General features: G+C 39.2%; 5 protein-coding genes across 5 annotated transcripts; 3 read left to right on the top strand and 2 right to left on the bottom strand.

The window, feature by feature from the left end:
* The first annotated feature begins 13,101 nt into the window (after positions 1–13,101).
* Positions 13,102–26,881, top strand: LOC133983964 (soluble guanylate cyclase 88E-like). The gene is made up of 16 exons (XM_062423180.1): positions 13,102–13,229; positions 13,756–13,888; positions 14,168–14,342; positions 16,894–16,985; positions 18,260–18,517; positions 18,642–18,786; positions 19,468–19,593; positions 19,873–19,993; positions 21,198–21,327; positions 21,737–21,893; positions 22,294–22,430; positions 22,963–23,119; positions 24,717–24,790; positions 25,305–25,394; positions 25,719–25,837; positions 26,509–26,881. The coding sequence occupies exons 1-16, from the start codon at positions 13,102–13,104 to the stop codon at positions 26,879–26,881; spliced, it is 2,415 nt and encodes an 804-aa protein (XP_062279164.1).
* Positions 26,882–31,884: 5,003 nt separating this feature from the next.
* Positions 31,885–39,121, top strand: tnfaip8l2b (tumor necrosis factor, alpha-induced protein 8-like 2b). The gene is made up of 3 exons (XM_062423367.1): positions 31,885–32,332; positions 36,912–37,235; positions 38,284–39,121. Exons 2-3 carry the CDS (start codon positions 36,918–36,920, stop codon positions 38,524–38,526), a joined length of 561 nt encoding a protein of 186 aa, XP_062279351.1. The 5' UTR covers positions 31,885–32,332; positions 36,912–36,917; the 3' UTR covers positions 38,527–39,121.
* Positions 39,122–39,468: 347 nt separating this feature from the next.
* lysmd1 (LysM, putative peptidoglycan-binding, domain containing 1) lies at positions 39,469–43,232 on the bottom strand. Its single transcript, XM_062423366.1, has 3 exons — positions 42,657–43,232; positions 41,370–41,689; positions 39,469–40,344 (listed from the first exon to the last, which is right to left on the bottom strand). Exons 1-3 carry the CDS (start codon positions 42,834–42,836, stop codon positions 40,161–40,163), a joined length of 684 nt encoding a protein of 227 aa, XP_062279350.1. The 5' UTR covers positions 42,837–43,232; the 3' UTR covers positions 39,469–40,160.
* A 503-nt stretch (positions 43,233–43,735) lies between these two features.
* On the top strand, positions 43,736–47,406 carry scnm1 (sodium channel modifier 1). Its single transcript, XM_062422866.1, has 8 exons — positions 43,736–43,858; positions 44,035–44,105; positions 44,234–44,322; positions 45,314–45,408; positions 45,735–45,835; positions 46,489–46,637; positions 46,759–46,852; positions 46,965–47,406. The coding sequence occupies exons 1-8, from the start codon at positions 43,808–43,810 to the stop codon at positions 47,074–47,076; spliced, it is 762 nt and encodes a 253-aa protein (XP_062278850.1). The 5' UTR covers positions 43,736–43,807; the 3' UTR covers positions 47,077–47,406.
* A 2,609-nt stretch (positions 47,407–50,015) lies between these two features.
* Positions 50,016–68,510, bottom strand: tmod4 (tropomodulin 4 (muscle)). The gene is made up of 10 exons (XM_062422383.1): positions 68,432–68,510; positions 58,200–58,376; positions 57,235–57,391; positions 55,985–56,104; positions 52,362–52,454; positions 51,557–51,687; positions 51,139–51,246; positions 50,809–50,952; positions 50,511–50,655; positions 50,016–50,425 (listed from the first exon to the last, which is right to left on the bottom strand). Exons 2-10 carry the CDS (start codon positions 58,299–58,301, stop codon positions 50,403–50,405), a joined length of 1,023 nt encoding a protein of 340 aa, XP_062278367.1. The 5' UTR covers positions 58,302–58,376; positions 68,432–68,510; the 3' UTR covers positions 50,016–50,402.
* Positions 68,511–71,663: the final 3,153 nt, after the last annotated feature.

Below are 71,663 nucleotides of genomic sequence, written 5' to 3'. Positions count from 1 at the left end.
TACACTGGCATGCAAACAAATCCACACATTACAAGGGGAAACCATGCTGGCTGACTTACTGGTTTTATAGTCAACAGTGTATCACACAAGTTTGATGAGTTTTCACCCAAACAATGTGCATCATCTCTGTTAAAATTACCACACACACAAAAAAGAGAGAGAGCCAGAAAACAGAAAAATATCAGACCTTTGCACAGAAGGGATAACATGGATTGCTGGAGCACAGTGAGTACTAATATCATACCCAATCTTTTAAGAAAAAAGTTCAAAGCAATTGAATTTTTGATGGATTGCGGGTAAACATCGCTCACAGACGGTGAAATTTGTACAAACCGCTTCAAAGGTTACAGCCTACCTGGTTTTAATGCAGTATTTTGATGTCAAATGTACCATGTCAATAATTCAAGCTAGCAATTATCCCATCAAAAAACACTTTAGTTGTAGTTTTTATCTCATTTTCTGTACCATACCCGGAGAGATCAAAGAGATATTGCTTTTCTGCAAGCATGTGGAAATGATCAATGAAAATCAGATCAATCCTAATAATCATACGAGACTTAAATACTCCACCATGAATGCACATAAATTTGTCCTGGTGGCAATAGAGTAGAAACAAATCAAATAAAAAGGTGTTTTTTCCTTCTCCAACACTTTCTATCTTTAGCTGATTTACCGTTAAACATCAAACCTATTTAATAAAAGTGGCATTGCTGCAAAGATGTGTTGCCAACTGACTGTTGCAGCAGATGCTGATGCACACTGTCACGAATGATAAAAAAAGACCTCACACTGCAAAGGGATTGTGTCAAGTTCAAGTTTTTGTATCATTTGCTCTCCAGAAGCATCTTCAGAGAGATGCAGGATTATGGACCCAGTCCCAACTCACACTGCCGGGGCTTCACCACCAGTCGCTGAGTTTAGGGAAGGAGCTTCCAGAGGGCCCACCGAGGTTCAGACCATTTCAAGAGCTTTCAGACAGAACTGTGCTGGTTTATGCAGTAGGGGGTGTTTATCCAGCTCATCCCGCTCAGGGCTGCCATCGGGACCCTCCGGCTGCCAGATGACCAGTCCTGTGCTGCAGGCTTCCAGGATTAAAAGACATTTGCCACTTTAGACTCACTTAGTCCTTTGATACTTAATGTATTCCAGTTATTTTGTGTTCAAGTGCAGTGATTTACTTCCATGAGGACCCCGTTTCTCTCAACTTCTACTCATCCATTTGTTTCTTACATTTCCCAGAATTATTTTATACTGTCCACAGAGGACGAGTGCATGAGTGCATTTGCATTAGCTGTAATGACATCAACAACTGTAGTACAAGCAAAAAAAAGTACACATTTCCAGAAAAAAAGTAAGATTTGCTGATCTCTTAAAACAGAATCTGCCTAATGGCTCCATTGCATTCTGCCCTGAAGACACTACTGTGAGCGCAGAAATTGGTCTTTGTGAGTTTTCTCTAATAGATTTCTCTCTGTATTATTGTTTCTGTAGAAGGAAAATGGCCAAAGATACTCTTGCTCTTTTACTGTGGTGGACAAACACCACAATCTAATATTTATTGTATTTTAGATCACTGATATTCTGCTCCCTTGTATCTGCATAGGATATACAGTATGTTGCATTATCCATGTTTCAACAACATGTGCCTAGAAAAACAAGATACACCTATATCACTAATAGATTTCCTTTTGCTTGCCTGAAGCATGAAGGCTTGACTTAAAAGAGAAAACTCCAGAAATATGTCTGTTCGGTCCACTTTGCTGTATTTGAACTGCAAACCCTTCACAACAGGTTTTTTCTCCAGTTAGGGGAGCTGCTGTCAACCAATTAGAGACCAGTATTGTGACTGTTAAAAGGCTTAAAATACAAGATATCTTTAAAGACACAAAGTGTACTGACATGTGTTTGTTAAATGCATTACTCTGGACCAAAACTATAACTATAAATCTGAATGGTTGTGTACTTTGGAGTGTGTAAAAGTGTGATAATATCTAATTGAAATGAAAAAAATATCCTTTTTTAAAATGTTGATGGATTCATAATGGAAGCCCTAGTCAGCCCTCTGAAAAGCTGTTATAGATTCACGTCTAGGCTAAGACGGCATTGGTGCAATAGCTTGTATATCTTATTGAATCTCTCTTTTTATACTAGTTTTACTGTATGGTGTGTTATATGGACCTGTGTCTGCAATAAAGTTTATTATATTATTATATTATATTATATTATATTCAGAAAAATTCCAATAATCATATCAGCAAAAGTAATCTAATAGCAGAGTGGTTGAGGACCTACCAGACCTCATTATTAGCCACAAAGCATTTCATTACAGCTATCATCGACCTGCTAGTATGAATTCTTCGGTTTGAGGCTGTGCTCCATGACAGTTGGTGACAAATGTGGTTAAAACCGAGAGTGAAGTTCATCCATTATTTCAGTGTAAACAATACTTCAATACTTCAGCCCACGATCGCCAAGACTCTGCTGCAATGTTGTGTGAATGATTTACAGCACACAATGCTGACTGAAATGCTTCGCCATTGGAGGCTTGTGTTTTTGTAACAATATACAACAGAACCCCCTCCTCCACACACACACACACACACACACACACACACACACAAAAACCAGCCTACCATAGCCTTGCCACGACCCTGTTTTAAATTACCACTTTCTGATGCAATTACCTCCCTTGCTGCGGAGGGTGATGTTGGCTTTTTGTTTCATCGCCATTTGTTTTCTCTGTGTGTTCTCTGCGGAGTATCCTGACAAAGACTCCATGACCTTGCCTCCCATTTAGAAATCCACTGCCCCGCCACGCAAAATCCAGATACACTACTCTAAGGGAGTGGGGGTGGGGGTTGGGGCAAAAAATAAAAACAATTGAAGAATGAAAGTTGGGAAATAGGCACAGGAAATGGGATGTTCACTGATGTGTTCAAGGATGTGTGTGTGTGTGTGTGTGTGTGTGTGTGTGTGTGTGTGTGTGTGTCTGTGTGTGTGTGTGTGTGTGTGTGTGTGTGTGTGTGTGTGTGTGTGTGTGTGTGTGTGTGTGTGTGTGTGTGTGTGTGCAGGCTGAGTGTGTGTACGTGGGAAATATCTGTGCCACTGTGAAAGTGCGTGTGTGTGTGTGTGTGCGTGTGTGTGTGTGGCAGCAACAAACAAGATGAGAGAACGAGGCGGAAATATAGACTGCTCAACATCTTTTTTGGCGTGGTCACTGTTAAAATCACACGTTTGCAGGAGAAGCCGCTGGAGAACTGCTTCCTTCAGCACTTGTTCAAGTTACTAAAATAAAACAGAAAACTTCTTCTGCTTCACTTCACAGAGACTCTCTCTCTCTCTCAGTACACACTCTTTGTCTGCTGCTACCTCACAGAAGAGACACTCCCATGACTGGAACTAGGTCTTCCACTTTTAGAGCCCAGAACACGAGAATTTACAAATCAAGGACTGCGAATTGATTATTATTACATGAATCATATTATATGTAAGGGTTTATCATTCATGAGATTAGAAGTGATGTTACATCCTGATTTCAGCATAAAATTAAACCACAATTGTTGCCAGCATGACTAACAATGGGCACGATTACTCGCTGTTTTTAGCATCATTCAGTCCAGTGTGAGCTCTTTGACTCATAAAAGTCCATGTGGGCAGATGATGGATCACTAAATGACATATAAAAGACAATTTAATGCTGAAACCCACAGATAGAAAGCAGATAAAAGGAGTAAATTAATAAAGTTCTGACCGCTATTATCACAATTCATATTACAATTATGGCACTACCCCCAGTGTCCTCATTTCACCCTCTGCAGCGATGCGACGCCTCCTGCTTGCTAATAAAACCATCACGATCTGTGAAATAAACACAGAGCTGCAGCATCTGTTAGCTGCCTCCAGTTACTCCAGTAATAAATACATTTAACTAATGCCTTGGTTGGGAAATAAAATCATTTCTTGGCAACCTTTGTTGATACAGTGCCTTATCAGAAAACAATGAATACATTATGTCAAGATTTAAAAGGGAAAATCCACTGAAAATCTGTCAGATTTAGGAGATGTAAATAAGAGGTTATTTACCATTTTCAGCTAATTAAATTAAAATATGATGTTTGTACTAATGATTATGTCGCCTTCATGATATCGTTGGTCAGTTACGTGACATATGAGTATTTTGTGGTCTGCTAAGTTGTATTTTAGTGAGGTTCAGGCACATTAACTACTAGATTAAGCAAACAGGAAGGACTGTTGGTAAGAAACTGAAAATAAAACATCGGTCTCCTGTACATGTTTTACTTTATGGGCCTTCGTTTTTTGTTTGTTAGCATTTGGAATCTGACAAAGCGACACATTGTCACGTGAGGACAGTTAAAAGACTTTAAATTGTACAAAGGCGGGGAGTTCCGGTCCTCTGAAATGAGGCCAACGCGGAAGTAACTTAAAACTGCATTATATCAAAAGGCCACCAGGGGGCGACCGTTTTGGTGTCAAAAGGACTTCCGTCTCTATACAAGTCAATGGAGAATTCACCAACTTCTCACTTGATTTATAACCTCAGTAAACGTTTTCAAAATGTGTTTATGGTCTCAATCGCTAGTTTAAAGCCTTCTTCAATGCAGTATGATGTTCATTTGGGACACTTTGGCCTCCCTGATTTTTTATGTGACGATAAAGCAGGGTATGCATTAGGGCGTGGCTACGTCGTGATTGACAGGTTGATAGGTTCACAAATGTTCAAGATGGTGCTGCCCAGATCCGAAACTATTTGCTTCCAAGCAGCAGTCCACAAATCAATGGGTGACGTCACGGATGTTATGTCCATTTTATATACAGTCTATGATTGTACATGAAAAATAAGCATTTCTGTATTACCCAACAGATCATAATTAAAAATACAGGTCTGATTTGCTTTTTGTAACATTTCTGCTGTTAAAACAAACCTGTGGGAACATCATTGTTTACGTTTACTTTGTACCTGTAAAGAACAATTTGAGGTTATACTTCCCATTTTGGTACAGTTTTGTTGTTTGATGGTGCATTTTTCTCATTTCTAGCAGCTACAATGGAGTTTCTAAAACATCAATGACAAACGTCAGGCTTTGGTGTCAGTCACTCAGAATCAAAAAGCCAAGGGCTTATTTCTAATCTCACAATTTTTCACCGACGTTCAATAATCAAACAGGGAGAAATCCATCATAGACGGCACACAGAGACTAATTTCTCCACCAACAGCAGCCTCAAGAGACTGAATGCAATATAGCTGCGTGTTGCACTGGGAGTTAAAAGATACAGTCGCTCCTGGGGCCAGATGCATAAACAATGCATATGCACAAACACTTTGCATACAACATTTCCTGCACATAAACTGGTATTTATAAACACTGAATGTGCAGTGAGATTCTGCACATCTCACAGATTCGTCAGATAATCTGAGGATGATGTGATGAGATGGAGATGAAATATAAGGTGGGAGACAAAATCTTTTCATAAAACATCGTTTGTTTAGGTTGATAACCAGCTGCACTGATTGTGTCTTTTGTGTGTGTGTTTACACAGAAATGTGTAAAATGTCAATCAAAGGCATATTTATAATCAAATTCTGTTCAATTCAAAATACTTTATTTGCCTTTGAGGGACAATTAAAAGAGGCACGCAGAGTAGCACAGTCAACAAGCAACACAATACAAGAAAATATAAAAATACTTAAAAAGCAAAAATAAGCTGTACACATTATGATAATCATGATATTAATGTGAGAAGATGTGCAATAAAAATATAGAGCAGAATTATACTGTACACATGACGTGAGAATGATAATAATAGTGCAATTAAAATGAATGCATATTAATAATATAGCAATATTAGTGCAATAAAAAGTTTAAAGCTGTGAACAAAGTATGATGCTGTGCAGTGCCTTGTACGTTATGATAATTATAAGGATATGAGAAGGATAATATTAGTGCACTAAAAGTATAATGGGTATTCATGTTGATTGGTAGCTCTATAATATATAGGTGGATGGTAATTAGATGAACATAAATAACAGCAAGTCCAAGCCATGTGTCGGTCACTGTGTGAGTGTGTGTGTGTCGGAGAGAGGTGACTCAGTGCATGAACCTTTAGGCCTGGGGCGTTTAGCAGTGTGAGCAGAAGGACAGGGATGGCTGGGAGTTGAGGAGCTGAACAGCCTTGAGGACAAAGGTTGCTCTGTGTCCTGCAGTCCGGGCAATGAACCCCACGTTCCTGAGGGAAGCCACTCAAATGCAGAGTACAGGACGTGAGAGGGGTAATGTAGGATCCTGCCAGCTGAACTCAGCATCTGCTGCTCACATAGGATGGAGAGGGCTCTGACTGGGAGTCTGATTATTTTGGTGCAGATTTTGACTAGGCTCCGCAGGCGGTTTCTGTCCTGGAGGCTGATGGCAGTGGTACTCGCAGGTGAAGGAGAATGTCATGATGCTTTCAATGAAGGTGTTGTAAAATGTTGTGAAGATGTCCTCGCTGACCCCAAAGGAGTAGCGTTTTTCCTCAGGAGGTACTGCTGCTGATAGTGTTTCCTGAGGATCTTCTCTGCATTCAAGGCGAAATTGAGCAGGTTATCGAAGACTGTGCCCTGGTACTTCGATTCCTCAACGATCTCTACAGGCTTCCCGTGGATTGTGGTAATGACTGTCGCAGCAAGTTCCCTCTCCTTGTTGGAGAAGGTCACTAAAATCTCCTCGGTCTTGTTCACATCAAGTTCCAGACGAGAACTGTCACACCTACACACTCATAAAGAGCTGAGCTGTGGTGCCTGAATAAATGTATAAATGTAACATTTATTCATTATTTGATTGACTGTGATTAATTTTATTATTCTTATTTTGATCTTAATATTATAAGTTTTTAATCTTCAGTTGCAAAACACCTTGTAAAGTTGGTTTAGATATGAGCGCTACAGTACTTACTAAGCATTGATTATATCACTGCCAACGTTGTTACACAAGTCCATGTGATTAATTAATTACACAGATAGTATGAAGAGCCACACAGCCATATATAATGGTTGTGCGTAATGACAGCTGTTTTTCGGTTGGAGAACCTCGCTGGTCCAACACAATCAGTTTAATAGCACTTGTTTTTTCCCATTTATTTCATTGACAGGTGTACAGGCTAGTGGAGCAGGCGTGTCTTCATCCATTTATATCTAATTGTGAAAGTGAAAATACATGTGTGCTCGGTTCTTTATTACTGAGATTTATAAAACAGAACCATGCATATGCAGAGCTTTATAAATCTGACGAGAGGAAGTATATTCATAGCTTTTAGTTGTGAATCTACACAGAGTTTTTATGCATCTGGCCTTGGAGTGGTATTCCATCAACACAGCTAGAGAAAGCTGTGCTTATCTGAATGAACTTCAACTTTCTTTCTTTTTCTCTTTTTCTTTCTTTTGTTGTGTTACTAGAACGGCTCAAGTACATCATACACTGACTATTAACTTAGCTATTAACAAAGCTATCAGCTGCAAGCAAAGTTTGATGACATGCCAAAATCTCTCTCTCACACACACACACACACACACACACACACACACACTTTCCCAGGTCAACCCTGGCAGTATGTAGCCCTTCTGATGGATTCCTTTTTTCTTCTCACTGGGGTTTTGCAACAGTAATTTTCTGAATTGATAAATGTCATTAAGTTAGTGGATTTTATTGCACTATACTTGGACAGCTACTTTTACACTTTTAATGTTTTTTTAGAAACTGATCACCACAACTTACCCTCCATTCATTTATACTGTCATGTTATTTTTGGCCCACCTGCGTTACTTTCGTCCTGACTAACGACTTCTCTTCTAAGTCAAATTATAGCAAAGTTGTTCCACATTTGTACAAAATAGCACCTGGTATTGATAAATAAATCAAAATAAAAATGAATTTCTGTCTGTAACATTATCTTTTAAAATCACATCTATTTGCAAAGTCCTTGGATTTGTTTTTTTTCTTAACTGTCCCTTTAAGTCCTGTATCTCTCCGGAGCCTGGATCAGAATCAGAATCCTCTCAGTGCTGAGTAGATCTGCTGGATTTGCCTGGTTTCAGGTGAGGTTTGACTGTAAAATCCCAGATCATAGCGCTAATATATTACTTGTCAGCTGGTGTTGTCAAATGACAGCTACAAGAAGCCACTAGGCTGCATATTGTGTGCAGTCATGGCTTGATGTTAGAGGTTTTGCATATGTATGTTTGGACATATGAGCACACGTGCACATCTGTGTGCACTGTGCACACACTGTGTGTGTCTTGATACTGTATGTGACCTTTTCAGAGTGTGCATGCATTATAAGTGTTTGTGTGTGAGTGTACACGGGGGGTGGAATGGGTACACAAAACCACGTTAGAGCTGTCACAAGCAGAGCTGAAATTGGATTAGTGTCACCCGTGATAAGGCAAAGGGGCGAAATAGGGAAGAGGAGAAAATTAGAAGAAAGGAAAGGGCTATTTCACCATCACTACCTCCCTCTCCACCTCCAAAATAATTTCATTTCAAATTCCGGGCACTGAATGCATAACCGCACTGCCATGCCGTTATGGAGCCAGCTGAAGTTAATGGAATATTTATATGCAGACTGTGGAACCCTAAGTTTCCTTTCTTTTCCAAACAGCATGCAAACCTCCTCTACTGTTCTCATATCTTTCGTTCTAGACTTGCCATTGTTGGGATTTGACACAATTTTTACACCTCCAAGAGCACTGTATTTCATTGGCTGCAGTTGAAAGGGGCTATAGAGAGGCAGAGTGAATGTGGAGCTGCCTTTGGTCAGGTGCTATTAGCGTCACTGGACTATGCCACATAGAAATCAATGCAAAAGGAGGAACTAGAACGACCCCCACATCACGTACTGTACTTTTTTAAACAGCAGTGGAAGATTTAATTAAGTAAATGCAGAGAGAGATAGAGAGGGCGGACACGGCTGTTCAGGGATGTGACAAACCATAACAATAATGTGGACTGATAACGCCAAAATGCTGCATTTAATAATGATAGAGAGCTGGAGACAGCTGACGTTACAGGAGATTGAAAGCAGGTCTGCTGAGAGAAAGTGAAAAGAGAAAAGTAGCAGGTGTAGTAAAGGATACTGGAGTAAAGATATAGATGCTGACAGGTGAAACTGAAAAGAAACAGCGTGAGAGGAAGCAGCTAGGGAGGGAGGGAGGGAGGGAGGGTGGGAGGGAGGGAGATGGGGATAACTCACAGAGGAGCCATAAATGCAGCCAGAGAAAGGCCCTTGGTTACTGCATAAAACCACAATAAGATGCCCCGACGTCGTTAGCATTCAGCTAGCGTTGTGTTATAGCCTGGCTCCTGCTGTGTCTACAGTAAAACCAATAAGAGTGAGGTATCATGGGATTGTGCTGGAGAAATATGGCACATTCTTTTGCAGTGGTGGAGGGGTGGAGGTGGGGTTATGGCTGGGCGCTGAAAGAGAGGATTGAGAGATAGGACAGCTGGGATACATATAAACTCCCATTAAAGGCATACTATGTTGGATTTTCCTAAATAAATAAAAAATAAATGTATATTCATCTAAAAATATCCCTTCTCAATTATCACTTATAACACACTAGAAGTGATTTCAGGATGCCTCTGGTTGTCAAACATTGGGCAGTGAAGCCCCAAATTTATAACAGTGTGCAGGGTGTGAAGTCGAGACTCTACAACAATGAAGCAACCAGGTTACATCTCTGTGTGTCAGTGGTTCTCTCAAAGGGAAATGGGATTCACACACATATGCAGAGCAGAGCGGCTACAGCGGACAGGTGCACTTCGGATGCATTCACACCAAATCCAGCAACGCAGCACATTCCCGAGAGTTCTGCAGAGATATAAGTGCGCTTATTTCTGTAAATGGTAAATGGACTGTACTTATATAGCACTTTTCTAGTCATTTTGACCACTCAAAGTGCTTTTACACTACATGTCTCATTCACCCGTTCACACACACTTTCAGACAGTGATGGCAGGGGGCTGTCACGTAGGATGCCAACCTGCTCATCAGGAGGAAACTAACATTCACTCACATTCATGCACTGTTGGTGGGAGCTATTTGGGGTAAGGTATCTTGCCTAAGGACACATCAACATGCACTGGCATTGATCGGCAGAATCGGACCACCAATCCTCTGATTAGTGGACGACCGCTTTACCTCCTGAGTCACAGTCGCCCCATTGTGGGTGCTTTAGAAGGTAACCGCCATTAAAACAACCAGAGAATAATGTTTTGTTTCTTCGACGTTGCTCTCAGCTCTTATGTCGTTTAGCTGAGGAGGAGGGAACAATTTTGAATTTTGTGTTTACAAAAAGTAAAAGACAAATCCTATATAGTATAGTATGCCTTTAAGTATTTACCACAAGGTCACAACACTTGCAGCTCCTCCACAGAGACAGAGATTTCCATTTTGCCACATCCGTGGATTGATCCCTGTCCTGCTACATCGAATGGATTTACACTTGTATCTGGAGGGCATGCTGGTTCTTAACAATAAGAATCGCTTTATGGTGTGAGTTTGGCACCCAATGACTTTCAAGGTCTGACTTTGGCAAAATGTTTCAACAACCTGTGCGGGCTTCGTGCTGACGCTTTAATCAGTGTCCCATGTTTGAATAGTGAGCTCTTTTTCAGCTTTGACAATATAAATATGATATCAACTCACTTTTTTGCTGGAGCTCAATAGGCTAGACTATGTATGGTTTCCTCCAGTGAGCCTGATATTCCCCTGAGATTGAATCATCCTGCTGTTAGGCTGGCTGAGCCTGATAGCTCCTTTAAAAGATAACAAGCAGGGACAGACAGGAAACATATATGACTAAGAAGGGAAAAAAATACCACCTGTGCATATGGTGGAGGGACAGTAAACAAGGCTGTCTGCCCGTTTGTGCAAGTGTGAATCTGTGTGCGTTTGTGTTGTTCACATCAAACAATGGGAGGGAGGTGTTCCTTGGCTCCCTGTTAGCGTTTGAAAAATGACATGAATGGACACCTTTTGAAACAGCAGCACCTCTTTCTTTGTGGAAAGGAAGGAAGGCAGGGTGTAATATTGGCAGAGCGAAAGTAGATGAGTCATGTCATCTTTAATGAAAGCGCCCGCGGCATCTGTGTGGAGTTGTGGTTGGCATCATCAGCACATTGTTATCTCCCTCTGTTCCCCGGCTAAGAGGCAGAGGCAGACCTCCCAGGCCGCTGTGTGGCACAGTCGTACTAGAGGCCATTAAAGACAGACAGCAACACCTGGCAAATAGGGGAACGCTGGGGAGACTGAGGAAATGGAGGAAGAAGCAGCAAAAAGTCACACAAGAAATGGAACAGAGAGCTGCTCATTATCGCTCAGAGCTAGTATTACTGGCTAGCTGTCGGCACACCTTTGGTTCCCTGGTGGAGTGTAGGTGTGCAGGTGAAAGTGGTGGCTGGATAAAATAATTCTGGCTGAAAGTGTTTTCCTAATTAGGCCTCTCACCTCCCAGGTTGAATACAAAGAAAAAAGTTAAGTAATTTTCATTGTTCATGTCCTCATGTTGCCTATTTATGAAAGAAAACTATATTTTGAGTCAGGTCTGAATATTTTGCAACAGGACGGATATTAAAGGCCACAAATGTCATTAAATAACCGAATGCCTTATCTTCCTTGTCTGGACTTGCCAAAAGGCCAAGGTTACACATTTCTTCTAATTTTTAGGCATATTTGCCCAGTGGAAGCATTGGATAAACCAGTAATAAATCAAGAGTGTTGTAACAGTGCCCCCTAGTGGATATTGTTAGAAATGGGCAGAATTCACCTCGAATTATCAGGTACTCAGTATGAGAATCAGCCACAGTGGTTGAGAGTATTTCAATAATCAAAATAATGATTGTTTCCACAGGTCAAACAGAAATCATGATGAGTCAAAACATGAATGTTTATCACATTTCAACCTTTGCTGATTAGCAGTATGTAATGGTTGTCCTAACAGGAGACCTGAGTGTTTGAAAAGAGGATTCATTCGGCTTCACATCTCAAATAAATACAAAACCTTTCAAATGCCAATCTCAGCACAAAGGCTGTCAGTGTAATGTGCACCTGACTGTAATTATTCAAATTTGAAGTAATTAGCAAAGAAACCTGGTAGAGCCAATGAGTTGTTGCAAAAGAGTGCAAGAGTCTAATTTTGGATAATGAGCCTCACATGGTGCACTTCAGTTTACATTACACAGAAACTAAATGTCTTTTTTAAGGGATTCCCAAATACAGTAACAGCCACCCACTGACTTCTATCACCATACAAATACATTACAAATTAGACCCAGTATGGTTTCCAGTCATGCAGCTGAGGGTCTGAACAACATTTTCTTTAGTCTTTTCTTTGCTACCTGCCATAAACATGCCTTGGTGCTGCTATTTTGGCCGAGGTCACCTGTTGACCTGACAGACGAGTGTCAGGGGAGAGCACACATGTCAGCTGCAGGTGGAAACTCTCAGCAAGGAGCGATGCTGTGGCACAGTTGAAGCCAAGGATTACAAATTACGGAAGGACTGCAAGTAAGGGGACTTCTCTTTTCACCTTTAGACCCTTTTTGGATTCATTTATTTATATATTTATTTATTTGTTTTTCAGTGTAGTTAACTGATGAGATGAGAGTATTATGCACTGTTTGATTTGCCTGTGATGTTTTTGCATTACCTTGTATTTGCTTGGTTAAATTTAACAATACGTTTAGAGCAGGCAGCATGCACAACAACCTTTTTTCCCCTGAAAAAGTACTTATTTTATTGAGAATCTTGCTCTTTTCTTAGATATAGCTGGTGTCTGAGGAGGTTTATTGAGGTTTTGTGTGACATAGGTGGTTATAACAGTATGTCTTTAAGTTTGTTTTTGGCACTGACATAAATGTTTCATTTTAATCTCATAAGACGACCAAAGGAACAATACATTTTAAGAGATTTTCTCATCAGTGATATTTTAAACTGTTGTCAAAGAGGACATGTGCCTGTATTTTGGATATGTAATTTTTCTCCTTGTCTCTCCTCAGTTAAGCAGTTAACTAAGGCATCAGTCTGGAGGTTTCCAACCCTCTGAAGATGTACGGCCTCTATTTGGAAGCAGTGAACGATTACATCAATGAATCCTATGGAGAGGATGTTTGGAGACTGATCGAGAACCGAGCAGAGATACCCCACCTCAAGTTTGTCAGACATCAGATGTATAAGTAAGTCTTGATTTATTAGCATGAACAGCGATGAACAGGTGCATTAATTGGAAAAAAAGACTGCCCACACACAGAAGGAGAAGTGTCATATCAAGCACACTGTATATTAGCTAAACACATTTTCAAAGCTCTGACCTTTGAATTACACTGTTTAAAAACTGAAAAGGTGCAAAACAACAGCTGCCAGTTGCATTCAGGAAATACATGTTTTAATTAGACAAAGCTCTATTTAGGAGCCAGCATTTTTAGTCTGCAGGTGGATTGCTAACTATTAAGTGTTGATATATTTAAATATTGCAATATACTTTGACAATGTTGACACATTATCCTAGACGGCTGTGCAATATAATACACATCTGAAGCTTCTAATGATACAGTTTTTTGCAAATATTCGGAGACTGTTAAGAAGTTCTTGTGTTATATTCACTCCTGGTTTTTGTTTTTTATTAATTATACTTATTCAAGTTTTTACATGGTGGCTAACTCAATACAAAAACAAGTAAATAACTTAACTCCTAATCTACAGTGACAATCTGATCCTGCGGTTGGCAAAGGCAGCAGGCGAGGTTCTGGGAAAGACCCATGATGAGCTGATGTACGCCTTCGGGGTCTATATGGTCAAGAGGATTGGAAACTATGGATATGAACGCATCCTGAAGGTGATTAAGTGATCTTCAGTTGGTTGTCGTTAGCTAACATGCCTCCTTTTTTTCTCTCCATCACTGTCTGATAAATATAGATGAGTGATGCAATCCATACCTAGTGCTCCTGACCTCTTCTCCAGGCAATTACATTACATTTAATAATCCACATTATAGATTAAAAAGACTACTTCTGGCATTTTGACAATATGAAGACTACTTTTCCATGTTAATAATATTATAAACTATAATTATTGTTTACTGTTGTCTTTTTTACCCATTCCCCATGTCTTTCAGGTGTTAGGGCGAAATGTGCGTGACTTCATCAATGAGCTGGACAACCTGCACGAGTACTTTCGCTTCTCCTTCCCCAAAGTGCAGCCCCCAAGCTTCTGTGTGGAAGAGGAATGTGAGACGAGCCTTACACTGCACTACCGCAGCACCCGCAAGGGTTTCACCCAGTTTGTCAAAGGTAACCAGTAGAAACACTGTGGGTTAAACCGTTTACCACAGCAACAGGAAACTGGGTTTGATCACCAACTCCGACCTTCTTACATATTCACTCTGAGGTTATGTGGGTTCCCATTGCATGCTGGGATAGGCAGTAGGTGGTTTATTAATTTTTAGCAGGGGGGATGGCCCAGTAGGAGGGAACACTAACCCTTGGATTGCAGGATTATCTTATAGGTCTAGCTTAATTCTTGATATAGAACTGCTATTAGGCTAAATACATATTCTGTGTTGGAATATGGAGACATTAAGCATTTTAATAATGCTTATTTTTCAAAACACATTGTAGTTTTGATGGTATAAACTTTACCTCAGATTTTATAACTGACCACTTAGTGCTGTGCGGTCAGTGCAGGTTAAATTCCTCAGTCACATTACCTGCTCCGCTCCTAGGTTACACGAACATCTGTGGTAAAAAACACATCTGTAGTCATGTCTCCCCTAAGATATTTGGTCACAGAGGTGGCTTTGTATTTTCAGTATCAATACTGATTGATCACATAAATATTATAGGAATACTATAGATATTCTACAGGCAGCACAGCAGTGTGTCTCTATCATCTTCTCTTCTGCCACTACATGTTGCTAATTGTCACTGTGATCATGAATGTGACACTACTCTATAGGGTATACAGGCTACAGTATTGTATAGAATAGAGTATTTATAGTACACAGTTTAGAGAAAATTATAGATCTGATATGAAAATGACAGAAAGGCGGCTCTGAGAGAAAAAGGCACCATTACAAATCCATCTGCTACTTCAGCACCACAGACAGTGCCATGAATTTATCAATACACAGCACAGTTAGGCTACTGATATTTCAGAGCTGTGTCAGGGCGATATATTCAAACCTGCACAAACCTCAGTCAGGTAAAGGATCAATAATTCAATAATGCAGACTAGACTAACTTATTCAGCTCTTCCTCTGCACTCTCTCTATCTGCTACTAGGGGATGGAGAGGGAGGATGGCAGGTTAACAAGGGACAAGCATTTTGGTCATTTTGCTAACAAGGGGGATGACATCCTAGAGTCTTGAACTGGGTCAGATACCTGCAGGGTATGGGTAACCCACAATAAAGTTGTGTAAATATCATTATATAAATTCACAGGTATGGACACTAAATGCAGGCAGGTAGCAGGTGAGACCAAAAAGAAAAGAAATAAAAATGATTCGCAGGTATACAAGTGAGCAGTGATTATAACATTAGTATGCATTCTTTGTTAAGTGCATGTGTGAGAAAGTGCTGCAGTATTTGAATGTGTGAGTGTGCAGTACTGCCCTTCTTGCAGAGACATAGATTATGACATTATGTGCAACAAGTTAAAATAAAGCATTTAAAAGTGAGTGACTGAGTAGCCTATGTGTTTAATCATGGGTCGGGTCTTTTTAGCACTGAGCTTTGTGGGTGCTGGTTTGAAAACTTGGACCTTAGCAGGACTCTGTGATATCCCTCATTTCTCCTCAAATTACCTATGCATCCTCATTTAAACTTGAATGTGATTAAGCATGTAAAACAACAATGTTGAATTGTTTTTTTCAGTACACAAGACACTAAAGAGCTAAATATTACAGCAGACCATTGACTTTACAACAGAGTGAAAAGAGGAAAGACGAAAATAAACATTGAAGTCTTTGGCCAGTTTAGGAAACATTCACACAGGAACAGAAACAATATAAAGGCCCACGTTGTTTTAGCTCATTTAATACAAATTATACATACTTGATTACAGCAGACCACGTTTCAAAACATGCCATAATTTATGTTTTCATAAATATTTTCCAACCTTCCAGGCAGCTACAGGTCAGTATGAAGATAAGAACTTCCAGAAGATGTTGAGAAAGTTTTTAGTGCTTTATGGTAAAAAATAACCTGCACTTTCAGTTACATTAGCACAAAAAAAAAAAAAATCAACTTCAACGACATACAGGGAAAAAGCATAATGATGTTTACTGAGATGGGCACGCAAATGATTTCCAACTCTTTGCAAATGTAATTCATACTGATGTAAAATAAACTGGAAGGCTAAAAAACACATTCATAACACGCACACACACACACAAACACACACACACACACAAACACAGTGCTGCACAAAACAGTCTGCTGCAGTGTAGATTATATGTAATTTGTAGAAAATGGACGAAGACTTGTACAGTTTTTTCTGAGATTATCATTATTTGGTTGTAATTGTTTTAATCTGCAATATTAAATAAAAGGTGAATATCAGATAAAAAATAAATAAATCATACAATAATGAGTTAATAGACTAGTTTATCTGGTTAACAGACTTAAACATTCTGGTTAATTTTTTATGAAGATTGATAAAAACAAAGTCGTCATGCAGGGTTAATCTATCAAGGCAAAGCACTGATTAAAAATTAAACACAAAATTCCACTTATCTCCACAGTTTGTTCTAAAATTAATATTACACTAGCCCATTTTGACTGAATCCCTTATATGTTGACCTATACACATCCATGACCAGTGTGTGTTGTTGACTCGTACAGGGCAGCTGTCTCAAGTGGGGCGCCAATTCTACAACACAGACATCGAAGTGGAAATCTTGTCTAAAGAGGAAACCGAAAAAATGACGTATGTGGTATGTACTCGGCCTTAGGTGAAGTAGTATCAGTCGAGCTATTGGGCATCTGATCGTGACCCTGTATCAGTTCTATCAGCATGGAAATGACTCCATCATACTCAATGAGACACCGGACAGAAAGTTGTTTACTGGATGGAGATGAAGTGTTTATTGGGAAGGGACTCAGGGTAAAGTCACAATTTACAGGAGGGAATATCTGAAATGTGCAAATATATAGTCATACGGTCTAGCATCAACTAACATCAGTGTCAATCCCACTGTTTTCAGAGTTTGTCCCTTAAGCTGACAGTCACTGGTTTGATTCCTTCACTGCTTTGCTATGAACAAACAAATCCAAATTGCAATTATAAAGTCTACTTTCTAATCTGGACTATTCTACATTTGACATTGTTTATACTTGATGAGTCCTATAGTGGAAAACCCTTTATCACTGACTTACTGTACTAACATGTATAACATCAAATTCAATGGCTTATTAGAAGGTGAGTAAATCAGTGATGAAGGCTTTATCCCATATAATCCATCCGTTCGGGATATACATCTTAAAGGTGTTAATAGAGAGATATTGGTGAGATGCTCGGGAGCTTACAATACCTTATTACTGATATATAAAGCAGTAGAAAAATAAGTATTACCTATGAATAAAACAATGTCTTATGATTAATAAACTCATTTTAAAGTATGCCTTATTAAAAAAGGGTAGCTTTTTTTTCTTTAGAAATATATATGAAATATATAGACGTCTCTTTCTTTCCTTCCTCTCTCTTTCCTCCCTTCCTTCTTTCCTTCCTCCGTCCCCCTTTCTTCCTTCCTTCCTCCCTCCCTCTTTCCTTCCCTCCTTCCTTCCTTTCCTTCCTCCCTCCCTTCTTTCCTCCCTCCCTCCTTCTCTCTTTCTTTCCTCCACCCTACATTCCTCCCTCCCTTCTTTCCTCTGTCCTTCTTCCCTTCCTTCCTCTCTTCCTCTTTCCCTTTCTCCCTCCCTCCCTCCTACCTTCCTTCTTTCCTCCGTCCTTCCTTCCTTTCCTTCCTCCGTTCCTTCTTTCCTCCCTCCCTCCTTCCTTCCTCCCTTCCTTCTTTCCTTTCCTCCCTTCCTTCCTTCCTCCCTTCCTTCTCTTTATTCTCTTTATTACATCAGTGACCATGTAAACTTAGTCAACTGCAGTAAGAAAAATATCCCATCCTGTATTTATGTTGTTCAAAACCACCACAAACGTTTAATACTCATTAACTTATATCTCAGACGTTTCAATAACTTTCCTTTATTTGTCCAGGTCTACAAAATGAACTTTGACAATGCCGCTTTCAAGCATCGCATGCCCCAACAGAAGACAGCGCCCGGCTACGAGAAGCTACCTATGAAGCGAGGTATCTTTTTTGACATGTTTCCCTTCAGCGTTATCTTCCGCCGAGACATGACCATGTATCGCATCGGTGACGGCCTCAAAGAGGTCTTCTCTGACCTCCAGGGCAAGAAAGTCAACGAGGAATTCACTCTGATCAGGCCGATGCTGGAGTTCAGCTGGGACAATGTGAGTTTAAAGATAGCTGTGCAATCCCGCTCTCATATTGTGAGACTGACTTTACATGAACTCGCCTTTGCTTCATTTGTCATCACTTCTCAATAACATGAAATTCTCTTCTTACTCTCATCAGATCTACACCCATTTGAACAATGTGTTTGAGCTGTTGTCTAAAGCGGTGGTGGAGAGCAAGCAAAAGGTCAACATCCCCAAATTGAGCAAGGAGGAGCCAGAGGAGAAGGAGGATAATGAGAAAGCAAAGAGGGAAGAAGAAAGAGGTACTATTGCAATTATCTTTTATGCTTTTCAAATGCATAATGTATGAAAAAGGTGCATCTCAGAAGGATGGAAGGGATCACAATATGTCCATCAAGTCATCAATCTTCATTTCTGTCTTGTTATTTTATGTAGATAGAGCAAAATTAAATATTTAAAATATATCCAGGAGGAATGCATACCAATAATGATGATATAACAACAAAGTTTAAAGCAATATGTCTTCAGAGGTCACATACCTACATTTAAATACAGTGTAAACTGAAATACTTTTTGCATGCCAAGTAATAGTTAATAAAACAAGTTGAGTAGAACTTTTGTACTAAATTTGTGGCCAGAATAAAGTGTGAAGACATACGACAAGTGAAGCATATTGGATGTCATCATTTCAAGTGATGACAATTTGTATTTTAATGTTATGTGTAAGAATGAAATTTTGCTTTAGACATCATCCAGAACATAACCATGACAAACGCACTAGAACTGAACTTGTGATGAATTTTTAATATATTCTCCTGTTAAATATTTTGCTATTCTTCCATCGACTAACTGAAATGTATGATTTGAATTCATCGCACCACCTTCACACAATTTAAGCCCCCATTAACTCACATGAGTAACTTAAATCCCGGTTCATTCGGTCATCCGTCCCCTCGCTGTTTCTGCTGTTTGACCTCCATCAGAGCCGAAGGCATTGGAGGAGATGAAGGGCACAGACCAAGAGTATAGCAGTGCTCTCACCCAGTACAACAGCTCTGCCAACTCTGGAGGGGAGGATATTGAGCTGCTGGCATTCCAGACTGTCACCGGTCAGATTATTTTACACTTCCTCTTTAACCTTTGCAAAATAGTATTTATCTGTTAACTTTTTTTTTTTTTTTAATGTCTCTTACATCCCTATCCTGTGACTGGTATTGGATATAACATGGATATTTTGTATTAAAACTATGTGTGCACCGGTCAAATTTTTTGACATATCCAAAAATATATAATATTTTAAACCTAAAGGTACATTTTCCACAACCTACTATCATGTTTTTTTTTAACTTCCACAACTATGACAATCTGTCCCTTATGGTTCTTCTCAGGTAAATGTAGTGAAACCATCTTCGAGGACATGCGGGAGCCCCCAAAAAAGCCTCTCCACCTCAAGGGCCAGATGAAATATGTCCCCCAGTGGGATTCCCTCATCTTCTTGGGGACACCAATGTAAGACCACAGCCTTTGATTTGACTATATACAATGCTGCTGACGTAGGACTAGAGGTTTTCACATGTCCACTCCTACACAGAGACCCAGACGGGGACCTGAGTCCAAATTAAATTCTGTCTGATCAGGTCAGGAAGGGTCCTGTGTTTTCAGCCTGTGTCAATATGTCTAAACTGACTCACTATCAGCTCTCATCAGGTGCCTGATACTCAGAAAAAAGGTGTTGTTTGAGAGGAGACGGAGACGGAGATGGCAAGGTGTGAAATCCATGAAAAAAATACAAGTATTGCTTTTCGACATATGGTGCTTGTTAAAAGGAGGTGCATCTGCTGCTGCCAGCGTTGGTATTCTCTTCATTAGGGTTAGTTTGGATGAATTGCATTTTGAATGGGATTAAATTATTACATTATTATAACAATTATAACATCTACTTCAGAGTGAGTCGGACTGTCCATGGGCCCTATTTTAAGTTGTGTGTCTTAAGAGTATGAACAGTGTGGGCGTCTCATGCGGCCCTGTTATTTTGGTTCACGTATGTGCAGCAGTGCAAACATGCAAATAAATGATTCATATTTTAAGCATTAATCTGTTGTTGTAGCACGTCTGCAGCAAGTATTTAGTTTCAATTCTGTTGATGAAATCTCCAAAGCATCAGCAAACTGAGCAAAAATAGATGTAGTTCTGACATGGCTGTTATCAGGGCAACGTATAAGACCAAATTCAAACTGTCTTTACTCTGCTTCATTTGAATGAACCTCCCACCTCTCTGCACATCTCCTCTAACCACAGCACTGTCCACTCTGCACTGTTCATTGAGATGAATCTTCTGTGTTTTTGTTATTGTTATTTAGGAGAGAGACCAGGTCTTAACTAGAAACAGAAATTGTCGTTCGTGTAACCTCAACACTTCCTTGAGCTGTTTCACACCAAACATATTTAGAGGTTCACAGGGTGCGGTTCCTTTACTTCCTTTGCTGCCTTCCCGTTGTGAGCATTAGTTGTTGTTTTGAATTTCTAATGTTCATCAACACATTACATTATACATACATACATAATTTCCTGTTTTTCAAGCCTACAATGTGTTGATGATGATGTATTATCTATCTGTTGCTGATACAAAGAGTGAATTAAGTTACATCATCTAACTTTTCTTTCATCTACAGTTTTATACATCTTAAATTAATTTCTTCTTTTATTCTTGCAGTATTGAGACAGTGGAAGACATGATAAAGATGGGTGTGTACGTAAACGATCTGAACCTGCATGACTCCAGCAGAGAGCTGATTTTAGCCGGGACGCAGCAATCGGCTGAGCTACAGCTGGCACTCGATCAGGTGAAAGAAAACCTTCATTCAAAGTATTATATTAGCAAAGTCATGACTTTTATTCAGCAGAGGGAACACGTGGTAAAAGCTATGGACCAAGAGGGCTGTTTGAGGTAGTGCATATTCTCTTATGTGAATGCAGTTATGATATGCGTATTAATCAACGCAGAGCTCATATTATACGATACGCTAAGTGCACACAATGTAAGAGCTGCCAATTCTCTGCATGAAACAGCCCGACCAGGTGAGCTCAGATGGAAGCTACCTCCCCTATTGATTTCACCCATTAAATCCACTTCAGTCATGCAAGAGAGATGTGGATTAAGAGGATTATAGAAGGCAAAGAGGGATTTTTGAGGTTTAAAAGAGGTGAGACTGTAACTGTAGACTATTTTGTCCATTTTTTGTGATCCTCTAGGAGCAACAAAAGTACGCTCAGCTGCAGGAAATCATCAAGAAGTTGGACGAAGAGAAGAAGAGAGGAGATTCCTTGTTGTACGCCATGATCCCCAAAGCTGTGGCCGACCGCCTCAGGAAGGGGATCACTGCACTGGAGACATGCCAGGTACATGACAGTGCTTTTTGTTAACAAAGATTGCTGCATGCCAAAACATCCAAATGTCTCTCAGTACTACTACAGTTTTGTGGTTTCTTAAGCTGATGCATTTTGGCAAGCAAGTATTTATCAGAGCATCTGGCTTCAAAAAATAGCTGAAGACTCTCATTCACCTGTTAAATTTGACTACTATACAAATCTTCAAACCCCGAATTACATCAGTACAAATTAACCCAGAACAAATATCCATCTGCATTAAAATACAAACATCCAGTTGATAAGTAACCTGTGACTGACTGTACTTGGATGACTGTTCAAGCATCTCTTTCTGATGTATGTATCCAGTGAATGTACTAGTGTTTGCTCTCAGTGTAAAATTATCATAACCGTACGTATATCTGTGTCCCAGGTCTTCCCAGACGTGACCATCCTGTTCAGCGATGTGGTCAAGTTCAACGAGATCTGCATCCACATCACACCCATGCAGGTGGTGGACATGCTCAATGAGATTTACATCGTCTTTGACACGCTCAGCGAGAAACACAATGTTTACAAGGTCAGTCCAAGAAAAGCAGCACAACCAGCTGCATTTACATTCAGGTACGAAAACTGTGTTGTGTATTTTGAAGTATATCGCTGATGTTTTGAATAGGTTTTACAGTTACTTTTTAAGGCCTATTATTATATTATTTTTTTAATCTAAAATGATGCAATGCACATTTTTCTATATGAAACCTAAATGAAAATAAAACAGCCCATACTTATGCAGATATGGTCAAAAAGGAAAATCTGTAGTCAATTCTCAGTCTAACTGTATAGTGCAGTAAATGTACTGTATTTGTAGCCATAGTAGGTCTGATTTTTATCCATTATTTAACCATAAAAACACACATTCTGGTGTGTTTTAGTCTCAGGTAGAAATTACTGATGCACACATTGCTGGAAAATGCATCAAGAAAAGGGTGAATTAATGTCTGCCATTTACGGACTTTGGTTACAGAGTGATGGAGGTTAAAATATGCCAAAAAGATCTCTCTCTTCTCAATGTTATCACAGTTTAGAAAACTGTCAATCTCCCTTGTGTCCAGGTGGAGACGATCCGTGATGCCTACATGGTGGTGGCGGGTGTTCCTAACAAGACCACCTTTCATGCACACCACATCTGCGACATGGCCCTGGACATGCTCAGCTCCATCGACCACCTTAAAGACCCCTCCACCGGGGATAACATCCAGATCAGAGTTGGTGAGTAGCACTTCAGTGGCCCGGCTGTGATAAAGCATCAAGATTACTTTGATGTTTTGGGGTTTGCCTGTTGCTGTCTGCCGGGAGGTGATGGCTCAATGTCAGCCACACAGCACTGCTTCTGAACTGGTGGGGATTCAGTGTCTTTATCCATGTACTTCAGACAGTTAGAGGTTGGACTATTTATCCACTCAACCACTGTCACCATTAAGCAGCAGCTTCAAAAATACAATCTTGAGATCTTGGGGCACAATAAAAGGATTTTCCTTCAAACAGAGAACTTTAAAAGGTAAATCAAGATTATTCCCTACTGCCTCAAAAGGTCACTGTTCTGATATCAACCCTGACCACTTTTTTGGAGCAAAGAAGATTTCCCAACATGCTTGAGGTCAGAGGACCTGATCCCTGTTAAGCTCCTCTCCAAATAAAAAGCTGCTCTTCAGACACAGTTGAACAGACCCCTCCTGTAGGGATAAGTGCTGTTTTAAAGGGGATCTGACCCACGACATGCTAGCCACCTCCTCTACGGGCCTAGTGGTGGCCTAAAGCAGGTGAGAGCAAACACAGCAAGGAAGAGGAGCAGGCAAAAAAAGTTTTACACTACAAGCCACAGTCTTCCATTCTCACACACGCTCACACAGCAATGGCATATATAAAAAGTCAAGTAAAAAGATTTTCCTAATATGGATTAAGTTTTTATCATTTGTATAACTGTGTTTAGGATTTGGTCTGATTATTGTACTTGGGGTCTAGCAGCTGGAAATGAGGCTATGTAAATAGTGACTAAATCATTTTAATTGAAGAAGCATTAAATAACCTATAATTTGTATCATTCACTAATGACGATATTGGCATTATCTGTAGCACATGTTACAATCGTATTGTCTGTAAGTGATAGTGAGTAATAATAAGTCCTAATGCTGCATTAAAGACTCGGTAAGTCATATCTGACAAACAAAGTGAGGAAGTAAAATATCTAATCCATTTATCAATCTATTATGCAAATTGTTCATTCCATATGGGCATCTGACGTATCCCAGCATGCACTGGGCTAAAAGGTAGCAGGGCAGACCCATGATGTGTCGCCAGTCTCAATGCCAAACACCTAAAAAGAAAACCTGTCCTTTGAGCTCTCAACAGAAGGAAAAATCTCTTTACAGTTCAGATTTCAAAGCAACAATTGAGTCATTAGCATCAGACAACAAACCTACAACTCCTGCAAATATATTGTGGTCATGTTGACAGACAGTAACAATAACCTTTTCAAACTGCGCCACGTTTGAGGTAAAATATGAAGTGCTGCACATAAAGCAATGATGATTCAATTGTATTTTTCACTCTCAACAGAGGAGTAATAATGTGTTTTCTACAGGATACAGTTTTCTTGTTTTTTTATTCGTGCACTGTTGGTTGCTTGTAATGAAAAACTTGGACTTTAAGTATCTGGATATACTTTGGTTAGGTGATGAGTGCAAGATAAATGACTGCATATAAATCAGTTTTTGTAGGGGCAGTAGCTGCAATAAAAATAGATTCAGGCAGTTTATGAATAAATCAGATCACGTTGAGTTTCTCTAAAGTGTTTTTCCTCTCTCAGGTATCCACTCAGGTATGGTGGTGGCTGGCGTGGTGGGTCTGAAGATGCCTCGCTACTGCTTGTTTGGCGACACTGTAAACACAGCCTCGAGGATGGAGAGCAACGGAGTGGTGACTACACTAACATACTTAACAACCCATAGCCCAGCGAAATGTGCCAAATAACCCACAGCAATAGTATAAATAACTGCAATAACATTAACAATTTCCCTCAGTCAATTTCATGTAGATTGGTACAGAAAACCATTTTTATGTTTAATGACGCCACCGTATGTGCAGCTTTTCGGTTAATGCAACGGGCTAATCACTTCATTTGCTTTCCATTACTTACACTAATAGAAGTTAATGTCATGTTGTGTGGAAAATCTGTTCTATGATAAACGGAAAAGAAAGCAGTTTATTCAGGCTAAATTTCCTCTTTGTATTCCCACAAAGGAAAAAACCTCTGAATGAACTCTCATTTTAAGTGTCTAATACGCTAAGTATTTTCATAGCCTTTTGATGATTTTAAAAGTTTCAGTAATATAAAGGGATTGTATTTCAATACTGAGCTTTAGCAGCAGTTGTCTGTATGTGTCTGTCTGAGCAGGGCATGCAGATACACATCAGTCAGACCACCAAAGACCACCTGGAACATGAGCCCTATATCATCGAGGAGAGGGGCAAAATCTTTGTAAAGGTAAGTGGTTAATACAAAGCCATGGACAAATACCTTTTGCTATCATGTTTTTTCTACAAATGATGGCCTTTCTTATCCACTATCCACTGATTGAAATGGGCATTAATATTTTGCTTTTCATCATTTCTTGTAGTTATAATACTCAACACATTGCTGTTGAGTATTAATGAAGATACTCATTATCTTGAGCCAACTAAGAGACATTTTGAACCTGACATTCCAAGTATTATAATATTGATACATGAATTTTAGATTAAATTTTCTTTCTAACATTTACATATGGCATTTTTGATCAAAACCTTCTATCTCCCAAACATCTTCTAGGGTAAAGGCTACATGAAAACCTACTGGCTGAAAGGAAAGAAAGACCTATCGTTCAAGACCCCGGCAGAGCTGCGCTACAGCAGTGAACAGAAAGACTCTGACGATAAAAGCTCTAATGGGTGAGTAGACGGGGGGTGGAGGGGAGCAGACGGCACCAAAGAATCACTTTTATTCTATACACAATGTAGACTAACCACATCCCCTGTTGATTCAGCCAGAGCTGCGCTTATTGCCCCCCTGCAGCACCAGACAGCAAGCAAAGTGAAAGTCTGTTTCAGGCGTTTTGTTTGTTTGAAGGAGTCATGCTGACCACCAAAAATGTTTACCCGTATGTGGCAGTGCAACATCTAGGGTTACTGAAGCAGCACAAAAACAATGAAAGATAAAACAGGAAAGATAACACTGCAAAAGCCTTTATAATTAATGATAAGAAATCATTCTGATATAAAATTATTATGGTCCTCCTTTAACAGATCAAAGTGAGAACAGTCTTCTAGTATTCATCTGTGTAAATACATCATATCAAACATCCAAATTAACTTAAAACAAGTCAAACGCTTTTTCAGTGAAGGGGCACTTTATAATGTATTGCTATGGTTGAAAATAAGTGAAATATTGTAACTCCCGCTCACAGATTTAATTGCTTGTAAGACTTTGTTACAGGCTAAATGATTCCAAGAAACCAAGATCTTTACAACTATCATCCTGCAAAAAATCAAATATACTGTCTCTAATGTTTTATGTCTTTTGTAAATCACTGTGATATTCTACTAATGTGTAACTGCGCTAGTTCCACAAGCACCAATGCCAAGTGCATGGCCTCCAACCTCAACATCACAGGCAGTGAGGGGGAGCAAGCAGAGGGGAAGCCAAGCCCCAGCGACCTTCCACTGGACAACATGCCTCCACCAGAGGCTGCTAACGAGCTCCCTGTCATTTCAACTGAGCTTCAGGAAAAGGAGAAAGCCAAAAAGACTAAGAACAACAAGGCGACCAAGTTGGATATGCCTCAGGGAAACGCAATGCCGGAGAATTTGTCGCCGGCTGTTGGGCTGGAGAACCCGGGTCCTTTACTCAACAACAAGAGAAACAGCTTCAGGCTGCAGTATACCAAGCTGCCTGCCAACCTACCCATGCGAAGCACCGCCTGCTCCATACTGTGAGCGGACGGTCGTAGTGTGAGATTACAAGATGACACTGACATGTGACAAGGGTGCGATATTAAGAATATAATGGAAGTGTAGGAAGAGGCAAGACAAAGAGAGAAGTTTCAGAATTTACAAGATTTATGGTTAATGGTGATCTGCATTTAAACACATGTTGAATGCCAGGAGATTTTGAAAGAAAAAAGGCTTTTGTGACATTGTGAGTAAAAATAAGAGTTAAGTGGCAAATTAAACTGAAAACAAACATGTTTAAAAGTTAAAATCCACTTGAAATAAAGTAAAAGCTTGGGAAACATTCATGACATCAAGTGCTGTTCCTTTGTTGCATTGATGTCACGCATGAAAGGATGACTGATTTAGAAACTTCTTTTTTTTTTAAATCAGTTATATCACACCCTGAATACTGAGAATCGACAGGTTTCACAACATGTCTTCCTTATGTCGACTGTTTTTAAAAATAAAAAAAAGGAAGTACAATGTCCTCTAAACACAGAACAGAACATGCACAGAAAACACAGAACTACAAAACTGTACTATAAGCAAGGACAGCCATGACAATGATTTCTTTTCTTATTTTCTTTATGCTATTTGCTGTAATATTTTACAGCTGTATAAGCCATCCATGAAGTCACTGCTATTACTGCTACAGGAATTATGTCTAAAACTAACTGTATGTATGGATGCTTCATTCAATTCATCAGAGGTTGCCTTTAATTTTGTTTAAACTAGTCGTATTGTTATTCAGTTGGTATTTGGCTACTGGTTCTACTTTCTGTATGTATAACTGACTGCATTTGTTTCACTGTATGATAGTGTTTATTCATATAAAACTGTATGTACAGCCACTAAAAAGAGGTCATGTTTTAATTTCTGTTTTACTAAGTCATGACACTCATTCTCATATACAGGTTAAAGCGTTTGGTGGTTTCAAAACATATTTATTTATTTATTCACCAGCCTATTAACAGGTGCAACCGACATACACCTCAGCTTTTGGGTTGTGGCTAGTTCAGACTTTCCATCCTGATAGCTAAACATACAATTTGGGTAACACTATATTTTAAGTTAAGAACATAATATTCTGATAATCTCCTGAGCAGTTTCTTGAAAGAACTATGTAATTTAGTACTAATCAAAGGGAAAATAGTAATTTCCTTCTGATTGAATCCCATGTAATTATTCATTCATTCATATTTTAAACTAACTCTCCATATATCTCGTTGAATATTATGCTTTTTGGACAAAGTTCACATTGCATGCTCAACTAATCTACTTGGCAAACAGACTATCACTATCATTTGATTTTTTTGTTTAATTAATTTATATAAATATACTGAATTTACAATCATATGTCAGAGAAGTGCAGTGAATCGACACATTTGTGAAGCTGGAACTGACGAATATTTGACTTTTTTGCTTGAAAACCAAAATCAATCCTCAAACCTATGTGTCTGGTGAAGGACTAATCAATGAATTGAGTTTTCTTTTCACCACTCTGTGAATGCAAAAGGAAACACTCTTATAGCTGCCCACACAGTTCCTCAGACCTGCAGAGAGGATGTGAGTAAATGGCCCTGTGAGGATCTTGTAAGGAAGTGAGTTTCAAGCTTTTTTTGTGTCAAGGACCTCTAAACTGACATTAATCAAAACATGGACTCCCACTAGATAAGATTTTGACCGAGGGCGCCCATCTGAAGATTTTTGCATGTGCAGATGTTTAATTACATAAAGTGTATGAAAACCATGACCAAACTAGCCATATATTCTGTCATTGTGTTACTCATAAGTGGAATTATAGGAACATATAAATGATTCCCTTTTGTGCTTGGGAGCGCCCCGAATCCCTTCAAGGAATCCCGAGGGTCCCCACCGTGAGAACCACTGCTCTAAGTTGGTAATGAATCATCTATAGACACTGCTGTCATGACACTCATATAGGGGTTAAAGCCTTTCATGGTTTCAAAAACATGTATTTATGTACCAGAATGTTAACAGGTGCAGCCACCATACAGCTGTTTTTGGGTTGTGGCTGGTGTGGACTAGATTGCTAAGCCTAACATATGGGTAATGCTAAATTTAGGGGTTATAATTCTCTAATATAATTCTAAATAAAAAAGAACTACGTAACTTTGTACTAATCAAAGGGAAAATACTAATTTCTTTCTGATTGAATCCCAAGTAACTCATTCATTCATATCTTAAACTTTCTCTCTCTATATATCATGTTGAATAATATGCTAGCCTTTGGACAAAGTCCACATTTCTGCATGCTTAACTGACCTACTTTGCAAACAGACTATCACTAAGTTCAAACTGGGATTTGATCTGTTGATTTTCTAAAATGAATTCATATAAAGACACTGAATTTACAATCACATGACAGAAAGATGCAACAAATCTTCATATTTGTGAAGCCGGAACTGACATATGGTACCTTTTTGCTCGATAGATGGTTTCACCAAATTAATCATTAAACCTATGGTGTCTGTTGATGTACAGTACTAATCAGTTAACTGACTCATCTTGTCTAGCACTGTGTGAATTTGAAAGGAAAAGGAAAAGCATTAATCTGTTACAGACATAAAGCTGCCCACACAGTTCCTCAGACCTGCAGAGAGGATGTGAGTAGATGGTCCTGTGAGGATCTTGTAAGGAAGTGCTTCTAAAACTTTTTCCGTGTTAAGGTCCCCTAAACTGACATTAATCAAACCATGGTCTCCCACTTAATAAGGTTTCACAGGTTTCCTCATCTGATAGAATGTGTGCTTTGAGATGTTTTATTAAATAAAGTGTATGAAACCCATGACCAAACTAGTCATACATTCTGTCAAACAAATTATTCCCTTTTTTTCCCCAAGGGACCCCCCGGAAACACCACAAGGACCCCTGGTGGTCCCCAGTCCCCCACTTTGAGAACCACGGCTTTAAGGATCTTGTAAGTTGGTAATGATCATGCCATCTATTGGCACTGCTATGCCTTTTAACAGCCACTAGGAGGTGATAGGCTAACCACAAGTTAAAGACTAAATAGATGACTTAATAAATCAGGGTCTAGGGACAATGAGTGAGTCAATCTTTGGTTCCCTGAGGTTCTTCAGATCAAAAATACAAGTGAGTTGGAGTTTTAGTCTGATCACGCTGTGGGAGAAAGTGAATCCCTGTTAGCTGATCAAATTAAATGTCTGGCCTCCTCTGAACCAGCATCTGTTCATCTCAATTTGTGCTCACCATCTATCTTACAACACTGTGAGCGAACGGACAGGACGAGCTCACACAGAAAGAACCTAAGCTCACCAAATCCTCCATCCAATTCAGGCTCCAAATCTTCAGCACAGTTCCCTGACCCCGGTGGTTATGAGGTCGGTTATTCCTGCCTTAGTCATCTGATGATAACACACTGCCATTATGTGAGTGACTGTACGTGTGTGATCTTTTAATGAAAGATAAGTGGCATAATTGAAGTTCCTCTTACTATCTCATAACCGAAAAAGGCAAGTGCGTTAGCTGTGTACAGTATGAAGGTGACACAGGTAACAGGTTATTCCAGGGCCGCTGCGTTCCTTCACAGACACAAAAACACATGTAAGCGTGCACATTTATACATAAAAGATATTCAGCTGAGTGCTCCCTGCTGATGTTTCCTTGTGAGATGTCATTACACGATAAAGAGGAAGCCATCAGGAAACCGCTTAAGCACTACTTCCTGTCTGTTGCCACGGTGACAGACCTCATTCTGCAGTTGCAAAGTTTACCCATGTCTTTACCAAGCTAATTTCTTGCAGAAGGGCTGAGTGGGAGGCAAAACAAAGAGGCAGGTGTGCCTCGGTGTGCACCGCTCACTAGTGGGCTGGTATCCTGTCCAGGGACTGTCAAACACTCCTCTCAATCCAGCTGGGTTTAAGCGTAACCTTTAACCCCGACATCTGACAACAATTAACATTTATGAGTGTTCATTGGACGGGTGTTTCTGAATGGTCTGAGCTTTAGCCGACTGCCCTTCAGCACAGCTGGTTGCCATTCAGATAAAACCCACAGATAAACACACAGCTTCAGAATCAGGGGACTTCCTCATTCATGATGAATCGTTGAATTCATGACTTCAGAGCTGCAGACATGTTTGTTATATAGTTGCAAAGAATGATTATTCTGTTGTGAACAAGGCCAGGCTCAGTGTTAGTTAGTCACTCTGGGTTACAACCTATATCACCCTAATTTGTATTTATATTTAACTAATTCAGATAAGACTATAAAAGGTTGACAAGTTTTATGGCAACAAGTTCAAACAAAGCTCAATTCATAAGACAGACCTCATGTTTTATTAACCTTTGATACTACAAAGAAACCGGCCACTCAGGGTTAATTACTTTATGAAGTTTATCTTTCACAATGTCTGATTTTTCACCGGGGGACAAAGTGCGCTAATTTACACCATTATGATGTCAGTGTCCCAGATTTAACAAAGTGGCTGAGTTGAGTTGAGTTTATTTGTCATTTAAACTAAAACAAATCACAGCACCAGGGTTTAAAAACTTTAAGATACAAACTGATAATCTTACAAAAAATGTAATTGAGCATATATGAGAATTATGTAACTTAAATTAAACAAACTACTAAAGCAATTAAATTCAACAAAACAAAATATTTAATTACAAGCAGAGAGCAAGATAATTGTTACATATCATGCTAGCACTGTTGTTTGTTCCTAAATTTTAAATCAAATATGCAAATAGTTTTTATATATGTTAAGTTTGAGTAGTTGGTGAGTTGTGACAGTGTGCATGTGTGTCAGACTGAGACACATCTGTTTGCTCATTGTTTTGATTCTACCTTGAATTAGAGACACCCGGGGAGGGACGTGGAGCTCAACAGTGACAGGAGCCGCATTCCAGTGTAGGTGAACACAAAAAAAAGGGTTAAGCCGCTCCCCTTTCAACTAGCTGCATCACTGGATTATTGCTAAATTCTTTCTGGGGTTTTCACTTGTCAGAACAAGCAGACGCACAACGTCAGCAATACAGAGAAGAGCAGCGACAGAGGCGGAGAGATTCAGAGAGGGTGCCAAAGTGTGATGAGTGAGGGCAAGTGAGAAAATACAGTTGTTGTTTTTTTAGAGGGTTTGAATTTGAATTTCAGAGGGAAAAACAAGATAGGCTCGAAAAGGAGAGAGAGAGAAAGAGAGAGAGAGAGAGACACACTCACACGCTGAGGGGTGTGTCATAGCAATTTAGTTCCTCAAGGAAGTACAACTCAACATTATCTTAAGACAGGGTGGCAAGCAGTGACAGAAGCGCAGCAGGAGGGCTGTTTTTTGGGGTTTTGGTTCTGCTCATAGTGGAGATGAAGGGATCTCATTAAATCAAGCGGCCTTTGCTGTCAACGTGAGACACAGAGCAGAGGGAGAGAGATATCTGACACAGACGAGGAGGGAGGGGGACTCAGCACCCACAGGTAAGACACTATCTGCCGTGTTCAATGTGCCAGTTAAAGAGAAAAATCCTCTGGGTCCAGATTACTGTTGTGCCTCCTTTCATGTTCTTGGAAAATTAAGAGTGTTTGTTGCTGGCGCCCAGCAGGGGAAGGCACAGGAGAGGGATGATTGGAACAAATTGTGTGACTTCTCTCCACTTCCCCATGTTGAGTGCGAGTTGGGAGATATGCGTGTATGCTCAGTCATGCTGGAACAAGTACACTGACATGCACAGATGTGGAGCTCACACTTTTGTTTGCACAGGCTGGGAGTTGCTCAACTCAAATCTCAACGCTGTGGATTTTCCCTTCTGCACTTGATTTGAAGTATGCTGAATAAGAGCCAAAGACAGTGAAAGGTTGTGATGGCAAGGGACAAAAAGCTGTGGGCCGTTTGCTTATGGCTTCCCACCACAGACCCAACAGCTATCTGTTTCGCTTCCCTTTTGAAGCATCGCAGATGGGTGGCAGGCTTGAGCAACGGCTAGTCAAAAGAGTTGTGCAATGTTGAATGAGAAACTGCAATATGTACTTTGTGAGAATTTCAAAATGTTTTCTTGTCTATGACTAAATGGCTTACGGAGGAATTTTGTGAAAACAAAGGACTTATCAAATGAAAAGGGTAATTTAGTAATAGAAGAATATAAGAAAACAAATTAAACCTTACAAACTTGCAAAAAAAATATGAAACCAGAAGTAAGATTCAAATGAAGTGCAAGAAGTTACACAACAAGTTAAAGATAAAAAAAACAAGATCTTGTATCTGCACAATCTTACAACTACAGTACTATTTCCACCCCACCTTTCAAAACACAGCGGAAGTGACATTTCATCCTGGTGCAATACTGTTCTTCTCATCTTGCAGAAAGTTGCTGTGTAAAGATACATAACTACCGTACCGTAGTTTCACTATTGTTGTCTATTGTGGCTCTTCAACAGGAGAAAAAAACCCTTGTAGCTCAGTGATGACCTTTCTACAATGGTCTTCTTGTTTTCATCTGATTGACTGACACTGGCTTTTCTGTGTGTTTTTTCTGGAACATTCTCATTGTTCAATTTGATCAAAGGCAGCGGGCAGCTAAGCGAGACCTAACCCCTCCTCTCAGTCTCACCAGCTACAACTCAGTCTACATAACCCCAGGCCTGGTGATGAAAATGAGTGAGGATGTCTATCTGCCAAGCTCAAAGTAACAAGGCCACGCTGCACTCTGCAACAGCACCAAGGCTCATTTTTGAACAAATGAGTCAAAAGGGGCTTCATGCATCCCCTTCAAAGCCCTGAGAGACGATTTATCTCTAAACTCTCACACATACACATTGCAAGTGTGGATTGGTCAATGACACAACCACAAAAATACACACTCAAAATCCAAAGCATTCTTTTATCCTCAAAAATACCTCAATGCAAAACCAACCGGAAACCACTTCTACTCAAAAATGTGCATCCACATGCACGCAGGTTCATGCATGTACACAGACACTGTGGCTCAATGTTAGTGTCATTTGAGGAATGCTAAATATTTACCTCTCCTGCCTGCCTGGATGGCTACACCAATCAGCTCCCTCTGTTTGACTGTCCATTAACTGTTTAAAGATGTTTCACTGCCTGGCTGCTACAGTAACTCTGAGAGCAACAACACTCATCTCTACTGTGAGCACCACCTCTGCTATGAGTTACTTTCCTTTTTTTCCCCTACAGACAGTATTAGATCATCCAGAGTGTACAGGTGCTTGTCAATTCAAGCAATTCAGGTATTTGGGAGGGAAACAAACACTTGAACATGTAATGCAGTCACTCCCTGGTGGATGTCAACAACAAACGCGTCGCTTAAAGGCCCCCTTCAATCCATCTGTACCAGAAAATTGAAGCTCAACAGCGAGAGTGTCCTTGATGTGACCGACCAAATGACGTCCATTACGTACGAGTGGATTCATGGCAATGCGCTGCTGTAACACAAATGTTTTCAACGCTTCACAAACAGGCTCGACCCCCCTGATAGATGTGCATAAAATAAACAATGTAGACGCACAAAAAGCAGAGTAGCAAGAAGTCTCCAGCTGCGGAGTTATATTTCACTATGTGGAATACTGGCTGATGACTACACACTGCAGCCGTCCCTCAGATCCCTGTAGTCTTTTTAGCAAATAAACGAGATTGAAGCATGAATCTGAAATAGCTATCACGCTGCTCCACTTCCATTATCAATGTTAAGGGAAATTAATCTAATGAATGTTCTTTAATTCCCCACAGGGAACCCGAAGCTTTTGTAACGAAGCGAGCTATTAGAAATGTGACACTCAAAATGAATGGCTGTGCATGTAAATTAACCTAGTGAGATATCCTATAAAAGTGACTGTTTGGTTATTATGGATGTTGCAGCTGGGATCGGGGGTGCGCGACAGGGTTGGGGAGAATCACAACGAGCTCTGCCTATTTGCATGATATGATCGTTAATGTAGCTGGATCACTTTTTCATTTATTAGTGAACCACGGAGTCGTTTGCTCACAGTGCTGAGAGAGCATCATTGGAGTGGGACAATGGGAACACTGTCATTTGAATAATTCTGTCTAATAAGCACAAATAGGCATGAAAATACCACAATACCATGCCAGGTGGCCATTCAACTGACTGACATTTTATGGACAACATGTACAGGATGTCTCAATAAAAGAGTCAGTGATAAAAGGCAGATTCCAGGCCAATAATTAAAGTAGGTATTGGGTTCATAGTCCTCATTCTGTACTGGCCCCAGCGTTGATGTAATCTGTAAACAGCAGGCATGGACCTGCCTCAACTATGCAGCCTACCTACTCATCTCATATACTTGTCTGCACAGGCCACAAGTGGGATTCAGTGCAGAAAGTTACACTAAAAGATGCTCAGTCTTCAGTGTTCTTCGAATTTTAGGCCTGTTTGCACAATGAGGTTTTTATAAATGTGTAAATATGAGGACATATGACACAGGAAGTAGGAGAGTATACTCTGCAGTCTTGTAACACCAATGCACGCTAGAGACACTGTATGTCGTTGTTGGTTCTGTTTTTACACAATAGTTTGGATGGAGATCTACTGAGAGTAAAGCATTTAGACTGGACTCAAGTATTTCTCTGTGTCCCTTTGTGGAGCTGAGGATGTATCAAGGACTTAGCTACCAAGCTTAAGTATTTTTCCAAGGATATACATTCACTTAATCTATAATAAGTCAAGCTATTCTATCCTTTCAATTTTTTGTCATTTTAATGATGTAGGAATTTAACCCTATTTTGTCTGTCTAGTTTTTTTTTTACACGTCTCTTATACCAACACCAGCTAAATAGTTAAAATGTAAATATACTTTTCCTCCCTGTGAATGATCCACTTGGAATCTGCCTCCTTTCATGTCGGAGATTAAGGAATCATTAAAGGGAATTAGAAAGGACTTAATTCAAACTGTGTTGACAATCAAAGATAAACAGTGGATTTTGTGGCTCTGTCATCGTGTGCTGTATGCATGCTGATGACCTCCCGGGGGGATTCTCTGTGATGGATGATGCTAGGTGTGGTTGAGATCTCAGTGGAGAAATTAAAAGCCTCAGTGGAGTATCTTCCATGGTGCGTTTCCCTTTTGGCTTCATATGTGCATGTCGGATACAAAAACAAACACTGGAATTAACATTGCATAAAAGCACATTTCAGATTTGACATGACACAGTATAATCGATGTTTGTTAGCCCTGTGGGGATATACGTTTACTTTTAAATATAGCTAGAGATTTGAACTTGAATAGATATCAGTGATGATTCCGACATGGAGGATGTCAGGATGGATGAAAATACGAAGGGTAGAAAGTCAAAGTAATGACTGGAGGGTAGCCAGTTCAAGTCCCAAAATAATCTGGGAAATTTGGATGGGAGAGATGAACATGTGTTGCCCTCCCCAGTCTCCACAACAACAAACCGTTTACCCTTGAACATGGCACTTAACCTCAACTACTCCAGTGGAGCTGCTCGTTGTCTGGAAGTAAATGACTGGAGTTGTGCCGAGTGGCAATGAGGTGCAAGGGTGATGGTCCTCCTCTTGCGTCTCTAGATATCTTTATTATTTTTAGTAGAGTGGGAACTCATCTTACATTTAACACTTATCTTCTTTTTCATGTAATGGAAAAAAGGGGGAAACAGTGTAACCATTCCTATTCCTTATTGACTGATGTATTTTTTCAAAAATAAGATTGTTGTTGGTTACCAAAATTAGAGAAAAGTGATGATACACATATTTGTGTGAAATTCAAAGGCCTGTGAGAAATCAAACCGCTCAGGGAAAGATGGACAATGTTTGTGTATTTTGTCTTTGTGACTGGGAGTTTTATGCATAGTTTACTGGAGTCATGTTGGAGGATTTATGGGCATAAGATCCAATGTTGGAGGCAATTAATTTGGAACAATTACATACCTACACGGTTTTAATCAATCGCCTCTTAGTGTCTGGGCCATTTGAAAATTCTGTGAGAAGTAACATGTTTATTAGAAAACCAGGGTTGACATTGTAATTAATGTGAAACATACTTTTTCCCGACAATTCAGGCAACCATGGACGGCTTCAGCTCCAAGGACATGGCCTTAAAGGCACAGAAGAAGATCCTCAGCAGCATGGCCACCAAAAGTTCGGTGCAAATGTTCATTGACGACACCAGTAGTGAGATCTTAGATGAACTCTACCGCGTCTCCAAAGAGTACTCGGGTAATAAAAGTGAGGCCCAAAAGGTTATCAAAGATCTGGTCAAGATTGCTGTGAAGATTGGCCTGCTGTTCAGAAACAACCGTTTCAGCAAAGAAGAGCTGGGAGTGGCCCAAGAGTTTAAGAAGAAGCTGCACATGGGGGCCATGACGGCTATCAGCTTCTATGAGGTACATTTAAACATACCAACATAAGTTTTTTTGTTTTTTCTTTATTCAGGAGTTAAACTGTACTGTATGGCTGTTTCCACATGCAAATGAATATCCGGAGAATCAGGTCCAGGTCGCCCTTTCACACATGTAACAGACAGCAGGAAATTGTCTATGTCAGACACATTCCTCCTGGAAATACTCTGTTTAGTTAAGATGAGGGGTGAAGAAGGTTCAGAACATGATTTAAAACGTATGCTGCGGGAGTAATTCAGGATTTTTAAGCTTTTGACCAGAAACACAACAGCTGTTACTTGACGAGAAATCACAGGAAGTCCTCTCTCCCATTACAAGCTTCACAGCTGAGCATTCAGCCTCAATCAGAACAATACAGCTTAGCCGGCCTGCAGTGTTTATCCAGCGCCAGTCACATGTGTAAAATAGCGGCTGTGGACGAGAGGGGAGTTTACTGGTGGCTGCCATATTTAAATTCATGTTCCACTTGTTCAATTGTATTGTCTCCATTATTGCCTGATCCTGTTGCACTGACTGCAGCAAGCAGAACAGCCCACTCGCTCTGAAGTATTCACTGCTGCAGTCACACATAGGCTCCATCGGACATTAGATGGACTTTGTACTAGAGAGCTGGCATTTGCGTTCATACATACAGCTCCTCTGAGTTAATGTCCACAAAATGTTAGGCTTGCAGTGCATGTGTGAACGGAGCTTATGTGGCTCAAAACTGCAATGAAGTGTTTGTTGTTTTCAGCTACACAAGAACCTCAATTTAGCTTTAACTTTGAGTCCATCTTTGCCTTAATAACATATTACAGAACATAAATACAGGAGGTCTGTATTGAACTCTGATTTTATAATTACATCAAACTGACAGCTGCAAAAAAAGGTTGTCATTACCAGATAAAAATGTTTTACCTCTTATAATTGTGTGCATGTGTTGTATTTAATACCCTTATTTTTTTCCTTTAAAAGTCGCAGTCATCTGATCCTCAAGATGATGTAAGGCATTAACACTATTGTCAATTTTCTAACATGAGTTTATCTCCTGCAGGTTGACTTCACCTTTGACAAGGCAGTGATGGCAGAGCTCTTGACCGGCTGCAGGGATCTGTTGCTGAAGCTGGTCAACACCCACCTGACCCCTAAATCCCACGGTCGCATCAACCATGTCTTCAACCATTACGCCGACCCAGAGCTCCTGACCAAACTGTACGAGCCCAGTGGCCCTTTCCGACCCAACCTCACCAAGATCTGCAAAGGACTCAACAAACTGGTGGAGGACGGGACAATATGACACAGAAATAATAAAAGTATCAGACAGACACTGGGAGATTAACAGGCAGATTCATCTGAGACTGAATTGTTGGACAGAATTGGTCTTACTGCTGTTGAGGACTGGCACTGTAAGACTTGATTTGAGAACAAAACTGTTGCCCCCATAGTTCTCAAAGAACATGTGGGATAATAAGTTGTTTGAGTCGAATTCCTCACGTTTTTAATGTTTAGAGGTGGTATATACTGTACAATTGTGATACACACTTGTCTACTAAGACAAAGATCACAGAAACCAGACTTGAATATAAACTGGTTCATGCTATATCAGAGATTTTATTAGTATTTGAAATGTCATCCAATGTTTAATATTTGAGACCTTGAAATGTTTCACTTATAACTACTGATGTTATATACTCTGGAGAGGAGGAGTTTAAAAACAGCTGCACAGAATGCAGAAAGAGAACAGGCAGGGAACAATGCTGTAATACAAGACTGCCACCTGGTGGTCAAGATGTGGCTTCAGCAGCTCAACGTACTGTATCTGCTAAAGCATCCAGAAGACAATGCAGCTATAACAATAAAGCAAATAACCCCACAGTGGACGATTACTCGTACTGACAGTTTGTAGTTTCTGCTTCAACACATCTTTAGAAACATCCACATAAAGACTGACTCTTAAATGATGTTGACTGCACACAAGCTTGAATGTTAATCCTCTAATTCATGTTTTTCTAAGCATTAGATCACAGTCAGTGGCTGATATTAAATCTCAGCAAGCAACTAAGTACTAAAACTTTGACTTCTTCTTGTAAACAATAACTTGGAGAAAAGAAGAAATCCATTAAGCTCTTAAATTACAGAAAACTGTTGTTAGAGATCAAGCGCTCAAGAGACTTTGTCCAGGAGAGTTCAACCTTGTAAAAAAAATGTGGACAAACATACATACTCAGACCTACACAAATGATATTAAAACATTTTTTAATGAACTATATAAAACTTAATCAAAAACATACCCTTACTAAACAACACAAAATTGCTGTAAAAATATATTCTAAAAAAAAAAAACATTAACTTTGGCTACATTAGAGATCTAATTATTCAGCAGTAACTGACATAGACGCATTTCCAAGTCGTTTTTGTGTTCTTAATATTACAGTGAAATGATTTATATGCTTTATATGCAATTGCTAAAAGGTTGTAGTCAGAGTGCTTGGGCAGCTTTGCATAATCAGGCTGTGAGGTAGCATTACACACAAACCACTGGCTGAGTTGACCATATGAACAACCACATGACTAAAGCAACATGTGACTGCAAATTCTCATTTTTGAAATTTCACACTCCCTATTTCCTGCCCAACACAGCTTTGGGCTATATGAAGCTTTTCATAATCTACAGTGTGTCTTAACAAATAAATAACAAGGCTAAAAAATGCAATATGTATGTGTAAATATTTGTTTTAAACGGCCCCATTTCAAGGGGTATATATTAAATGGCGGTATGACAAGTTACTTCTTGTCATAGTTTCAGGTCCATACAGCAGCTGGGAGTTAAAGAAATATTCCTTTTATCTCCATTTTTCCTGGAGGTCAAACCCCCATGAAGTTCTGGGAAAGTTTCTTTAATGATCAAAGTGAGAAAGCAGATACCACATGTCACAGTTCGAAGATCTCATCTTCTCTGTCTCTCAGTTTCTTGGTGAATTTGGTGATAGTGAGGGGTACTACCCTGTGTGCCGCCTGCTGCTGCGCTCTCGAAGATGTAATGACACTCTGCGACCTTGTGAGCGGCCGCAAGTCTGATGTCCTGCTGGTGCAAGCTGCTTCTAGGTCAGCAACCCTGTGAGTAAAAAGAGATGAGAAGATACAAGGAGTCTAAAGACTGATAGAAGATAAACAGAAGAAAACTTGTCTCTTGCAGTTTCTGGTCATATTTAAAAAGACTGTCTGCTATTAGAGAGAGTAAGTCTCTATGAATAAGTTGCCTATGAAGTACATTTATTAGTACATATTATGCATTAACACTTCTACTTTCAGTGGCAATATTTAGTGCAAAAGTAGGCAGTTCAAAAAGTTTGTGCCAACAAAAGCAGAAGAAAACATATAAGCTAAGTGGCTTGATCATAGTGGAAATTAGAGGCTTACATACTTACAGAATACTAATACTTTTATTGTTCAGTCAGGCGAAAACAAATATCCATAAAGCACAAACCGGCGAGTCTTTGGGAATGACATAACATTTACAAATGCGGGCTATATAGATAAATAGATATGTAAGAAATGATGTTAAGAGGAAGAAAAATTGTTCTGTGCCCTTTCACTATCTTGTGACTATCTTGTGTTATCGTTGTAAAGCCTGATGTCTTACAGCGCAGTGAGATAGAATAGAATAGAATATACTTCATTGTCCCCTAGGGGAAATTTGTCATGGACTGAAAGTGCGTAGTGCATAGTAGTAGCGGCCCTTACACACAATAAATACACATAAAATACATATAACAGCTAAAGACATACACTTAGGCTACATACACACTCATGACACATCCAATGAAAGATTAAAGATGAGCCTCCCACTGCCAGCATTGCTCTACTGCGCTTTGAAGATGTTGTACTGAGGGTGTTTGGGGTTGTTCATAATGACCTGAACCTTAGCACCTGTAGCCCTTTCTACGGCCTTCCTTCAGTGTCTCTAAGCTGTGAGCGCCGAGCACCGAGCCTGCCTTCCTCACAAAGCTTATCCAGCTGCTAAACATATTGTGAGTAACACAACTGGTTTATCATACCACAATTATGGAGCATGGTTGTGTCTGAGCCCTCGGTAAATATTATGTTTTCATTGGCAGCCATGCAGAAACTTAGTCTTACCTTTTCTCTGCTTCGCGGCATCCTTTGACAGCAGCTTGCTTGGACTGGTTTATCATGCCGTCCAATCTCTTCAAAAAATCCTCCGGAGTAAGGTCTGACAGCCTTTCTTTGCCATCCTCGTGCTTTATCTGATTTGACCTTGCTGTGTGCCCATTTTGACCAGAAGCGCCGCCAGCACACTCCTCTGAGTCCTCTTCTGTCAAATCTACACCATTACTGCAGTCGTCCAAGTCGGACAGCTGCACAGGAATCGACAAGGACTTCTTCAGGAATATCGAGTCATTGGTGTACAGCCTGTTTGCTCGTTTAATTTGCTCCATCTGAAACAGAGGAATACCTTGTGAGTGTTTCATGAGCTAGTCTCTTATTCTATTATTGTAATAACAAACAGAAGAGCACTTGAATTAAATTGTTTGTTGAGTCTGAACGTTCAAACCATCAAAAAAAAAAATTAATTCAAGTGCTATTCTTTAATTTAGATTTTGAGATATACAGAAGCAAAGTCTGTTTATTCATTATCAATTTATTTTACTGGAACATCAAGTCGATAAAATTATATTAAGGGTTCAAAATAGTACAAATAAGTGCCTGATTTACAAGAAAATACCACAAAACAAAGATAACAATGACAAGAATGAACATTAATAGAACAATTAACATTATTTTATTTAGAGCCTGACCGGTACTGGATTTTTTGGAGCCAATACCAATATATCAGCCAATAATCTTATATATACAGAATATTTACATAAGCACACTTTTTTTTTTGTAATGTTCCCTGAAATGAGGTTAAGATATGTAATGGGGGGATAGTGATATGAAACTAGATATCATCTTAGAATTCGGATATCATTATATCATCATATAGCATAAGTGTCTTTTCCTGGTTTTAAAGGCGACATTACAGTGAAATGATGTAATTTTCTGAACTAATCAGACTGTTTTAGCTGTTGTATTATCTGCCTTTTACCCTCTTCATCATTATATCCAAATTACATTCCTATCGATATCGAGGTATTTGGTCAAAAATATCATGATATTTGATTTTATCCATATCACCCAGCCCTACTATGCATAAAAGAACAATCAAAAACATCGGTAATACCGGCTGAGGGATATATTGGTAGGGCTCTATCTTTACTTTCAGAAGTCAAAGATGAATGCACATAATTAAAAATGCTTGTTTTGTGCATCCTAATAGATAAAAGTGATATTTCAGGCGTGTTATCACCACAATAGTAGTATAAAAGTAAATACCTAATGCTAGATTAAGTGGTTCATACTTACAGACACTCCATATTTCAGGGCCAGGCCTTGCAGAGTCTCTCCTGGCTGGATGTTGTGTTCAATGTGTCTCTGGTGAACCGGAGAAAGAGGAGACCGGACCAGACTACCGTAAGACCTGGTCCGGCCCCCGCGGAGCAGGCTGTTCCTGCCAGCCGGTAGAGGAGCTCGTTCCCCGGACATGTTTAGGAACAACCACCCTCTCCTCTGGTTGATGTTGTTGTTTTTAATGTTGTCAACCCGATTAAACAGCTGGCAAATTTGCGGTTACCAGCAAACGTTATTAATATAGTTCACATCATATCAATGCAGCTGATTTATCCTAAAAGTAAACACGTGTTTCACTTATTAAACTAGCAGCTTAGTTAGCCTGCGAGCTACACGTCAACTTAGCCTTCATTAACTTTGACGCTCGCTTGCTATGTTTTTTTTAATCAAATTATAACTTTTTCTTGTAAGCCTTACCTGTAGAAACTCTGCCACAGCTACTGACATATTACTTATTTACTTAACTTCAATTTTAACCTACCTTTATCCCTCAAACAAACACCTGACGAGTCGCTGCGGTCAGCTGTCTGATCTGTGTTGCCATAGCTGTCTGATCTGTGTTGCCATGGCTGCCACTGACTGTCCCATGGTTCGTCACAAGCGCTGCGTTCAGGCCCCTCGTAATAAGCATCACCAATCTTGAAGCAGCCTCTGTTCTGAAAATATTAAGGGCAAATCTGTTTTTTGTTTTTTTTTAAAGCTTAGAAAGCCTGGACTAAACTGGAAGCTGTTGGTGTGCACATCAATCAATTACAGTGAGGAAACAACAGAGGTATGATTAAAATGTTTTTTAAAAAAAAAATCAAGAATACCCAAATAAAATAAAAGGTAATACAAGATTAATAAAAAATATATAATAAGGAAATAATAAAATAAAGTCACTACAGAATAAAGTGAGTAAAACCAGAAATGTTAGGAGGGGTATTAAAAAGGAGGGGGGGAAACAGATACAAAAGGTGGGTTATGAAAAAGAAAATTCGTTTTTACAATTTTCTACCTTTGACGTGAAGGCAACATTGCTATGAGAAGAGCTAACACAGAGCTGTGAAGTAGCTAATGAATTAACTAAATCATCTAATTTCTCTCTCAGCTTGTCATATATAACTATGTCTTTTAAAAGAGAAGGTGATGACAAGAGTCAGCTTAACATCCTGAAGGTAAATCTTTATGTTACAGCTCACATCTCCTCTTATAGCTGAGAGCATGCATGTTGTTGTTGTTGTTAGCATCGTGTTAGCCGACATGCTAACTTACCTCAATGAACAAGTGACTGTATTATCTTCTTTTCTGTGGTTTATTAGTATTATTTATACGTTTTTGTGTTTTATTTCAGAAACGCCGTGTCGCTGATCTTCTCTCTAACTTCATCCCAGAAGATGAAGCTACACTTATGAAAAACGGAAGGTGAAATTAATTTAAAAACACACCTGGATGTTTGGGTGGACACCTTTAAACTTGATGCTTTTTAAGGTTGTTTAGCACTTAAATAGATATAATAATAATTATAATTTACGTGTTTATTCTCTCTGTAGATATGCCTGTCTTGTGTGCCCCTACCGACCTGTGTTTGATACCGTTGAAATGCTGACAGTCCACCGAAATGGGAAAAGGCATCTACAAGGTGAAATATTTAATACCAGATATTAGACTGTGAGTGAGAGAGTTAGTGTTTAGTTTGTGATTTCACAGCTTTTCTAAGATCACTGATATTGCAAATGTATCAAAGTGCAGCCTGTCTTGTGACAACATTGTACTCAAGTCCACTTTTTAAGACAAGATAGTCCTTTATTAGTCCCACAGTGGGGAAATTTACAATCATGTAAACTGTGTCTCTCTGTTAAATTATGTTATAAGGCTGATTTAAAGATGTTATGTTTAGCAGTGTGGATGCTAGAGATCAGTGATTTATGTTCTAGCAAAGTTATCTTTTTACGTATGAAACACATATTGACAATCATCAAAATAATCTGTTGTTGGGTTTTATGAACTAGTTTTACTGTTAAATGTACTGTATTCTTTACTATTTATAACTTTTACCGGATACAGTTTATTATTTATGACTTAAGTTTCAACTGAACCATTATGTCTACATCTAAGAGTAGGGGATATGGATAAAAATCATCTGTCACATCAATCAGCGCTATCTTTATATAGCACTAAACACACAGAGCAGGTCTAGACCATACTCTTTAATTTAATTTAAAGAGACCCAACATTCCCACATGAGCAAGTATTTGGAGACAGCTGCGGGGGAAAACTCCCTTTTAACGAAAAGAAACATCAGGCAGAACCTGACTATAGGGAGGCGACCATCTGCCTCGACTGGTCGGGGTTGAGGGACAGAGAGGGAGAAAGGAGAAATAAACAACCATGTACATATATATGCATGTATATATGTATGTAACTTTAGTATTATGTTCTTGGACAGTCTAGTCACTTCATCTGATAGTGTACAAATCATATTTAAATCTAATATTGCCATAAAGCATTTCTTCTCATTGAGTTGTAACATTTCCCTCAGTGGCGTCACACCCACAGAGATATTACAGTTATAACTACTATGGTGTAATACCAAAATCTCATCTTTTTTTATGTTATATTTATTTTTTCAGGATTAAAATCATTCTACGGCAAGAAAGCACGGCTGAAGAATGAAATCACAAAGAGGCAACATGAAAACTTTGTCCAAGCTGAAGACAGACAAGAGGTTGGTGAGAATATCGTGATACGTGTACAGAGAAGTCGTTTCTGGATCACGAGAACAACACACAGATGTCTGATAATTGAGCAGAATGAACTCAGTCTTCAGTTCTTTTGACTGACTGAGGCTGTTTATCCAAGTTGATCTTGTGACCACCATGTGACTCTTGACATTTTACATCCTGTCAACTGTGTCAAAAGTTTTTGTCTGTTGATGAAAACATGCCTGATCATTTGGGGGATAATGTCAGGGAAAGTACTAATACTAAGTGAGTGTTTAGCAACCTTTGACACACTTCCACAATAACACACACAGCTTTTTGTTGTTTATAGGAGCCCTCAAGTTCAGCCCCTTTATTGGAGCAAACACAGAGGCTCATCCATCATGCTTTACTGAAGACTACACCATATAACAGCTGCCATAGAAAAACCAGGTGAGTAAGATGGTGTAAATATCCATGTGTGTATTTTACATCTTTATACCCTTCCACCCCGCTATTCTCTATAATCCTCATTCTATTGGCTGACACGTGACGCATATTATTAATATTAACCCAGGTGCTCACCAATTAGCCAGTGATTATTCAAGTCCTCTTATTGGATGATTGAGGCAGCTCTTGTTTGTGTAAGTGGCTGAATGATTGTCTTATTTCTAGCTTGCAATCCTATGTTGTATTCTTGACCACTGATATTTATTGATCAAGTGACATCATGTCCTTAATTGTATCTTTTAACTATTATTACCATTTTTGATATTTCTCTATTCTTTCTAATCCTCATTCTATTGGCTCACCAATTAGCAAGTGGTTATTCAAGTCCTCTTATTGGATGATTGAGGCAGCTCTTGTTTGTATATATGAAAGTGTGGTAATGCTGCCCATGATGTCTCTGATGAAGGTCTGAGAGAACACAAGTAGTGAGCGAAACAATGCGTGGGAGCTTTTTTATTTTTTTATTTTTGGTAGCACCTTCCTCCTACACACCTGCCACTACTCAGGTGTGCAGAGATTTCTGTATTTATTTTTAGAAATACATCTTAAAAAAGGGAAACCATAATAACATTTTTTATTCTCTCTCTTTTTTTAAGTACAAAACCTGGAAAAGAACCAGAGAGCATCGGCTTAGATCCTAGTTGGGACGCTTGCAGCAAAACTCCATCTGCACAAGTAAAAGCATGTCTGAAAACTGAAGTTTCTAACAATTCATCAACATGCAGTTCTAGTAGCTGCACAGCAGGTAAAGTCTGTCATGGGAAATCTTTTATTTAACTTTATGTTGGCAAAGATCCAGGATTGGGGATGCTTTTAGTGTGGATGTGTTTCATCTTATTGTTTTGTCTTTTTCTGGCCATCAAAAGACACAGAAGGATCTCAGCCTGCAGTGATAGAGGAAGAAGAGCCTATAACACCCCAGAGGAGAAGAGAGCTGGAGCATTACCTCAAACTGAAAAGGTACAGAACTGTTTTATTTGACCTGCGATGATGGCTAAAGTCGTACCTTCTCACTATCGGATGTCAGATCAATATCACTCTCACTATTTCATCTTGCTTTGTGCTTTCGTAGTGACGGGTGGGTGCGAGACCGGAGCGGCCAGTGGATTAAAGACGACAATGTGGAGTTTGATTCAGATGAAGAGGAGCCTCCTTCGCTCGAACCTCCACCTACAAGTCATTGAGAGGACTGAAAATGTGGGGGAGAACACAGATTAACTTGTACCACAGTGGTATGTTTAAGAGACCACAGCGCTGTTTGGACATGGCTCAAAGTGCAAGAACCCAGCAACCTTTTAATTTGCTGACTCTTTATAAGTTGTAAAAGAATTGTGCTAATCATCAGTAGTCATCAATTGCACCTGTTCACAAGCACATTAAAAATTATTCTTTTTTTATAACTTTGTGAGCTCTGAATTTTCTTTCCATATGTTTTATTTCCTATTACTTTAACCCTAACATACTGTTCAAGTTTGACCCATTTTTACATTTGAAAGCAGTAAATACACTCTAAATACTTCTTACTTTTAGCTTGAAGTTTGATGACTTCTCCTTAAAACATTTGACTGTAGCTGATAAATATTATTTTTTAGAGTTTTTGACCCATATTTTTTATATGCATCAACAAAAAAACACATCTACTGTGCACTTTCTGTAGATTTTTAAGTCATTTTCTGACAAACTAGACTTTCAAATTTCATCTGTATGTTGAAATCCAACTAAAACATTTATTTATTTATTTATTACATTTGTAAATCTTATGTGGTCTTAAACTGTGTAAAAACTGAATAATAAATTCTCTCAGCTCTCTGAAAGCTTCATTAAGGATTAATCTGGTTTATTATCTGTGACTGATGACGAATTCATGAATGATTTGATGGTAAACACTAATTATGAGGGGATACTGTGAAGAGTCTGAATATAAACGATATGTGAGGATTAAAGCCACTGTGTGTAGAACTTCAAAAATCTAAACACTGACTCCACCACTGCAGCTTTAAGATCATTAAAGGAACAACAAAACGGATGCAATCAGAACCATTTTTCCTCAAGCAAATTTGTGACATCGAGCTATATAATATAATTAACTTGACTTGAAAAAAGAAACATTTATTACATTATACACCACCGTTATATCCTGATAGCTGAAAGTTTTACATTTTTTAAAACAAAGCCTGAGTTTTACACATCTTAAGATAATCTATTTGCATGTCCTACTTGACCCTTGTCTGTGTTGGTTACTTTCCCACCACTAGGTGTCACTCTAACGTCCTGATTCAACAGGAAACATGTTTGACATTAGAAGTAAGATGTCACCCTCACATACTGCTCATATTCTGACCAATCACAGTATTTCCTCACAAAATTAGTCTCTATAACAAACTTCTGAACCACAAATCATTCGTAAATATCTCATCATCAGTTACAGATAAACATGATTAATCCTTAGTGAAGCTTTCAGAGAGCGGAATGGTTATTTTTTAGTTTTAAGGAGAAAAAACTATATTAAAAAAAAAAGAAAACTATAATGTTCCAGTGTTGCATAAAAAAGGAGAACAAACCGGGTCAAAAAAAGTTGAAACAGTTCCTTTTTCATATCTCCTCCTCAAGAATAGAAAGCTGAAGTAACACTTAATTTCTCGTCACCTATGGCCGGGTTGAGACTATTTTCATCCCCCCTTTTGTTTCCTGTCACTAGCCTTTCAATTTAGCTCCATCACGTCTCTCTGCTCTCTCTGGTCGGACTAATCCTCAGTCAGCTTAACCGTAAATCAGCAGCAGATGGGCAGTATTGGTGCTAATGTGGGTAGCGTAGCCACCGGTTAGCATTCTTCACAGGGTGTTCGGTCAGTGCCTCTTCCAGCGGAGTTGGTATAAATTGGATAACACCTTCAGGGGGTTAGTGAGAGAGGGCAGGAGGACTTATCATGGGGTTACTTTCTGATGACACCGCTAATGTGCGTCTTTATTTGGGTGCTCACAGTGTCACAGCCACATGGGGAGGCTCTTGATACGTTGAAGATCTTTCTCGCTCATCATGGAGACTTGGCAGCACGGGCATTTAAACACTTGTCACGATGAGAGAGAAGTTAAATCTTTTGCAGGCCGAAGTATCTTTTTCTTTTAACCTTTAATATCATATTTGCCCGTACAGCATTACAACTCACACAGTCCTCTGATGCAAATATGACAAAAAAACAACAACAAAAAAAAGGAAAATAAAGGAGCACAATATGGCAAATACGTCTGTCACAGCATGCATGGCACCCAGCGTTACAATCCAAAAATACACGTGTGTTTTACTGCCAAACAATGATCAAGAAGGAAAACCCTCAGAATAGACTGTGGTGAGGCAACGCTGACTTTAAATCACTATAAGACATCTAATGTCAGCGAAGCCTGCTTTGGTTTAAACGTGACCTTTTAGAAATTTGAGACTTTGAGACTTCCTGGTTATAACCTGGTGGTCACGTCACACTTGATATTAAATCAGAGTGTTTTTAAGAAATGAAGAAATAGGTTTAAAAAAAGAAATAAGGGACCTAATGCAGGGGAAGAGGCAGGAACCTGAGCAATGCTGTCAGAGTCCTCAGAGGTTAGCAGCTGTTTCTGTTCATAAATCTCAGCGGGTACACATGGGTGCCCCCTTCTACCCTTCGTCCAACCCTCTTAAAGTTAGTTCTTATATATAGAACAAGGTAACTCAAGCCCAGTGGACTAAGTTATTGGAGTTGGGGAGAGGTGGGGAGTAAAAATAGCTCAGGTGCTTGGGGGAAGTTAGAGGATCAGAAGAGACTTTAAGGGATTAAAGCACTGTTTCTGAACATGAGGAGTTCATCCTTAAAATGTTGCATTATCAGTTTTGGGTATTAATCAAATTTTATTATCCCTTAGAGAGTAGATCTGCATCTAATTCGGATTAATAATGGTGAAGAATTAAAAGTTCACCTGTTTTTGGGTTGTGAGCTTCGGTTAAACAATTACGTCCACTTTTAGCAGCAGATACTGAAATGCACCAAAGTACGAGCTGCTTTGGTTAAGAATGATACTCCAATATAAAATACTCATGTCAACATCAGGTGTAGAAACAATAGAATTAAACTTGCCAAACATTTACAAAAAATATTTGAATATATATTTTATTTAAAGTATTTACAGATTGTTTTCTTCCCACAGATAGCACCATATTGAAAACGTTTCCATGAATGAAAAGAGTTAACCTTTTGTTTGGGATGATTTTTAGCCGATGCACAAACGAAAAGCACAAAAAAAAAGAAAAAGAAAAGACACTTCACATTTTTGCTTTTGACCTCTACACGCCTTTATGATGAATTCAGCAGTCTACACAAAGCCGGCTGTGGTAAATGAAACAAAATGAAATGAAATGAAATGGATGTTTGGCGGTTCATTCAGCTCTCGTGCTCCACGCTGACAAGCTTGCACAAGTTTGTCGACGGCAGTCAGTTTGCAGGCTCCAAGCGGGTCGAAGGGGTTCTTCTTCATGTTGCTTTCATCTTAATCTCTGCTGGCGAACTGCAGAGAGAAAGAAAGATCACATTAATCAAATATTTACTCCAGAACTCTACATTAAAGATGATTATCTGAGATCGTTTCTCACTCATGTCGTTGTTTCTTGTGATGGCCATGGCGGCTCTGGCGCGAGGACCCTGCTGGGTGAAGTGATAGCCGAACCTGAGGATGCTTGAGTTGTTCTCCAACATGGAGGCGATCTCCATCTCGACTGAGTCTCCCAACTTCTGCCTCTGTACCGGAGAGAAGAGGAGAAGCAGCTCATTTAAAAGAAGAGTCAACCACAAAATGAGTAAAATATTAAGTAAGCTACATCTAATTAATGTATAATTGGCTGAAATCAATCATTAAACATTTTTCAAGAGTTGTAATTTTGTATTTCAGACCTGGTTGTCGATCTTGAGCTCCACCAGCGTGGCGTTGTTGGCCATAGCCTTAACAATCGCCATCATGCCGTCTGCAGTAATGAAGTTGGACTCGATATTAAGACTCTGCAAGCTGGTGTTCTCCTGCAGCATCTCAGCACACGCCTGAAACACACACACACACACAACGACAATTAAATTAATTTATCTAAATCCACCTCATACTTTTATATCTCCACAGCACTCTTAAAACAGTATTGTCAACGTCATGCTTAATACTATAACACAAATGAGAAGAGATGCAGAAAATAAACAGCATTTGTTGGCTGTCATGTAAATCCATGTACTCACGTAGGCCACAGGGTCGTTGCTACGGGTCGCAGCGATGCTAAGAAACTCCACGAGAGAGTTTCCCTTCATCGCCTCAAAGATCTCTTTCAGTGTCGGGATGGGAATGTCCTGCAACACAGACAGAGGTACATCACCTTCATGAGCTTTGGTTCTCAATCAAGTGTGGCTGAGGCTCACACATCTGCAGGTTTTACCAATGAACTGATCACTACAGCAGCTTATTTCAGTGATTTATTCCTTTTCTCCTTTGAAATATTTGTTAAAAATGAAATTCAAAGCTTTTGTGAGTTTAAAAACTTGGAAAAGTTCAGATGCATGGTTCAATTGAATGCAAAAGCTGATATTTCGGATGAGTTGGAACGTCACATCGGTCATTTGAGCCTTAACAGACAGTTTTTTTCTTGTTGGGCTGACGGACCTTGATGTTGTTGAGGTTGACTTCAGTCAAGCTGCTGTCGTTGCTGTGGATTCTCTCCAGGGTTTCCTCCACGTTGGTGGTGTTGGGCGGCTCATCGGGGAAGACCTTGAATGGATCTGCTTTTACTACACCTAAAGAAAACGCAGTATAAGAGCTCAGGCTACAGAGTGACATACTGTAGTGACATATTAATACTATAGATAAATGTTTTTTCATGGATAGCGATCGGCCTGTAATCGAGCTCAGCATTTAAAGCTGCAGGGCATCTGTGCAATATCTTGATGGGGATGTTCTGGTGTAGACAGATGTGTGTGTGATGCTGCATGTTAACTGTAATTTGATTGTATATGTGTATGGATATATTGTGTGTATATGGAGAGGCTGTGTATTGCCACGTTCTCTCAAATTTCTCCTAAGGGAGACAATAAAGGTTAATCTAATCTAATCTGACCTAATCTAGTTTTATCTAATTCAAAAGGCATCCTTCCAAATTATAAAATAGTGATGTTGAGCAAAAAGGGGGGAACTTTAAGACGATTCCCTCTTTGAAACCTCCTTTAGTGAAACACATTCATAATGTAAAAGACAAGACGAACCTCAACATACTGTAAAAAGCTAAATTTCCTTTATTTTGTCTTTTCTTTTCATTCATATTGTCTAAATACACCGATTTCCAATAAGTTACTGTCCAAATAAGGACATTTTCTGATCAAAGAATTATCTTATCAATGTTATATTCAATATTATAAAATATATTGGCCATTAAAAAAAGGTGAAATGGTTTATGTAACTGTTTCATACGTACTGTTGATGCCCTCTGTGTTGGCGATGGTTCCTGTGACGCCCAAAGCGTCGTAGTACTGCTTGTTGCTCATCAGGGTGTACATGCCGAGGATAGCTGCAAGTACAAGAAAAACAGTCACTATGAAGACAAGATAAAGATATCTGTGATAATTGAGTAAGATCATAGTGTACGTCTTCGGGTTTTGCTCGTAATTGTCATGTCTGTTTTTACAATCTGTGCCGTTGCTGCGTGGCTGCACCACAACAAATACATTGTCATCATCACTGCTGCATGTTCAACTTATCTGATTTTAACAAGAATACTTTTTTAACAGAAAGAGTTACTGTAGGTGTTCCCGCAGCTCGTGTGTGGCTCGATGCTGTGTTTCTGTTTGACAAGATAAGGATATTGTTGTCTGAGTTCAGCAGGAAACTCGGCAGCTAGCTGTGATCACAGTGTTCAGGGGCCAAGAGGAAACAATACCACAAATTTACAGACATAATACAGAGTTGCCAGTTGAGGGGGTGGAAACAACTTTCTCAGTGTTATTATTGGTGATATTGTGTCTCTGTTAAAAGAGCAAACACAAGAAATAAAGAGTCAATATTGGTCTATGGAGAGTGAAAAGAAAAAGATAAATTTTACCTTTAAGTCTTATAGGGTTTCTTTACATTTTTGGTGCATTTTAACGACATGCAATACAAAACTATTTCTTATCTGAGATGAGATTTATACTCTATGTTGAATTATTACTTTCTAAGTTCTAAAATAGACAATACATGCTGAAAAAACCCTATCAATGCATCATTCAATCATAGAATCGGCCATGGTGGAATGTATTTATATCCTCTGGTTACTTACTAATACTAATACTAATGATAATAATGCATTTAAATGACAGAGCTAAAGGCCACTATGATGGCAATCCCATTTACATGAATGTAGTACATTGTAGATCCAATTTTAAATATATAAATATTGATTAGAGTAGCTTTAAGCATCAAAAGTAAAAGAAGTTATGATGCATAATGGCCCCTTTTCATTGAATTATTTGATGCATTTCAATGCTAAAATTGGTCAAAACAGAGACAATTGGTATGATTTTATTTAGTTTGACCATTTTAATCTTTTCTCTCTGTTACATGATGGGTGGAAACATCCTCGTATAAGAAATGTCTTGGGTAGTTCATCATATTTTCCTTCAACCAACTAGTTGATTTACTTTCAGTATTTTAGCTATTTTAACTTCATTTAAAATGTTTAATTCTAACCGTTCTGACTCCTGATTAGTTTGTGTATGATTATATTGTATTTTAACAACTGTACAGCACTTTGGTTCAACTGAGGTTGTTTTTAAATGTGCTTTATAAATAAAGTTTGACTTGACTTGACTTGTGTTGCACTCCAGGCAAACTTTGCTCTCTAATTTGAAGAATAATAGTTTTACACTTAAACCGAGAATCAATGAGTGAATATTCTCCACAATGCTTTCATCAAACTGCTACTGAGTTTTCTCCTGTCTTTCCTGTCTATGACCAGGAGGAGGCAGACCTGCGGAGTCTTCTCTCTTGTTGTAACCGCCGGCACCAAACTGTGTCACACACCAACTGCTGTGACAGCCACCCCTCACCCTTCCCACCCACCAGCCTGCTGACCCGGTGTGGGGAACCATGGGAAGGGCCTTGTGAGGAGAGGGAGGCTAGTGAGACAGCTGCCTGCTCAGATGGGCGTTACTGGTCATAAACACCCCCACGTCATCCGTTTTGGCCCTGAGAATAACCCACGGTAGCTTACAGCACAAACTGGAGTGCATTTAACCAGAAAGACCAATATAGCAACGTGTTAATATCATGAATAAAAAAGTGAAAATTAAGTCTCCACGGTGACTTAACTCTCTCTGGCCTCATGGAACAGGTCAGCCAAGCTATTCATCCCCTTTTAGTATGTTTGCCAAAAAACTCCAACAAAAGACTGACACAGGCTAACGGAGGTTTAATCCTCATCTGGACACCATCCAGTGTTAAAACGGCGGTCTCTTTGACAGGCTGATGGAGCCGGACAAACAGGCTCTCCTGCTCTGCCTTTCCGGATGCCTGCCTGCCTGTTTGGCTTGTCAGAGAAGTGTGGCCGGGTTTTCAGGGTTGTCAAAGGATCACACTCAATATAGAAAACACGTTTTATAATTCAATTGATCCCCAATTATGTCATTAATGTTTATTCTGCATAACGAGCATAGAAGATAAAAGCTTTCATAACATTTATGGCTTTCAGGTGAACCAGTTCGTCTGCCTGATGCATCAGTTACTGTAACTAAAAGGAACAAAAGAACATTACGTCTTACTCTTCTTACTCTCCACTGTGGAGATTATTGGGACAAGCAACACACATCTAATAAAGCTCTGAAAGTAAACTTGAAATTTGTTCAGATGCAACATTAGCTCCCTGGATTAGCTATTGCAGGTAAATACATACAGTAGCTACATAGGAGATATATTAGAGAAAATTCACTTTAATTACCATCATTTTGATGTAATTGTGCCATATTTAGCCAAATGTCAAATTTGTATGTACAGTCCCTAAGCAGACAACAACCTGTAATGTAATAATGTAATACAACGTCACTTCTACACTTCCTGTATTGATTAAACAAGATGCTTCCCTCATCATATTGTTAATTTTAAGCTTCAGGAAACATGAAAAGGGTTAGGGTTAGCTATCTTTGATCATAGTTGCTGCCCACTTGTCTGTTTTAAACAGATACTATATCGTTGGCCCTGCTGTTCATTACATCCACTCCACCCTTCCTTTGGTGGCCTCTGGCCAGGCTTATTTATTTCTGTGTTGCTGAGCATGGGGAATTGGAGCCCATCGCATGTTTGTCCATGTCTGTTAGCCAGGGACTACTGTGCAGTCTCAGTGTTCGGTGAAACAATGTGAAGCAGAGAGACTGTGCAACTTCTGTGAAATAAGTTATCTGGGTCACTGTGGTGGAAACGCTGAGGTCACACTATGCTGTGTATGTGATAATTGGTCAATGAGCATTTGCTGCTGAGAAACAACATAAGGACAAACAGATGACACGAAGAGCAGTCAATCAAATCCAAGTGTAACAATGAAACCTGCTCTTCATCACAGCTTGAGCATCATTGTTGCATCACTGATGGCAATAGTGGAAGTGGGTCACTGTGTAGGGAGTTAACCCTTTGAGAGAGAGTTTGACACTATACAACTGCTGCCTGCCACTGTTACCATCACTCCAGAGGATAAACCTCACTGAGGAAGATGAAGCCTGTTGAAGATCACCAGTTTTTCTTTTCTTCTCTTCTGAAATGATGCCTATCTTGTACTTTAAATGTCTACTTGCCTCCCTAATAAATTGTGCTACCCTGAATCTTGATATCTTTGCCACCATCAGAGCACTCATGCTTATTTATCATTCACAGACTGACACATTTTGACTTGTCACAGCAGGAAAACCACAGGTGAAACTAATCACATTAATCATTGCTCAGGTGCATTGCAATAACGCATTACGTTGTTACTTACACTCAGGGAACTGAGTGAACCTGAAAAAGCTACATGACGAAGATGAATGGAAAACTACTGCAGTTACTAGTAGTAAGTAGTAGTGGTTGTTGTCTAACCTGCAATATCACACATCTCTGCATCACTGGCGTTTTTCAGAGCCTCCTCCAACTCCGGCTCCAGTGTCACCTGCTCATGTTCGGGGATCTCCGCTGGTGGCTTGGCAACAAAGGCTTTTCCTGGAGATAGAAATAAAGAACAGATGAGCGAAGAGACAAAAACAGGGTAAAACAGACAGTGGGATGATCAGAATGAGACAGGAAGGGGGAGAAGTTTAGTTGTAAAGAGACAATGGCGAGAAAGACAATTGAGAGTCTAATAGGATGAGATACAAATTGAGATGGACAGAAATTAGCATTTGAAAGGATTTCATCTGTTGTTCCAGGATTTTTTTTAAAAGTAATTTTGCAGCAGTGATAATTTACATTTCTGATCTTCGTGAGAATTTATGTGTAATCTGCGAAAACCAAAATTTCCCCAAGTATCACCTGACAAAGAATTAAATAATCTTAATGGGGTTTCTTCAAGCTGAAAGTCTCAAGCCATAAATGTGTCTCTGTTTTGGTAAAAGCTCTGTTCAGATCATGTTTCCCAAAACACGAGTAAGCCAGGGCTTATCACAGATTTGTGGACCAACTCTAATAAACTTAGTTTTCCACTGGAGCCAGATTGTGCTTTTCTTATCTTTTTTTCTTTGTGCTGTGCTCATTTGTCACACTTTTAGTTCTGAAAACCCTAATTTTATACCGAACATATATGCGCCGGTTCTATTATTGCTTTCCATTTATTAGATGCATTGCACTGAAACTGGAACTGCAGTAAAAAATGTTCCCAATAAAGTTATTTCCTGGTATAGGTTTGGACATGTCAGCCTTTTGGACTATGATGGAAATTCCCTCAAAACTCAATGAGCTGCAAAAACCCTGCACAGATCTGACACTAACTGCTAGTGTAGCTGTGCAGTGGTGCATCACAGAGTAAAACACTGTGCAGCTAGCTGAAGAAGAAGAAGAAGAAGAAGAAGAAGAAGAAGAAGAAGAAGAAGAAGAAGAAGAAGAAGAAGAAGAAGAAGAAGAAGAAGAAGAAGAAGAAGAAGAAGAAGAAGAAGACAAGAAGAAGAAAAGACATGGAGATTTGTTGATGTTAACAGCCTCTAATGTTGTCAGTCTGTGGTCTGCGCACAAAAAGTACATATTTATATTTTTGTATGTGCTGTTCATAAAAAGCCCTGCAAACTTCTAGAGTGAATGCAACATTAGATTTGTTATATTAAATATTATGTGGCCAGTGTCAGAGTTTTTCTCCCCACCTTTCTTCTCCCCAGTGAAGGGCACCAGGTCTTCCCTGTCCGCGTGCTCCAGGGCCTCCTTCTCCAGGAACTGACCGAGGGCGTCACGGTCATATGGCCCCGTCGGGCTCTTTTTCGTCTGGTCACGCTGCCGTAAACCAGCTGGCAGCATGGCATTCTGGGAGAACACAAGGTCAAATGTCATGTTGATGTGGCATTAAGAGTGGAGAACCATTGGAATCATTGTTTTAGTGCTGGGGTGGATTAAATGAGAGTAGAGACAGTGAGCAAAGTGACTGAGTCCTCAAAGTGTTGCCACATCCAACTAATTTAATGTAACCCTTAAATATGGAATACATATTGGCAATAATTTATTTGATTAGTGAACCAGTTTAAACTATGTACATAATTGTTGGCTTCTCTCTCAGCTCTCTCTGGCACATAGTTTTTCAGGGTAATCATACTTCTGTCCCTATTGTGTATGAATATGGAAATCTAAGAAGTAATTAAGTTTATAGAACTTCTGCTTTCAGGTGCTGTTCATTTACATGCTGCTCTGTAGACAGGTTGTTGAAAGGCCAGAAGCGGTTCTTTCATTATTTCAATTACAGATAGTTTGTAGTGGCATCACTTCCTTTTACTGGTTGTAGGGCCTTTCATTTTTAGACTATGAACCGTCTTTTGCCCTTGATCTCTTACAAATGTAATCACAGGTGGGCTCACTGAAAGGAAGATATCATGGGAGGACATTACAAGAAAGTCTAACTGCAACTTTTCTTTTTAATGTTCTGTATGTTGCAGGTTTTTGCTCCTTGGACAGTTAACGAGCTACACCTTGTATCAAGTAGCTGTGGACTGATTGACCACCTGCAGGAACAAAAACCTGCAGGACTTGTGGACCTCAGGAATCTTATATGACTACTAAGGCCTGGTGGCATTACAGAAAGTGTCTGACAGGTTAAGACTAATCAACCACTCCTCCGTACCTCAGGGTCCATCTCCTGCAGCTCATACTCCAGTTGATCCAGCTCCTCTGGGCTGAGGCCCTTGAGGAGGGCATCCTCATCAATGTCCCTGGGGTCCGACATGGCTGCTGAGGTTCCGGCTCACATACACACACAATCACTCATACACACTGCTGCACACCCTTGGGTGGGATGACACTGTGAGAGAAGACAGGGGAGAGAGATGTATTTGTATATATTCGTATATTGTATCATAGCATAACAATATCGTCTTGTACCATGTCATAAAATATTGTCCATAATCACACCACATCGTATTGAACAGTATTGCAAGGTATAATACAATACACAATATGATGTCATATCGTACATTATCATGTTGTATTGTATCATACGTTATTGTGTTTGTATGTATTGTATATTTAATGCACAGCATCATATATTAACTAGTTTATACCCATATTGCATATTAGTATTGTATCACTGTTGTTTTATATTATATTCTATATCACATCATAACTGAAGACAGAAAGTTTTGTTGTATAATCTTGTATCACATTACATTGAACTGTATTGTATTGTTTTAATATACAGCATCGCACTGTACCGTGTCACACAGTATGACCTATTGTGTTAATATCATATCATATATCAAGTTTGTATTGTATCATAAAGAGACAAAGGTTCTAGGAAATGTCTGGTGAACAGATAACACAGCAGATGGATAACATGAAACCTTTAATTATACTATTCAATAGCCAAACCTTTTTATACACACTCAATGGCATTTTACTGGGGGACCCCCTGAAATCCTGTCAAGGACCACTGGGGGTCCCTGACTGGGAACCGCTGTCCTTGCCAAACAGTTTTACTGGGCTTATCGGCTACTCAATCTAGAGCACTTCACTGATGTAGTGAAGATAATAATAGACTCATTTCCAATAATACATTAGCAAAACTCAGTAGGGCAGAGTCTGTATAAATATGTTACAGCAGCTTCCAAATCACATGCTTATATGAGCCTTACTTTCATCTTAAAACACAAGAGGAGAGTAACCACCCACTGATGCCATGCAGTTTGAAAGGCGAAGAAGCAGAGAAGTGAAGAAAGTGAAGGAGAGACAGAGAGAGAGCAAGGTCTTTGTAATTCTAAACCCTTAGCTCACCACACAGCAACTAAGAATAGCAGAATGAGAGAAGAGGAGGGTGAAAAGTGCAATCCCTTATTTATCATTGATGGACATTCTTTCGTACAGTAGTGGACCCACCCGGAACGTATCTGCACCCAGTAATGAAAAGCCCCAAACACATAATGACAACAAAAACAGTCTCTTGATACAGCAAAGGGCAGCGAGTTCACACCACACAGCGGGGCCCTCGAAGTAGGAAATACCATAACGATAGCTTACGTATACTCTGGGTTAAAGTATGAGTAATGCAGCTATCAGGTTTGAGGTCCAATGTTTTCATTTTTAGTCCAAATTTCATCCCAACTTGGCCAGAGAAGAAAACCCATCACAGCCCGGGTCAGAGCGTGGTTTCATACAGTCAATCTGCTTGTGTAATGTCGGTAACAGTTAACATCTGTAAACTGTGACGGCAACAAGAGTTCAAGAATTTTACAGAAGATTGTCTTTCTGCATCGGGATTTAATCACGCGTTTACTGGATTAATTAAAGGGATTCTGAGTCATTTTTAGTATGTACAACAAGTAGGAATTCCATCATTGTTTTACCTCCTACAACAGCCTGAATAATTATATCTTGTAAATAGATTTAGCATTGAGGGGGAAATTCCCAATAAGGAGGGGTGGGAATTCTCATTAGGACAGAAAGCCCTGAAAAATGTCTCATGAAAATGGTAATGCATGGCTGTCTTAAAGCTACTGAAAACTTTCCAAAATACTGGAATTTCCACTGCAACAGAATTGACTTGCAACTCTAGTGACTCTGCACAGTAGAGTTATGGATGTAATATGAACGTGAATAAAAAAGCTAGATACGAGAGCATCAAGACTTGAATTAATGACATCATCAGCTCCACTGGCATTGATCCGAGTCCGGCCACGTGACTCAGAATGAGATTTCACATTCAAATTAATTTAATTTGAATGTAGGTCATCCAGATGTGAATCAGACCTACAAGCTGTCTCTCTGCTGTACATTATAATAGAGATAAAGTATCTACATTCTACTTTAGGGTGGATTTCCACATGGATGCTGCTTTGTTGTTTACGTCTTGTTTTTAAATTTTATAAAGAGACAATTTCTATCTATCTGATATAGTAAACAAGGCGTCACTGGTGTGACTGCAAACCTGGCAATATCCCCACTGTAGATAAATGATAAAATGGTAAATGGACTGTACTTATAATAATGATTTTCTAGTCTTTTTAACCATTCAAAGCACTTTTACACTACATGTCACATTCACCCATTCACACACATTCAGGGGCTACCATGCAGGGTGCCAACCTGCTCATACATATTCATACAAAGTTGGTGCAGCCATTGGGAGCAATTCGAGGTTAAGTATGTTGCCCAAGGACACATCGACGTGTGGACTGGTGGAACTTCCGATCTCTCGATTGGTGGACGACTGCTGTACCTCCTGAGCCACAGCCGATACATTATACTTAAGGTCAAATTTTTGTGAAGGTCAAGTAAATTTCTACTGTGGCCTACAAATGTAAAAATGAATGGAATGTAAAACTCAATCAAAACAGCACATATTGTTAATTTGTGTTTGCGGTGTCACAAAGTCACCACACAAGCTCCTGCACGAAGAGCACAAGGTCCTGACATACCACAACCAAATAGGTTTCCTTGACAACAGTACAGAAGCTCCGTCGTTATGGTAATGGAACTCCAAAATGATTCCGGAACTATAATATTCCCACAATTAAAGAACTTTATCAGACATTCTATGCTTGGACATTCCATTCTATTCTGTTCTATTCCATTCTGTGCTGTGCTGTGTTCCTTGCATTGCTTTGCTCCAGTGACACAAAAACTATGTAACTGTATCCTTGTTAGTCTCGAGGTAATGCCTGTTACTGATCAGATTACATTTTATTAGACAGGACACACACACAGAATGTAGACACTCAACATGACTGTCTGTACTCACATGCTACATGCTACAGCTGGTGAAACAATAACTGCCACGAATCAATGAGACACACGACAACTTGTACGTGTGTGTATATTTCAGATGTGCTGTATTTTTTTCTGAGTCTGAAATTTTGAGATGTGTATTGTTCATTTATATCAGAGAAACACTTTTAAAGAGGACATATCATACACACTTCCAGATCTGTGTTTTATTCTGGGTTTCTATTGCAATATATTTTATGATGTTGTATAGTTAAAACAACTTTTTATCTTATACTGATACTTTTTGCATTTTTTTAGCTCCTGTTTCTTTAAGGCCCCCCTCCCAGTGAGCCCACTCTGTTCTGATTGGTCAGCTTCAGGAAAACATCCAGCAGCTCCAGAGGCTATGTAAACAAACAATAGCTGTAGGACTTTGCTCTTTTGTTTCTTTACTTGAAATATGAACTTCTTAAATACACCTGTACATGTTCAAGCCCTATAACCTATATGAATGACCTGACGTCAGTTCAATGGGAAAGTAGAGGTAACTTTGCTAACATAGCGTTCACAGCAGGCTGAAGCCCTGGTGGCATTTTACATGCACTCAATTCAAGAACTTGAGTTGACCGTGTTAAACATGGACTTTGAACATTATAACAGTATAAAAGATCATTTCAGGTCTTCATTCATCCATGGCGACCAAGCTTCTGGTTCTGTTGTCAAGTAACAAAACCCTTGAAACATTCATCCACTTTTCACCATTTTGTAGAGAAATCTACAGTTCAGGTTGAAAATATCCACTTTTATGTCATTTTTAACCAATTTTCTTTTTCTTAGAAATAAATTATCTAAACTATATATCCATTACAGTACATACCCGGTATACATTAGGACAGCAACATTCCAACTGATTTGAACTCTTCTTCTTTGGCCACATTAGCAGAGATGAAATATTCCTGTATTTTTAACTTTTAACTTTAATGCCTGGAATGCAGCTCAAACTAATTAATATGAACCACAGCTTGGCAGAGATATAAAAGAGAGAATGCAAACCCCTTATTTAATTTCAGTAAGAACCCAACCTATATAAACATTTTTTTTAAACACCTGTTAAAACATGAGCCTGTATGCCTAGCAGCTTCCCATCTGCGCAGCGTGGCTCTAATGCGTAAAGCCAATGACACAAACATGGGATCACACAGAGTCTTGAGGAAGATGGAGAAGATTTAAAGGATGAGGGGAGGCTGAAAACACACCGCCTTGGTGCATCATATGGCAAATGTCATATGACCCGAGAACCAATAGGAAGTACAACACTGCAGCATGTTTACTTAGTAGTGACCTGAACGTAACTCCAGTTGAGTACACTGCAGGATAATGAAATGCTGTGGTTGAGGTGTGGGGGTGTAATGCTACATGTATTCTTCCCGCACCATCACAGTTCGGTGCAGTTGTATTCACAGAATACGCTCCATGATCCACACAATTACTATCAAAAAAGTTTAATAATCCACTTCCTAAGATGTATGGAACAATCATTCTGTGAGTGTGAGTTCCACCCCAAACATTTTGGCAGTGCACCACGTAGCTTTAGCATGTTTATCCATGAAAATACAAAGGATGTGATGTTTTTGCAGTGGCTCTCTCCCATAAATGTCAACAAACAACTAGCAAAACTAACAAACACATGCTATCCAAATACAAAACACCCTGCAGATATTAGCTCTCCAGATAATGAGACAGCTGGCTGCCTTTATCAACAACCACACATTTCACAACAAAACACTCCCACGATGACCAGTCACCCACTCCCCAGCACACATACAGCTAAAACATTATATCCTCAACAAAGGAGCAGAAAACAAGCTCCAGAGCGATAGCAGAACACAGCTTACTCGTTGTGTTTTTTTCTGTTGGTAGTCCAAAGGTGGTAATAAGCACACAATTTACAAAAAAACTGCAGCCTGTTGCTCCCCAGCCACAGATTGTTGCCCCCCGGCCACAGCGTGTTACTTTGGCTGTGGAGTAACACCAATAGTCTTGTGCCGCTGCTCACTCCGCAAGTAAGCACAAGTATGACCAACGAGATCCTGACTGCAGCCCACTTCCATCGGTATTAGTATTTAGAGGGAATTTCGGATTCTTACGTATCAAACCTTTAATGCATAGATAAGTCTGTGAAAAGACCGAACAAGCTAACACAACTCAGAGCTCCATCCAAACAAGGCTCATGTGATTTGACTGCATTCGAGCCTTTGAGCCTTGCTTGTTGTTCATTTAAATACATTGTTGTTTTCTGATTCTTGAGCTTACATTGAGCTACAGACACATATGAACCTGCCACAACATAATACTGAGGAACATAACACTTTACAGCATATCTAACACTCATATACACCGTGTTAGAAAATGATTTTTTGATTTGGGGTTCTAATTATGTTTTCATATTTTACAGAAGAGTACAAATCCAAATTAAATCAATGTTCTACAGTCCTGGAGAATATTTGTTGTCCGCTTTGAAATATAAAATAGGTGAGACATGAACAGATACATGGACTTTAGTAGATAATTCACTCTGGAAAATTGATGAACAACAAGAGCAAATGTGGTATCTTCACTTGTTTTGACATTTAATGTGGCATATCCCAGGAAGCCTCCGACTGCACTGGAAACAGACTGGACATTTGTGAATGTGCATCTGTCCCCAGCAGTCCCAGTCGGCATTCTTTATGGACCAAAACAAACAGGGTGTGGAGGATGGTAGTAGCTGTCACCTGCCACTGCCAGCTGGCTATGAACGCTTCTTTTCCAGTCAAAATCTCTCAACCATCTCCTGCACCTGCAGCTGCTGTCTTTATTGAAGCGGTGACATGAACTGAGCCTGGATATAAATGCATGTCTAACTTTTACTGCGATTTGATTAACAGCTTATTGCCTGTCAAGCACTTTTACTAATTTTAAACTGTAAGTATGTCAGGTACTCAGATGTGACACAGGTATGATACAAGGACAGTGGAAACAACAAACATAAAGTTCTGACCTGGAACAAGTTGCACAGAGTCAGAGACCAGTATGTTACGTCTTTTTAACAAGTCAGATTAGAATTTCTCATCACTACCCCATTAATGAGCAAATCTTATTCTCCTGAGATTAACGTCATAGTCACAACAGTGAGGCACAAGAAGGAACAGAGAAGCAAAAGGACAGCTCAGATTTAATGAGGAGACTCAATTCATATAAAACCTGGGGGCTAAAGCTTTGACGAAAATGTGTTGAACAGAATTAACACTGAATACTACTGAATCCCCCTGGGGTCAGCTGAGAAAAAATAATCCGTGCCCATGGATTTGCAATCCATGTAATCAACTTTTTTTTTCAAAGAACAAGGATGCATGAAGCATTTTGATGATGACCACATCCACCAAGTTAGTCCAAAAGGGTAGATAAATACAATATTGTGTTGTGCATTGGACATTTAACAGCTTTCATTGTGTAACATTGTATTTATTATGTTTTTTCACCTCAAAACCAACATTTCAGTTCGAGGCTAGCAGGGAAACAGCTAATGTCAGTTTCCCAGGCTTACTTATTAGTCAAACTTTGTGTCATTAGAGACTTCCATTTGTCCATAAGGTCAAAGTAATGCTTTATTGCGTTGTGCATTGTGTGAAATGTTAACATTAGTGGTAGAAGAAGTAAGTTAACTACTGTAGACCCTCTTCAGTCATATATGCATGATCTAGTGTGGTTGTTGTGTTCCCAACTGTATATTACCAGCATTGTGTTTGAGCATGTTGACGACAAAGTAAAGAAATTCTATAAAATAATCTACACATATAATCTACAAATCTATCACATTTAGGTTATTTTAGCTCTGGTACCCATATACAATGAAATAATAAGTGAACAACAGTGCTGACCTCATTTTAAGTAGTTGTATTGTGTTCGCATCCATACTGGGTCAACAGTAAAGCAACTAAACTCCCCTTTTAGGACAATGCATGAGGACGACGATCATAAATATACAGCAAATGTAGCCAGGGAGTTTTTTAGGACCCAGCAGCGGGATGACATTGTCATTCACCTGACCTCAATGAAGTTGAGCAGGTATGCCACTTGCTGAAGGCAAAAGTCCAGATGAGGCCTGGCACAGAACCACCAGATGAGATATGAGTGTCCTCTGGGATCATACACTTCACATGGTCAATGACTGGAAACAATCTGAATCCAAATATCATATATCATGAAAAAACATGTTTTTAATTGTTCCTTTGTTCCATTAATGTCGGAGAATTTTAGCTACAAGTAAAAACTAAAGCTACAGTTCCTACACTGTTTATCTGTGGATGTAAACACAATCAAAGTGAAGAGGAAAGATTGAACTCATAGTCATATTTTTGTTTACAGAATAGAAGGAACTCTTTTCAATATAAAACACTCCAGCACACCACCACCACCACCACCCAATACAACCTGAATAATGAATAAGTAGAATTATTACCTTTCTGACTATGCCAACAAAAACTGAAAATGAATTTAATTATATTTAAGTACCGTCCTTTAATTTACTGGATGATTAGATGAGATGGTTGATTTTTGTACACTTGATGTATTAATTCCTCATCTTGTTTTTGTCATATGACCTCTGTCTTCTTCAAAATGAATAAAAGCTAAACTCTCTCTTTGTTGTTGAAATTTTCATCCACTTTTTCCCGCTAATGGTCAAAGGACTCCAGTGGTTCACCTAACAGGCACGACTTTAGTGTTTTTGACATGAACATCCTATTGATTGTGAAAGAAAAAAAAGGCCTATTATACAAATAATGAAATTTAGGGAATTTAAAACATTAAATACAACCTGACTTGACTGGCTGTACGGCTTAATGTTGTTTCCAAAACTCTGCTTGACTGCAAATCCAATCTTTTTTTTTTTTCTTCCTAGACCTCAGGTGGGCTCCATAGACTACTGATGACAGTGTGGTTTATATTTCACATTGTGGTGAATGAGGGATAGGTATGTACAAAAACAGACTGGCAAATTTGCAAAAAAAAATGCAGAAAACGAAGGCATCCAGTGTGACCATGGCCTTAAGAAATAACGTTTTTACGTTGAGCTTCTTTACACCTTTTAAATAATCAGTATTTTCTAATCTTTGTACATCTTGTTTTCTTTAGGCTCATCATAAATTCCCAAAACCGAAGTTGTCATCCTTTAATCTTTTTGTTTTGTTTTTTGTCTGCAGACCAGGACGATGAGCTACACTTTTAAAAAAAAAGATGAATAATGTAATATGAAAACTAAAACCAAGACAGATATCCAAAGAACTAAAACTCAAGAGGCTGAACTATAGAATATTTTCCAAAGGAAGCTCCGACATATCCAACTTGGCACTTCATAATACGGAAATGTCTGGAAATCATGCAAATAGGGATGCCTCACATCAGCCAAAGTCCATCATTCAAGCATACTAAAAGTACATTTAATGGATATCATGTTTTATTGTAAATGCCCAATATTTGTGATGAATGAGGGGGCTATTTAGTTGAAAAGAGGGCTAATGTGACCACATGTTAACTGCATGAAGTGTGGTTTGCATAGTCAAAAATTACAACTAACATGGTGTGATTATTAAAACTCTTATTGGCTTTCTTCCTGCAGCCCTCTTTCAATGGGGTAAAGTCAGCGAATTATTAGATTTCACGGCTCGTGCTTCAGTTTGATTCATAGTGTCAGTTCATGGAGTCATTCGAAGAACACGCTGACAAGTTGTGTTTTTTAATTTTGTAGTAGAGAGGGGGGGGACGTCTGGGAAAAAAAGGGGGACTTATTTTGGAGATGCATGCAGTAAAACCATGATTTAGTGCATGTGAGCTTGTACAGTTTTGTATTGTTCTCATCCATTAAACACTAATGGGAACTCCATTTAAAAAGCACTGCATTGAGGCAATCAACTGGAGGATTTACTGTGCATTTAATAAGTCAAAGACCATTATAAGAGTTTAGATTTCAAAGTGACAAAGGTTATACTCTCATAAATGCTCTAAAATGATTTACACCCAGCTCCTGTGCCAGGGTATTAGTTTTAACTGAGGCAGAAAATAAACTTTGAAGTCACTCCTCCTAAGTTTTACTGCTCTTTAGTTTTTCTTTTTTCTTTGGGGAGAGGTATATTTCTTCTGTAATAGTAGCAGGGGTGGAGAAGATTTTCAAGTGACCAGGCCAAGATCTCTCTGCCACCAACAGGCTCAGAAGATTTGTCACCATCCGCAGGTCGCCTTCTCCACGTCTTACCGCCCAAGTGTAACATTCCAAATCAGCCCTCAGCTTAATTTTAGCTTCACAAGTCAGCTACTTCCAGCCGTGTGAATCCTCCCCGGTTTGGGTTGCTGCCTCAAATTGTATCGGACAACCTTTTCGAGGCCTCCTGTGAACATCTTGATCTTGCATAGGCTTTGCACCAGGTTTGATTTCATATTATTTTAAGAAAAGACAAGTGCTGGTTTGCAAACTGCTGCAAATATTCAAAAAAGAAGCAATAAGTGGAAAGGTTTTAAAAGGAGACACACAGAGGTATCACACATTGTAACAAAGCCATCCACCTCATTTTTTGGGGGCACTAATGGGTCTTAACTGGAGGGGATGCACGAGCAGAGGGCTAACTTAACCCTCTTGGTCTCCAAACTGTTCATACAGCCCACTGAGACAACATCTCCAAATCCCCTGTGACGACTTAACTGGACAACGATGGGCAGCTATTTGAAGGCTTAACCCCTCCACATACCTCACTGATAGCTTCATTTGAGTGACAGTATTTTTGGTTTATTTGGCTGACCCTCTTGCAGAAGCTGGGGGAAAAAACAGCCTCCCACAAAGTGACATAAATTGTGAAAAGTTTCAGTGTCAAGTCACCAAACTTCTGCACAATAAGATTTTGGTTTTTGGACAATAATTCACTCATATCTCCTACATTCATCCTAACCCAGAATCTCACAAGAAGTTCTGGCTTGAATAAATGAAGTCCCCCCCTCACAAAAAAACAGGCAATCCAGTGGGGAAGATTAAAGTGTGGATCAGCCCCAACATGCCGGCAAGAAAGACCCTTCCCCAAAAACACACACAGAGCCACAGAGAAAGGAAGGAAGCAACCTCACACCTACCTTCACAGAAGCGCAGTGCTGAAGCCCCTCGGCAAGGCAGAGCCTGCAGTTAGAAACCAGAGAGTTGTTTCTCTTTTTTTTCTCCCCCCACCCCCCAAACCCCCCCTTTTCTCTCTCTCTCTCTCTCTCTCTCTCTCTCTCTCTCTCTCTCTTTCTCTCTCTCTCTCTCTCTCTCGCTCTCTCTCTCTCAGGCTTCAGGGCTGCTATGCTGAGACAGGCATACTGACTGCACTTTGAGAAGTCAGCATTTTATTATTTTGGCTGAGGGAGTTTGGAGGGGGGGGGGGGTGGGGGTGGTAGAGAGTCAAATAGAGAGAGAGAGAGAGAGAGAGAGAGAGAGAGAGAGAGAGAGAGAGAGAGAGAGAGAGAGAGAGAGAAGTGGAGCACAAACTCATGCTCGTCTGTCATTCAATTAAAACTTAGCGAAGTCAGACTTAAAGAGAAACACTGACATCTAGTGGTCAAATTGAAATTCCCCCTGCTCTCAGTCTTTATGCTAAACTAAACTAAGCTAAGCTAAAAGGCTGCTGGCTGTAGCTTCATATTTAACAAATAGACATCAAAGTGGCATCGAAGTGGGAATCTTCTCATATAACTCTTGGTAAGAAAGTGAATGATTTCATCTCCCAAAATGACAAACTATTTATTTTGAGAAAAAGTTGATTTATGTCGCACACTTAAGAGAAAGAAAAAACTTCACTTCAGCTTTTAATAAGCTTTTCTATCACTTCTTTTAATAGTTATGTTTTTACTTGATTTTATATATTGTTTTTGTTTTATTTTCTTAGTTTTTACTTTTACTATGTACTATTTTAATTTATTTTTATTCTTATATTCCATTAATGTTTTTATTTCTTTTCTGTTCTTTTTAAACATTGCTATACAAATAAAGTTATTAGTATTGTTATTGTTATTATTACATTTCAAGGGTAGATATCACAACATGCTTCACAATAAAAGGCCATTGCGGCAGTTGTGCTTGAGAAACTCTGTAGATTTCTACACCAAAGCTGAACCACTCCCTTTACCTCTGAGTTTAAACACTGTGAAGAATATCTCCTGTAAGTTCAAACTTAGCTTAGTTATAAAGTAAATGTGTTTACTAAATGTGGCTCAACACTTTATTAAAATTAAAATAGGCTGCAAGACACAAACTAGTTCTAATGTAGAAGTAGTAAATACTTACATCTAGTAGCTCATTTTCAGGTCTAACTCTCATTTAGATAACAAAACAAAACTAACGTTAGCTTAACATGAGGAGTAAAAGAAGTTAATGGTTGACACATATCTGACCAGTTGATTTGAATGCTGTTTACATTAACTGGGAATTACTTTTTAAACTACTTTTTACAAAAACAACTTGCAAGTACAGTAATATCTGTTAGGATTGTATAATTGTTAGGTTAGTACACCGTTAGCATGTTTCCTTTTCACCCTATGGAGGTGCAGTTAATGTTTGGTCCCTTAAAACTGCTATTTTTGGAAGTGATGTTACGGATCATGGTGTGACTTCATAGTTATAGTTTATAGTTAATTAATTTTGAATGCTTTTTGGATGGTTACAGATGTTTCCTAGCATTTTAATTTACATATTACCGTACTAAAGTCTTTACTAGCTAAGACATTTAGCCTGTAGCTATAATGGTGCCATCTGATTTAGTAGATCACTAGTTTAAAGTAGTCTAGTAGTGACTGAGATAGAAGGAAAAATAGCAAGTGAATTTGGGAATAGCTGTCACAACTTAACTTAAACTGACATTTGAGTTGATGTATCTCAACAGAGCTCATGGTTTCGACTTTTGGTTAAATAAAGGTGAATTTTTAGTAGCTTAAAGAGTTCCTAAAACAATTCTTCCGTTCAAAACCACTTCTCTTAAACCTAATTTTTTCTCTTTCTCACCACATTTTACACCTCATCCTTCCGTATTAATTAAGTTTCATTTTCATTTAGCTCTAAACTCATTCCCGGCAAAAAAAATTTGCTCAATGGTCTACTTTCTAATCTTCTTTTTGTGGTTGCGTTCTGAGTTATTTCACTTTGAGTTCTTCTTTCACTGCTTCTCCTTCCTTGACAACTTCCTTTGCATTTAATGTTCAACACTCTTGTTCCACAATTGTGCTTTTAGAAGTGTAACCTCTTATTTCTCTTTTCCCTGTCACAACGTTACCAGTTTTGAACTTAATCCTATGGTTAAGTTATTAGTTTGTTACATGTATGTCTACTTTACTTACTCATAACATTTTCACATTTTTACTGCTACTTGTTTTTTTGAGCTGGAGGCAGATATACAACAGCCAAATCTCTTTATCATGTTACAGAAAAAACAGAAGTGCTTACAGTAATTCCCAGGCTTGTCAAGAAGTAGCACAGGATGATTAATTCAATGGTGGCAGTAAATTGATTGACTACCTTACTTCACCAAAACTTCCTTTGTAATTCCCCCTGTTTTCCCTTAGATAACCTTAAGATAAAAGCATTGTGAGTTTCACTTTCCAGGCTTTGTTTAAAAATGAATCCCTTAAATTAAATTTCTGGGTTTGGGGATTTATTTACAATACATAATTTTACATCTCCAAATCACAAAAAATGTGAATCCTTTTAATATACATATATAGATTTACGCTGTTTACATCTATATAAACCATTCTCCGGTGCCGCCAGCAGATGGCAGCATGTAAACACAAACACAGCTGCCCTGAAGTTCTTATGAAATTATTGCCCTGAAACAAGCAACCCTGTGTTTTGAATGTACAATGCCCTCCAGTGTTTGGCACTCGGGCTAAAAATGAGCCAAAGGGCTGCATGAGCAAAACAACACATGCAATGCGCAATAATGAGCTCATAATTTGTAGGAATAAATCTATAATTTTGTTAGAGTTTTGATCATTTACAAAGTGGTACTAGTTAAGGTCTCACGGTTCTGCTCAACAACATTGTTTTGACTCATTAGGAGAATAATAATGACAGACATCTGCTTATGTAACAATGAGTATAGTCTAAGTATTGTGCAAACTTGACAGAAGTACATTGTCTATTCTCAGGCTTTGGTTGCAGATTAGTTTGCTTACGTGAACGACCAAACCCTAAACCATTAGCACAACCGAACCCGGAACCATTATTACAAAACAAAAAATGTCATTCATTAAAACGTCTGACAAATGCTTCAAAGTTGCAGTTGAGGCATGACAGTAACGCTACCTGACTGCATTCTGTTCATGCATATCTTTTTTT

The sequence above is a fragment of the Scomber scombrus genome, chromosome 7, assembly GCF_963691925.1.
Source record: "Scomber scombrus chromosome 7, fScoSco1.1, whole genome shotgun sequence".
Taxonomy (NCBI): Eukaryota; Metazoa; Chordata; class Actinopteri; order Scombriformes; family Scombridae; genus Scomber; species Scomber scombrus.
The sequence above is the reverse complement of the archived record's forward strand: the minus strand, read 5'-3'. Positions and strand labels throughout refer to the sequence as shown.

Excerpts from the sequence above, each read along its gene's own strand:
- LOC133983964 (XM_062423180.1), top strand. The coding sequence starts at position 13,102 with ATGTACGGCCTCTATTTGGAAGCAGTGAACGATTACATCAATGAATCC. Across the intron at positions 13,230-13,755 it reads GTCAGACATCAGATGTATAA|TGACAATCTGATCCTGCGGT; the intron begins GTAAGTCTTGAT and ends CCTAATCTACAG. Across the intron at positions 25,838-26,508 it reads GACGATAAAAGCTCTAATGG|TTCCACAAGCACCAATGCCA; the intron begins GTGAGTAGACGG and ends TAACTGCGCTAG.
- tnfaip8l2b (XM_062423367.1), top strand. The coding sequence starts at position 36,918 with ATGGACGGCTTCAGCTCCAAGGACATGGCCTTAAAGGCACAGAAGAAG. Across the intron at positions 37,236-38,283 it reads CGGCTATCAGCTTCTATGAG|GTTGACTTCACCTTTGACAA; the intron begins GTACATTTAAAC and ends TATCTCCTGCAG.
- lysmd1 (XM_062423366.1), bottom strand. The coding sequence starts at position 42,836 with ATGTCCGGGGAACGAGCTCCTCTACCGGCTGGCAGGAACAGCCTGCTC. Across the intron at positions 41,690-42,656 it reads CCCTGAAATATGGAGTGTCT|ATGGAGCAAATTAAACGAGC; the intron begins GTAAGTATGAAC and ends CCTCTGTTTCAG. Across the intron at positions 40,345-41,369 it reads TGCCGCGAAGCAGAGAAAAG|GGTTGCTGACCTAGAAGCAG; the intron begins GTAAGACTAAGT and ends TTTTACTCACAG.
- scnm1 (XM_062422866.1), top strand. The coding sequence starts at position 43,808 with ATGTCTTTTAAAAGAGAAGGTGATGACAAGAGTCAGCTTAACATCCTG. Across the intron at positions 44,106-44,233 it reads ACACTTATGAAAAACGGAAG|ATATGCCTGTCTTGTGTGCC; the intron begins GTGAAATTAATT and ends TTCTCTCTGTAG. Across the intron at positions 45,836-46,488 it reads AGCTGCCATAGAAAAACCAG|TACAAAACCTGGAAAAGAAC; the intron begins GTGAGTAAGATG and ends TCTTTTTTTAAG.
- tmod4 (XM_062422383.1), bottom strand. The coding sequence starts at position 58,301 with ATGTCGGACCCCAGGGACATTGATGAGGATGCCCTCCTCAAGGGCCTC. Across the intron at positions 51,247-51,556 it reads TCAACCTCAACAACATCAAG|GACATTCCCATCCCGACACT; the intron begins GTCCGTCAGCCC and ends TCTGTGTTGCAG. Across the intron at positions 50,953-51,138 it reads GCAACGACCCTGTGGCCTAC|GCGTGTGCTGAGATGCTGCA; the intron begins GTGAGTACATGG and ends TGTGTGTTTCAG.